At 43.6% G+C, this 71,096-nt stretch overlaps 2 protein-coding genes across 6 annotated transcripts; one reads left to right on the plus strand and one right to left on the minus strand.

Annotated features, from left to right (window-relative positions):
- Positions 1-776: 776 nt before the first annotated feature.
- On the plus strand, positions 777-38,923 carry LYPD6 (LY6/PLAUR domain containing 6). 4 transcript variants are annotated; one of them, XM_056348649.1, is made up of 5 exons: positions 777-860; positions 26,775-26,936; positions 28,457-28,555; positions 33,868-33,998; positions 35,140-38,923. In XM_056348649.1, exons 2-5 carry the CDS (start codon positions 26,819-26,821, stop codon positions 35,341-35,343), a joined length of 552 nt encoding a protein of 183 aa, XP_056204624.1. In that variant the 5' UTR covers positions 777-860; positions 26,775-26,818; the 3' UTR covers positions 35,344-38,923. The 4 variants fall into 4 exon arrangements, with proteins under 4 accessions (XP_056204624.1, XP_056204623.1, XP_056204621.1 ...); XM_056348648.1 differs by lacking the exon at positions 777-860 and adding an exon at positions 901-1,102; XM_056348646.1 differs by lacking the exon at positions 777-860 and adding an exon at positions 4,237-4,408.
- Positions 38,924-50,285: 11,362 nt separating this feature from the next.
- Positions 50,286-62,414, minus strand: MMADHC (metabolism of cobalamin associated D). Of its 2 annotated transcripts, none has more exons than XM_056348644.1 (8): positions 62,174-62,414; positions 61,881-61,930; positions 59,333-59,477; positions 58,866-59,083; positions 56,341-56,446; positions 54,967-55,097; positions 52,091-52,177; positions 50,286-50,967 (listed from the first exon to the last, which is right to left on the minus strand). In XM_056348644.1, the coding sequence occupies exons 1-8, from the start codon at positions 62,397-62,399 to the stop codon at positions 50,773-50,775; spliced, it is 1,158 nt and encodes a 385-aa protein (XP_056204619.1). In that variant the 5' UTR covers positions 62,400-62,414; the 3' UTR covers positions 50,286-50,772. The 2 variants fall into 2 exon arrangements, with proteins under 2 accessions (XP_056204619.1, XP_056204620.1); XM_056348645.1 differs by lacking the exon at positions 62,174-62,414 and adding an exon at positions 62,019-62,167.
- Between the last annotated feature and the right edge of the window lie 8,682 nt (positions 62,415-71,096).

A 71,096-nucleotide genomic window follows, 5' to 3' on the forward strand; every position in this document is an offset into this window, starting at 1 on the left:
TATGTGTAGGTATTTATGTTCAGTCTGTTGAGAAACAGACTTGAATACAGTGAGATATACGTAATTTCGTTCCTTTAACGATAACAAAACCCACTTGAAATTGGCAAGAGATGAAAACCTGCAGCTTCATATGTGGAGTTTTGCTTGAGTAAAGCGTTCTGTAACATTATGCTGGGATAAACCAGCATGATTCATCGCTGGAAAGACACTCCCAGCTGGAGCAGATAGAAATCACTCACTATTGACCCTTGTGAAGAGCGGATCAGCCCCTCGGAGCGGAAAAGCTGCTGGGAACAAGGTAACCCGGCAGGCAGGAGTGTTTGTATTTCATAGCTGAGTCGCGCTGGCAAGGCGCTCTGTCCGCTCGCCGCTGCGGAGGGCAGCAGCCGTGCCACGCTGCGACGGGATGTGATTCCTCTCCCCGGCTGCCTGCTAATTCCCCAGGCTTTTGAATTTATGTTTGATTGTCTGTAGATTTTTTTTTTTTTCCCCTGAAACAAAGCCGACTTGCGTAAGAGACTAGAATAACAGCATAGTTGTTTGATATGTATAGCTACACTTGGAAGAATCCAGCATCTAATTTTTTAATGAAGCACTGCAAGAAGCTGGAGCTCAGCACAAGCTGTGCCCAGCAAAGATCCTAATCTTCCTTTTCCAGCCGAGGAGAGCTGCAGCGGGCACACGCATCCCATGAGCCAGCGGCGTGGCTGCTGCTGGCTGTGGGAGGGGGGAGCCGGCAGCCCGCCACCCGGCCATGGGGACCGGGGGGCTGTAGCGGGCAGTGCCCGGGGGGGGCCGGGGCTGCCGCCTGCCAAATGGAAACCCCCTGAGCCACGGGCTGGCACGCACGTGCTCCACAGGTACGCATCTCTGTTCCGCAGAATCTCTGCTGTCTCGTCTTTTTCTCTGTTACAGGGGGAAAAAGTGATCTTGGTCTTAAGAGTCGCTTGGGTTGGCGAGTGCTTGGGCAAGCGTACCACCCGTGGTGCGCGGGGAGTGGCGTCACTCAACAAACTTCAGTTCATTCAACGATCAGTCGGATTATTTAAAAATCAATATAAGGATTATTGAAACTCAAGGGTGTGGATTATTGAAACTCAAGGTATGGATTATTTAAATTCAAGGTATAGATTAGGCAATCCGTTAAAAGAGCAGAACTGCACCCCGTATTTGTGAGAGGACTGGGGTGGGGGGCCAGTCCTGGCGATCCCCCCACCTACCCAACCCCTTACCCCCCAGGTCACCCTCTTACCGCAGTCAGCTACCTGGGGGGGACCGTGGCTGCGTGGGTGTTCGGTGGCCAGGACGGGGGACTGGGGTTCAGCCCATGGGGCTCAGCTCTGAGATGCTGGAACTCCAAAGCGGGTGTTTCCAGGGGGAAAAGGCACGTCTGGGTGCTCATTGGGGGAAGGTGGGGTGATGGAGCGGGCAAGGCGCAGTTCGGTGGCTGTTGGTCCTGCCCTGCTCCCCAGTGGGTTATTTGGATGTGACAGGAGACCGTGGGTGTGATTTTTCTTCTTACAATTTTTTTTTTTTGGAGAGCCTGCTTATGAAAACATAGGTTTTTTACAAATTGTTTTCTTTCATAAATCAGCATAATTTCTTTTATATTTTGGAAACTTTGACTTGGTAGTAGATATCGACAGCTATAAAAACCTGCCCAAACCATGGGGCTACCTGCAGGAGTATCCGCTGTGTTCAACACGGTATGTTCTTAGGTGTGTGTTTATTGATTTTTATAGCAGCACAAGTCCAGGCTGTGCAGAGGGGCTGTGGTTTGTCTTTTTTGTCTACATGAGGTTCATTTTAAGGCCACGCCAGAGTACAGGGCTGATGGCTGTTGTGGATTGTGAGCTTCCAATGGGCAGAGCTGGCACACCATATCGATTCTCTCTCCCCCACCAAAAAAAATCGAAAAATTATGTTGCCTTAGAGAGCTTGTTCTGTGGAAATTAATAAATACCAAAGATCTCAGTGTGAGCTGGGTGGAGATCCCCAGTGTGGTCATTAACATACCTTTAGAGCTATCTTTGTTGCTTTTTTTTTTTGCTTTTATTGCTGTGGGAGCCCTGCTTTGCACAGAGATATGGCTATCTCGCTGCATCAGAGCTCAGGGCTGCTGCTGGACGGGGCTGTCAGGGGGTCGGGCAGGCTCCTGCATCCCCTCCAGCCCCGGCTGCGGAGCCCCAGGGGTTTCAGACCTGCCTGTTTGGTTTTCTGGCATGGAAATGTAACAGTGCCCTCCGCTGTGTAACCAGCGCTTGAAGAAGGATAGCTGAAATGAAAATGTAGGTGGTTTTGCTTTATTAAGCGGTGGGCTTGCAGGCTTCACGAGCTGCTAGAGAGGAGGTGCCAGGATGAGATTTCTTCACTAGATCCACACTCGCTTTGCAGTGGAACAAGGTAAAAATAAATCATGGGTCAGGCGCTCATGGGTGGGTGATCGCTGCAATAATAATAATAATAGTGATTTAGCTCATTAGTACTGCTCAGATAAAATGATTCCCAACACACAACCAGCTAGTTATGCAGACACCAAGGGCTGGCTTTCAATCAGGCTGGTCCCGGGGTCTGACCCTGCTGCCTCCTGTACGGCCCTGGGAGATGCCAGCGGGGAGGGAATTCGACCCTTTGAGTTTCCACTGGATTTCTTTTTTACGCTGGTGCTGACATAAAAATGTTTGAAAAGTCACCCTGGTTGTATTACAGTAGAAGACTTGTTCACTGTAAATCTAAAACTTGATTTATGCGTCAGCGATCCGCTTGTTTAATTATCTGGCGTTCGTGTGTCTGATCTTGAGTCTGATTTCCCCTAATTCTCTGGTGTAAAAGGTAAAGTATAAGTTACAATGTAGTTTGGAAATAGAATAAATTATTGTTTCAGTTTTTGCTCATGAGGAGGATCGGGGTTTCCCAGTGGAAGCCAAACTCTGACCCCCTTGGCTTGTCCAAGCTTCCCGCTACTGTTAGAAACTGGATCGATCGGCAAGTGTAGGGGTTTAAGGAGGACTGAAATGATTGCTGTATATCCTTCAAGACGGTTTTTAGCCATGTATGAGCCTGGCCACAGTAAGCTATAGCCCTCCTCGTATTTCCTGGCCCCCACATTGCATGTAGTGTCTCTCAAATCGATGCGATGGAATAGGAAGAAGAACTCACAGGGGTCAAATGATGCCACAGCTGAGCTTGGGCAATGGTGAATGCTGCAGAAGAGGTCGAAGCACGTATTGGTGCGGCTGATGGTTTGGTTTGATAAAGCTCAGTAAGACATATTTAGTTAAAATTAATTTGCCTTGAAAACGAACTGTTATTTTAATCCCACGGTGGGTGACGTGGTTCCTGGGTAAAATATGGCATATCCCGACTGCTGATAGGTATCTTCCTTTTGTAACAAGATATTTACTGAGTGAGAATAGCACGAAGTGGGCGGTGAGGTAGGAATGCTGGTACTTCTTTGGCACTCTGCATAGATTTTTATGTTAGACAATACCTCCTTGTGATATAACTGGTGAGGAAGGGCATGAGTACAAACATATCCCACGTTTATTTCATCTTTTTCTTGACTTATTTTGGATTCTGTGACTTCTTGGGGGAGGATGGTTAGTTTGACTGGCAAGACTACCTGCTTGTTGGAAAGCCGCCTTTCTCTTACAAAAAAGCGACTAATTCCTCATAGTTTTCCTTGTTGCCAAGTATTACAATAGCTGTAGGAGACCTTAGATGCCCATTTTACCCCGGTGAATTTACTGTGTTCTTTGTTGTGCGGTGTGACCTACTCAGAGAGGAGCATAGTTCTTATCCCTCAGTTGCCATATGTTCGCAGCAATAATCGTTGTTTTCTGTAAGCGCCAGTATTTGGTCTGGTGTGCGTACGCTGTGCTTCATTGTCTCTGATATAGTTTGTATAAAGCTGCTGTGGAAATTGAGAGGGTTTTACAGTGGAAATTTATGTATGTAGGTGGTACTGCTTGGTCACGGACCTTATATAGTTGTTAAATATTTTTGACATTTGTATACCGAATAAAATAACAGTTTATCACTTGGCAGGTGATAAAAAGGGAAAAGTTTTCTCTAAATGTTGCTGCCATTTGTACGCTGCAGGGCTTTGCGTCTACGTGCTCCTCAGCTCAGACCCTTCGCCAGCGCCGCAGGGCGCGATCCCGTCCCAGTCCACAATATTGCCATTTATTTGGCTCGCAGCAGTGCCAAGGCAGGGTGGTAGGACTGGGTCTCTCTCAGAAGGGATGCTACAGATGCACACGGGAGGAGCGGCCCTTCGTGCCAGGACTTCGCTTTGCTGTAATACTCAGAAAATCCTTTGTGGAAACCTTGAAGTTAAATATTGGGATGTATTCGGGATGAGGACATAAAATATCCTGCGTGTGGCTCCGTTGGCATGTATTTCCAAGTAAGCTGTTGCGGGGGCTCGCCTTGCTGCCTTGCCTGGCTTTACATAAACAGCTAAATATGATGTATAAACTGCTAAATATGATAGGAAGGGGTGGGAGGAATGGAGTCAATTATAGCTAAAAGTTTTACTGTGTCCTTTTTCCTTTTACATGTCCATATAGTATATAAAATCCCTTGTGCATTCTTTTTAAATTTGGAGGGGGGGTGGAGGGGTGTATATGACCTTTCATTCGCTTCCTATACAACCACCTTTCCTTTAATAGAAATACATAAATTACTGTCATCGAATTCTACCTGCAATTACTTTGTATCAGTCAACCTACTGCTTTTGTATGTATCTGCTTTTATCTCATTAGCTGTTGTACAGACGAATTATGACTTGTAGGTAGCTGGCTGACTAGCTGTCGGGTGATTCCTTTGTATACTGGTGGTATTTGGCCGGCAAAACGTTAATGTTGTGAGTATTTCAGCACTAGGCAGCTTACAAAATTGCTGGGGTTTGTATCCATAAGGGTGTTTCTGTACTAAGGGATGTGTTGTGTAAAAGAAGAAAAGCATGTAAACAGATTTACAGACCAAATCATTGGGATTCAGAAACTGGTTTATAGTGCAGTGAATAAAATGGTTCTGGAAAACTGGAAGTCATGCAAGCTGAAGGCTTGAGCACTCATAACCTTGCCTAATTTTGAGCTTATTAGATATGGCTGTGAAGTGCCCAAGGGCAATTTAAAAAATCCTAAAACCAAACCAAACCAAAAAACACCCCCCCCCCCCCCAAAAAAAAACCCCAAAACCAACAAAAAAACTTTTCACGGGAACTTATATGAACTGGCACTGTGTTACTGTTTGATTATTATTAATAATTTTAAATTCCCCCCTCTCCCTTAATAATTGGAAATAGCTAACTCCAGTCCCCGTTCCCTTTTGCTGTTCTCATTCCTTTATTCATGACAAGATTTTCAAATGGAATCATTTCGCAATGCTGGTCCGTGCTGTTTTCCAGCACTCGTGCTGGAGCGCAGGCGGGGCGGTCGCAGCCTGTTGTCCTTTCGTGCCCTGATATTCACATTGCTGTTACAGAAATCAGGGGGTTTGGCTGGGTGGTGCAGGGGGGGTCTGACAGGCTGGTTTCTGGAGCTTAGTCAGCTGCAGGATGTTTGTTTTTTTTTTTAAGTAAATAACGTGTGTCTACAGTTGTGCTTTGGAGGAGGAGGTAAAGGTATGCCATAAGGGTTTTGGCCACCTGAAAATAAGGTTGGTAGGAAGGAGAAGGAAAATCAAGCTGAAATATTCTTTCACTTAAACCACTGGATTTCTGTTTGCCAGCTCCAAGCTTTCTTGTGCAGTTTCATTTGTTTCCTGTTTCATATTAACATGTGTAATTCTTTTTTTTTTTTTTTGAAGTAAATGAAGTACATTAAGTTAGGTTACTTTTTCAGATGTTATTTTTAAACAATCGAATGAAAACTAATTTGGGTGACTGTGTGTATAACCAGTTTCCCAAAATAGCGCTGACGTGAGTTGGAAACAATAGCTCTTGTCTCCAGAATAATGGAAGTCCTTGATAAAATTTTAGCATCTTAAGATAACGCTCTGTGCATCTGTTGCTAAAGTCATATGTTCTCGTGGGCTTCCACCAACCAAAATCCCAAGGGGCAGCAGTGTAATTTCAGTATCCCAAACAAACCTGAACCTTTTCAAGCCGGCGCGCTCATTTCTGGTGAGTGCATGCGCTTTATGTGAATGCAGTAAGCAGAAAATATCCGATCGGGTGGCCACTGAGATGTTGTGATAAGTTTAACTCTGTTTCTCATGCGTGTTGTCAGGGACGATGCATGTGATGCTCATGTTTGTTTTGGAAAGGCTTCCTGAAATTACAGCGATGCTCACTTCGAGTCGATCGGTGAAGTGCGTTTAGGCGAGATAATGCGTTTGATAGTTTTGATGTGCACGTGCGGTTATTTAGACTTGATTCGTATATGTTGGATAAATACTCGTCTCATGATATTTGCTTGAGTGTTGCCGCATAAGGTTTATGGCATTTCTGTAGGTCTAAATGATGTGAAATAAAACAGACCATTTGAATTTTCTGAAACAAGGCAAACTTTCAGATAAAGGTAGTTTTGACATGAGCATTAGTGGGTTTTCATGACCAATTCTGTTAATGTGGTATTCTGTATGTTTAAATAGTTACTGGATTTTATATTATTTTCCCATATTTTGTTTTCATATTTTTGTCTTAGTGAGAGTCTAAAGCTTAACCAGTATAGGGCTGGATTTCCTAGAAATCCCTACTGGTTTCAGAGTGCTCTTTCCAGACAAACATTTGGGGCTAAACTGCCGAGGAAGCAGATGCCAGTCTGCAGATACCACCGGTTAATATCTCTTGAGATGTGTTTATTCTCTTAAGGAGCTTCCAGTCCCCAGCGAGGCTTCTTGCCGGTGAGATCAGAGGGGCTGGCGAGGGTGCTGGCCGGCGTCTTGGGTCACCGTGTCGAGCGGCGCTGGAGGAGCGGGTCAGCATAGGGTAGGGATACGTCTTTCAAAGCCAACTGTAAATATTGAACTTGAACCCGGTGTCGCTGTGGTAACGGCTGTGACTTTGGGTAGGTTTATACAGCTTCCAAACGAGCTCATTTTGTGGGTAGGAACTGTGGTGCTTCAGAGCATCCAAGGGAATCAGCGATAACAAGTAGTTTGGGGGGAGTGAAAACTTCATGGATACCCCCCAGGACAAGAAAAGACTAAGTGTCCTTGCCCTCCTTGTTTTACCTCCCATCTCTGCTGCTGCTGTGTGTGTGTGCATGCATATATATGTGTGTGTGTACATCTGTCTATCTTAAAAAATATATATATATATATTTCTTAGATGGTCTTCAAGGATTGAAAAGATTTTGCAGTTGTTTTATCAGCATCAGGCAAGCTGCTAAGTATGAATTTCATTGCTATGAAGTTGTTTTCAGCAGGAGTTTAGCTTGCATCTACCAAACTGTATGCTGCTTCAACATACAATAGACTACAGAGCTTTTTGTGTGCTTTTAAAAGGTTTTAAAAATTCATATCATAGTTAGTCTTTCCCCAGATAAAAGAGGTTTTAAGCAGCTTCTCCCTCAGTATACCTTGGTTCTAGATCTGATACTCAAATGGCAAATGGGAAAAAGACTTTCTCATTGGGTTTTGTTCTCCTGGGTCTTTTTCTGTGGCACTGATTTATTAAGCAAACTTCAGCTGAGGCAGCCAAGAGCACTGTTAAACAAGTGAGTGTTTACCTGCTTAAGAAAGGTAGAATTTTTTTATATACTGAAATATTTTATCTGGGAATAACATGTGGTTTCGTTTGGTTTGGTGTCCAGACAACAAGCTTCTGGCTTTCTGGAACTGATGAAATAAAAATCTTTGAACATGACCCAGTCTGACAGCAAACCGGGCAGCAACGTGCCTTGCACCAGGGACCCCGTGAGCCCCACGGCTCAGGAAGCCTGCTTCCTTACATCTCTGTGCCTTATGCTGGTTTGTGGCTTGTAATTAAATTCTTTTTCCATTATCAGGGCACCTGAAAGTTTTCTCTCTTTCTTTCTCTGTTTGGTTCGGTTGTTTTCTTTCTTGTTTTGGGGGTGGTGGTGGTGTTTTGGGTTGGGGTTTTTGTGCCTAATCAGCTACTAATGCAAGCTGCAGTGTTTCCTTAACTGAGGCACTCGGAGGATGTCCTCAGTGTGCGTTTGATAATGTCGCAGCCCTTACCTTCATGCCCAGCCCGTCCAGATACCACTGATGGCTCTGAGCATTGCTACATATGGGAGTAGGAGCAGAAAGGTGCATAATGACACACACTCTGATACGACAGCAAAATCCTCCTTTCCCTAGTAAATCATGCGGAAGATGGGATCAGAAGAAGGATGAAAAAGGGAGAAAGAAGTAATAACAGGTTGCTTTTTTGCCTTCTCTAGTGAAAGGGTTTAGAAACGCTGGGATGACCATTGCATGACCTGGTGCACTGACTGGTGGTGCAATTTGAGGTGGGAAATTCTTGCATATGGACCTGAGCATTGTTTCCCTCACCTTGAGAGTCTGGTGCCATTAAAACTTTTTAGTGCCTCTAATAATAGAAAAATACTTATTTCCTAGCTGGCTCTTAAATGCCTTTTAGTGGATTAGTTTGAATCACATCAACTAAGAGCTTGATAATCTGCCAGCCGCTAGAGTTGGGCCAAAGCTTCATAAATTAATGAGCTCAAGGTGATTAGTACAGGTCTTGGTGCTTTGGACCATGCACCAAACTGTTGCCGCGCAAGGTGTGTACCACAGTACGTCTGTCACTTTTTTTCCCTTTTAATTCTTACGCTGTGAGGGTGTTTGCCTGGCTTGGCAGTCAAAGTAAACACGGAGGGCTCTGTCTGATGCTAGTGAATGAAAATTATATTGAGGTTCCAAAAAGTAGGAACAACATTATAACCACTGCTTTATTAGAGATGCTTATTGCTGCGGTAGTTCTGACTCCAGTCTTGACTCAAGGCCGTCAAGTGTTCAGAAGGCTTCTACCTGGTATCCATTCACAGGACCTGTTATGGGAAGAACTTTTAAAGTCTTGCAGCAACACTTCTGTGTTGCTTTTGTGAATGGAAAAATGTCTCCGTACAGATGTGTGGGTGCACCTATCGCATAGAGCTGTGGAAGCTACACAGAGCTTCTGTGGACACCAGAGCATCTTGCTGATGAGCTGTTCACTGCTAGTGAGTCACGGAGAGGAGCTGACCTGTTGCCGTTTCCCAACAGGGTGTGTTCTGGTGATGTCTTTAGCACACACATTATCTGTAGAATTTTTTAAAAATATAGCAACTTTCAGTAAAATGTAGCTTCCTTAGTAGGCAGGAAAGGCCCTTGTATTTCATAAGCTGTCAGACGGCTTCAGATGTTGGAAAAACAATGTGCACTGGCTCTCCAAATTCACTCTGGTATTTGTGGTCCAATAACAGTTTGATGGGTTATCAATGGAGAATCACTTTTCCAAGGCTGATCCCGTACCTGCTAGCTCACATCCAGCATCTTCAGGAACAGAGTGCACCTTCAAGCCATTTGGTTGAGTTTTGTCCCGTTTAGTTTAGAATACTTGATAGCTGTGTTCATTGATGCCAGCCTTTGTCTTCACTCTGTTTTTCTCTCTGATCAGCATTCATACTGTATAACTGTGTTTTTCCAATCCTCTTTTTTCATGGATGTCTGAAAACGGTTTAAATTTGTTGGATATCATAAGCTTTCTTGAAGGAGGATTATTTTCAAGGTGATTTGTCTTGAAATGATTGCGTATGCTTTCAGTAGCTGTCAACAGCATCTGGCAGGGCTGGACCACCAGTTAGCAGCCTTAGATCTGTCTGAGCACCATTCATTTGTTGGATTTTTTGCATTATTCTCCAGAATTTCAAGTAGGACTTCAGTATCTGCTTGTTCTTTTCAAATCCAAAATACCTGCAGATCTGTGTCCGTTAACTTGGTATTCCTCAGGGCACCATGTCTCACAGCAGTTCCACTATAACTGGTTCATTATTCAGGAGTGAGGTGGTAACTGTGGTCTCTGGTGGGGCACTAAGTCTCCTTGTAGCTCCAGGAGGTGCAAGGATCTTTATTTTGTTGGTCCTTGGTTGCCCAGCTCCTGGGGTTCAGGTCCATCTTGTTGGACTTGTTGAACATGGGACATATTTGCGGTCTGTGCACGCAGCATCTGCCTCGCACTGTCGGGTGGCTGGAATAGCAGCTCGGTGCCACTGGAGCGAGGCATGGCTTAGTGGTGGGCTGGGCAGTGCTGGGTTAATGGTTGGACTTCATGGTCTTAAAGGTCTTTTCCAACCTAAATGATTCTATGAAGTATTGGAAAAGTCATGGCTCATGGACAGAACTTGCAAGACACAAGACTTGAGTGTACAATACCACACTTTCTGTGTCATCTGAAATGTTTTGGTCCTCTGATGCTTAAAATTAAGCACCGAGATTGCTTAAAGAAAGCATCACCATCACCAGATCTTCGGCTGTCATTTGCTGCTGGTGGTGAGACTAGTGCATGCTGTGTGAGATAAACCTGCGCAGCCCAGTCCTTCATGGGTGGCATCCTCCGTGGCTGATGCTGGGGGACAGCTGGGGGATGGCAGAGTGTGTTTGTGCAGGTAACGTGCTGTTCAAGCTAAGCAGCCATTTGCCTTGGTGTGAGTGGTAGCATCTGCTTTGCAGATTCTCTCCAAATCTGACCCATAATCATACTCCTGACTTCATTGTGGTCAAAACTCCCCACTGTCTACAGCTGTCAGGACCAGTTGGCAGTGGTGTTAAATTAAGATCCAAGTGTTTTCTCAGAATTCCAAAGAGTAACTCTTCTGTCTCCAGCCGGGGTTTGAGGTTGTGTGTTCCACCCTGCGCTGTGCTCCGCATTTGGGAAAGGAGCGGCTGGGGAGGAAGGTCCCGCGGCGGGCAGGGCTGAGCCGCTGCTTTGCCGCCTGCTGCTGTGGGAACTCCCTCTGCATCTGTCCGCACCGACTTCAATGCAGCCACCTCACACAAGAGCCCACGCTGAATTTCTGTTCTGTGCACGCAGGAGCTGATAGTGCGATAAGATGGTAACTGTGCCTTGAGTTGGATGTATATATTTCTATTAACCCTGAGGGCAGTGTTGTAAAAGTGTTCTTTTGTTTCCAGTTGAGCACAGGAAGCTCATTTTGGCTGCGTTTAATATCGCTGCTCAAACTGGTGGGGAATCAGAAATTCAGTTACATGACATCGTGTCTCTGGCACAGCAGCATGGCTTGGAGCTTCTCAGAAACCAGCCCCCCCTGATCATAAATCAAAACCTGAAATAGCTGTGCAAGCCTGTCATAACAACAGGAGGCTGTATGGCACATTTTTTATTTCTTCTCTTCCGCTTCAAGAAGAAAGAAAAAATGTCCCAGCTCCTACAGCGATCCGGATACAGGTGTATAGGCAGGGGCAGGGTTACGGGTGAAGTTGTGGGTTCTGTGTTCTGGGAGTGGGTGCCTGCCCTGCCCCTCTCTGTGCTGTTGGGGATGAAAATTCACCTGATGTCCCAGCGCAGGCCATGCTCAGCTGGGGCTGCCGATTTACAGCAGAACCGGCATTGTGAGGATTGCACGTGTTCCCAGTGACTCTAAAAAACATCACAAACGTGTGCTGGCAGTTAAGACCATATGGTGGTTTAGCTTGCAAGAGTTGTAGCTACTTGGTTTCTGCTGTAAAGTTGATTTTTTCAGCCGAAAGGATATAAAACAAAGACTTAAACCACTGATTATTTTGTTTTCTCAGCTGAATAATTTTCGTGGCTAGAGTGTGCAAAGTCTTAGGGTTTCTAGTAGGCAAGTCTGGGAGAAACGAATCACTTGTGGAGGGGTGAGACCTTTCCTGCTTTCCTGTTAGTTTTATTGCACAGGGGAGAAGGCATGGATGTGCACAGAGAGTAAACGTAAAAGCAAACTCTGCAAACTGCTATCCAGTATTTTTTTCTTTATTTCTCTAACATTTGTATTTGAGCAACGCTTCCCCCCCAGCAGGAGTGTACATGGAGCAATAGGTGTCAGCTTGTTCTGCAGGAGCCAGGGCTGGTGCCTGTGCCTTCCTTGGAAACAAAGCTGTAGCAGAAAGAGCAGACACCTGATCAGACATGGAAACCTGTTTTCTAATTAATTCCTGGTGCTTCTCACGCTGCTGTATAACTTTATAAGGAGTTCAGAGAGATACTGTTCCCCTGGTTTGGGAGGCTGGGTTACTGCACGCCTTATCCTGCCACATCTCAGCAGGCCTAGATTTCTTCGGTTACCGTCCCTTCTCTGCAGAAAGGTATGTTTTTTAAAAGCACTTGTTGTATTGTGAGGGGTTTCTTTATGCTGCAGATGAGGGACGTGGCTAATGGTGGGTGAGAGCGGGATGGTTTCCCAGTGGCAAGCGCAATAGCAGGAGGTGCCACGGCAACCCTTCTTCAGCCCCAGCGCTTGGGTGAGTTGGGGTGCAAGCAACATATTTTCATTGTGCGCTTGTAACTGTGGTGCTCGGAGCTGTGGCTGCAACTGGGAGCTTATGTGTAACGCTGCCGTGGGTGTAGGAGGTGCCGGGTCCGGGTGGGTGCTGCAGCTTTCCTCCAGAGCATGGCCATGCTGCCGCTGGTCTTTGCTCAGCCTCTGCAGGACGATGCTTGCCCTTGCCAGGCAGTGTCCCAGCAGCCCTATGGAGCCAGTATTTGAAGTCAATGGAAGGTTTTCTGCTGACCCAAATGCCAATGTGCTGAGCCCCAGAATGCCAGAGGAAATAGAGCAGGTAAAGTGTCTTCTCCTGGGAATTTCTGGTTTCCAACACGTTTTTGGAGTTAGCAAGGCTTTACACCTAAATATGGAAGCAAACCCTGAAGATTTCCACTGAGATGAGTGTTGAGGGTGTAACCACTGAGATAACTGCATGGTTTTGAGCTTGTGTACTGCTGCAAGTGATGGCTGTGTGCAAGTGCAGGGCTGGAGCAGGAGCTGTGCAGGCACATGGCTGCCCATGCCGTGAGCATCCTTGCATGGCGCAGTCTTGTCTGCCATCCGCTCGCATGGCTCTGCCAGATGATGGCCGAGCATGATGCTGGGGTGAAGGAGGGCCATGCACCACCAACTGTGGGTGCTTTGTGTGGGGCCACCCCTTCTCAGCCTTCTCTTGGCCCACTTCATCTGCAGGGGCAGGTGTAGCTCCCGTGTATTAGGGAGTGCAGAATCCACGGGCAGAGCTGTCTGTTGACATAACAGCACATGGATATGTATATACCTTGACCAATATGTGTCATATAAGCTTAAAGGGAGTTTACTTACTGCATAGGTACTGACCATTTATTGAAAGTTTAGAAACATGTGAGAGAGGCTGCTGTATTTACATCTCTAGATAAGCAGCATGTTTCATTTAGCCCAGAGCTCTTAACCCCGCTGGTGGGACTTTAGGGAGAATAATTACTGGAAATAGGATCTACCAGTCAAGGAGTCATGGATAATGAACTGCTTCTCATAGCAAAAACAAAAAAAGAATCAGAAAAGGGTTTGGGTTGGAAGGGACCTTAAAGCCCCCCCAGTTCCCACCCCTGCCCCGGGTAGGGACCCCCCCCCCCCAGCCCAGGCTGCTCCCAGCCCCATCCAGCCTGGCCTGGAGCACTGCCAGGGATGGAAACAAATATGAAAGGGAAGCAGGGGCTGAATGATTCTTCAAAAATTATATGAAAGGGTTGAAATTACTAAAGGGGAAGGTTCTCTGGTTGGGAGGTGGCAGATGTTGGGCCGAATGTGCAGCTGATGGTGAGCCTCACTGGCTTGGCACTGCTTTTTCTAGCTCCTGTGCCCCCTGCCCAAGATTCTAACAAATAATCATTGCAACCAGAAACGACACGTGAGCACGTACTAGCACCATGCCTATATTTCTGAGTATGACCAGAGTTGACTTCAGTCATGAGCTGGGTGAACATGGTCAGTGCCTGGAGCTTGCAGAAAGGTTCCCAGTTCTGTAATTTCCCTGCAGTGCTGCAGAAGCTGGGGGCTCTTCCCTGGACATAATTGATTTCCATTCCACACTTCCCAGTGTGGAATTCTATCAGATAATCTTGCTGCCTATTTATAGTACTGGTTTGCTCCGTAATAATGTCCCATTGTTTAAGGTTCTGTTTTTAATGTCTTTCTTGCATTGATACTTCAGGATATTTACAGCTAGTGCACGTTTGACTTAAAAAGGGAACAGAAATGCTATTTATCTTTAGATAGAACCCAACATGGCTTTAAGCACGTAGATGGTTTTGTAGCCAGTGACTTGTGACATAATTAGACATTATGGAAGTTAAATCAGTCCTTCAGTGTCAAAATGTGTATCTTTTGGTGAGTGTGGTGGGGACGATCATAGATGTTGTTGAGTAAACTATGTTTTATCTATAATATTCTTAGAAGGGCCATCATTCCCTATAAAAAAAAACGTGGCCTGATTTAATTTTTTGTGAGGTTTTAATTACACATAAAAGATAAAATAACTAAAATAGTGCCATAGAAAGCAATTTGGAACGCTTCTTATCAGACATGTTCTCATGTATTCTTCAGACCACTAAGATTTTTGATTTTTCAGCCCATTTGTTGATTAGCCTCCCTGTTGGCTTTACGGAGTAAACTTCTATCATACATGAGTCTAGGCTGATTTAATTTTTTTTTTTTCAGGTTTTCTGTGATCTGTAAAAACTTTCAGATAAGCAGTTCTTTCTAGTGCTTGCCATAGTGTTCAGTTTATGGAGTTGGTTGTTTTCCTCTGTCTTTTCAAATCACGGTGTGGGCTGGGTTTGCTGGCCTGGCTGTGCTATCAGCTGTATGTCTTGCACAGCAGTACTGGCGGTGCTGAGCCATGGGCGATGCTTTGCTAATGCAAAGGAGCCTTCAGCTTGTTGGACGTGGTTTCTCAGTGCTTAGGGAGGTCTTTGCTAGCAAAGATGTAAAATGGTGTTGGCCTAATGCTTCAGTTGGAAAGCAAAACTGTACAAAGTTTCAGTTCAAATGTTTGAAAGAAAATGGTTTTATTTTGGCTTAAATATTCCTTTGTATTTGTTGTGATAAAAATCTAGCAATGTTGTGGCTTTGGCTGGGGAGTGTCTTTGCTAGCAGCCCATTTTCTCCCAAGGCCAGAGGAAGAGATGTCCTCTCAGGCTCATTATTTATGGGGGTAGATGCTCACTGTCAGCACTGGAAGTAATTGTCAGAAAAGTTCAATTTTAGAGAAATTAGCAGATGAAGAGCAATATATTTTCAAGTCAGATCAACATTTCACTGATCAGATATGGATTCCTCAACAAGTTGGGGGTAGGACCGAGAGTGGAGATCAGGTCTAATGAAAACCAGTAAATCATGGTCTTCCAGCATTGAAAATGTCAGCAGTGACATAATGAAAGCTATATATCGTGGCCTGTGGAATGCCAGATGATTCATGTGTGAAAATTAAGCAACTGGTTAAATCGGGGGGGGGGGGGGGGCACATTTTGAAAACTACATCTGCTTTTAGCATGTTCTGTAGGTGAGCGTTTCAGGCAGATGAGTTGGAGCATGATTTTGAGGTATTCTTCAGCTATTCTGGAGATAACATCTCTTAGCTGGCAGACACTTGAATTACTGATGATACTCCATAAACACTCTGTACCTTGGGAAAGTGGACTTTCTAATGCCAAGATGATGAGGCATTTGGATCTAGCAACAGGCACAGCAGATTAAGAGATAAACAAAGGAGCAGAGGAGTCTGCAGTGAAGCTTGATCTCCAGGAGGTGAGAGGTTTGATGGAGCAGACGGAAGATGGAGCAGGAGGAGGTCCACCTTAGCTCCCAATTACTGATATGGAATGCATTATTTAATATTGTATATAATATTTGCCATCTGGTGAGCTAATGATATGAAAGCATCTCAACGGGACGAAATGGACAGCGGTGGAGATGACAGTGCATAGAAGGGTGGTGGGTAGAAGGTGTTAACAAAGGTGTTAGGGCAGATGCACGAGACATCAGAGTGGGGGGCTGGTTACAGCTGAAGGCAAAGAGGGATGAGGATGCCAAAAAACCCTGCAGAGGTTGCCTGGCTGCCCCACATAGGAGCCTGCCCCAGCTAGGTTTATCAGAGGCACAAGACCGAAGGGTGACAACTGTGATGCAGAGATGTTCCAAGATGGAGGGGGAAATTATTTTTTGAAGTTCAAAGCTTAACCAATGCCAAGTAGGGGTTATGTTTCAATTAGCATGCCAGAGATTGGTAAAGTTGCCAAGCAGTACATACTGACCTGGTGTGACCAGCTGTAAGGTGGTTGGTGGAGATGCGCGCTCAGGTGCACGCCAGTGAAGCAAGTCAAGGAGACCTGTACTGGTTCGTACAGGTGTGACTCCATGCAGATGGGCAGGAGAGCAGACCCGTTAGCTTCAATGTTTTCCTCGTTTTCTTACGGGGTGAAGTGTAAAGAGATGTGGTAAAATTGTTCAAGGAATTTGGTTTTCTTTCCATCTTGGGCAATGCAATCTCTTCATGACTCAGCTCCTGTTCCCTTTTCTCTGCTGATCTCAGGCAAAGTCTAGCCCTTTGTCCTGGCTTACAGGCTCTTGCCTTCGTGTGCTTCACTCTCCTGTTCTTGTTTGTTTTGTTTTTATTACCAGAACCAGAGTTTGCCCGGTGCTCCCATGGCTCCCAGGATCTAGCCCACAGAGCCTTCCTGTAAGGTCCCCAGTGGTCTCCCTGCCCCCCTTCCTCCTTAGCCCTTTTTTAGGTGGCAGTATTCATGTAGGCATTATTTCTGCCATGAGACGAAACAAATGTATGAATATAAGTTTTTTATTTCGGGAAAATATCAGGTAGCTGGGCTTCATCATTTCTGGGAGGTTCACTTTTTCTGTCCTTGTGCGCTGTTGTTGTTTGAAGTTAACCGTGAATCGACATGGTAAATAACCAATGAGCTCCAGGTAATTCTTTCTGGTGGGTTAAAGTAACGATTGCAAGAAAAAAAAAAAAAGACGACAACTGCAAAACACAACAAAAAACCCCAAACCAGCAGCAAAACCAAAAAAAATATTTTCTGCTTACAAATGAATAGGGCTGGTTTAGCAAAAAATCCCAGAGGATGCGCACCTGGTTTTGTGCTTCCAGTGATTCTAGTGCGACAGCGTTTACCTCTCTGTGCAGTATCTTGATTTACTGTTATTAAAAAAAGAACAAATATTTGCATTAGTTTGATGACGTGTTAGCAGACAATTAATGGTCATGGGAATGGTTTCCTGTTTAGATCTGTTATAGAACATCAGTATTTTTAATGAGAATATTGTGTTATGCCCATACCCTTGCTTTTATGTGATTTGTACGCAGTAAAATGGAGGAATGATTGACAGTAATTAACTATAAGTGAAATGTGGGGAGGGTGCAGATCTTGTACGAAAATCAAATGAAAAATTAAATGCACTGGTACAAGGGGGAGTGAATATGTCTTTGCTTTACTCTTGGAGTTTTCATTTTACACATAATTCACTTTCTAATCAGTTGCCCCCAAACAGCGAAGTGGTTTGGAACACTTCAGCTTCAGAAAGATGAATTAAAACTCATGTTAATCAGCTATTCAGTGAACAGCGTGTACAGACTGCATTGCTCTGGCAGGCTTGGCTTGAGTCGGGTTGCAGGGCGAGCATTTTGTCCATCTGTAAGTTGTAATTATCATTACATTGCGTTAACAAGATGGGGTGGCTATTGCAGGGAAGCTTTCTGTACAAGCAACAGGTAAAGAACTTCCCGTAGGAAGGCGCGTATATGCTGCTGCTCGGCTTCGCAGGCCATGTATGCGTGTATAAGTACCAGGGAGCACCCCAAGGTCTCCATCCCATAAACCTACTGATACCCATTGGTGCGGTGCTGGAAGCTTGAAAAGCTCACGGGAGTGGTGACTAAAATGAGGATGGCATTTTATAGCTTCCCATCGTGGTGGAGATGATAATTTTTATTTTAATAGGTGCTTTTTTTTTTTTTTCCCCACAGACAAGTTACAAAAAATAAAGGAATTAAATGGCTTTTTCTGGGAGGACAAGTGCTGAATTATTAATTGGCCATTGAATTGAAATAACACTTGAAAGTCTTATGAAGCAGAGGGAGTATTGTTTGTTTTGGGTTATGCTGGGTTTTGTTTTTCTGGAAAAGCTATTGAAAATGTGAATGAATTAATGATGCTAGTGTTTGTTTACTCATGGATTAACTAGACAGCTGAAAGAACACTGGTCAGTTCCAATTTGGGTTTCTTTTGCATTACTTTAATGATATGTAGCTTTTCTAATGTTCCTGCTGAATAAAATATGCATTAAAATTGGAGGGATGGCAGTGGAATAACTTTGAGTAAAGCTTTATGAGAAAAGTATTTTAATTTCAGTATCGCATGATAGAAAATATGAAATCAGATTAAATTTGCTCTCAGTGTAACAAATTATGGAGATCTCTGCAAAGAGAGGTTTGCTACAATGTCTGTTATAGATCTTATGGAGCAAAGGGTGGCAGTACAAATAATAAAATAGCGGAAGAGAAAGTTCTTATTTATTTTGGTGTGCAAAATTGGTTTTGCATGCCACCTTTGACTTGGCTAGATGTGGGCGCAAGCAAACATAAGCTACTGTTTGTTTTTTTCTATCAGGAGAGAAATGAGAATGAGATACTTATCTGAAGGATCGTTGCACGAGCCTCTGGTCGTTGTTCATTAAACTTTATGTAGGTGCTGCGAGCATATAGCTGGGAATGGTCAGCCCGTTGCCGATTATTTCCCTGAGGGTTGGCTGCCGACATTTGTGCGGTGTCTTCTGCAGCCGGGTGTTAGATGTGCTCTTTGGAAATAAGCAAAAGCGGACATGTTGTTCTCATACGTGTCCCTTCCCTCTGTGGCTTGCCTGTATTTTTGATGCCTTGCACCAGCGGGAATTCACGTGTGGGTTGGGAAATAAAAAAATAGCATGAACTTGGGGTGAACTGCCAAGGGAACAGAGCCCTTCTGCAGCCTCGTCTATGCGTGGCCGGGTCTCGAACAATACCACCTGGTGTTCATTAACTACTACATAAATATGTTAAATTGTTTGGGGGAAAAACGTGGCACTACAGCGTGAATAGGCAAAGCCAGGGAGTTCATTAGTATCTCGCCCATCACGAGGAATAGTAATGGCCTGATGCAGTTTACATTGATTTTGGTGACAGAGCTCTCCTTGGTGGGGCAAAAGCTCAAGTTTTGAATTCGTTCATAATAATAAAAATCTCATTCCCACAATATCGTGTTTTCAGGGCTGATCTCTGAACTTCTGCAAAGCTCGCTCTGGGTCAACGCCGAGCAGTCTGTGACTCGGTGCTTAATCTAGCATGTCAAATGTGTGGGGTGATGTCCGAGAAGAACTGTCACAAATCACTCTGGAGAGCGGAGGGGGAAGGCATCAGGAGACCAAGGACACAATGGTGCAGATTGATGTATGGTTTTATTAAAGCACAGTTTGTTGCATGATGGACAAGTGTTTCAGCTCACCCTTTAACATCTTCATCAGGGTTTAATACAAGAAGTTTCTTGTTGTCAATACTTCTGGGGCAAAAATGGTGAATGTAGCCTTGCAGGAAAGTGGGGAAAAGATAAGTATTTTTATTTTGAAGATGTCTTTTTCACCAGTTAGATTTTTGAGATGTCACTAAGCTGTTGGTTTTTTTTAATTTGGCCCGAGCATGCCTGGTTAATTGGGTAGAACTCATTTTTGTAATCAGAAGGGTTTGGTGCTTTGGCTCTCTGCTTTGGTCTCTCCCCAATTATTCTGTGTAACAGTCTCCTTTCACAGCCAGAGCCGTAATCCTGCCCATTTGAAAATGACGGGTTTGTTTGGAGACCCATTTTCCACAAAACGCGACCAACCCTCTCTTGCCATCTTTTACAACTTGAAATGTTAGTTGCAGTAGCACAAATAAACTGCTCCATGAGTTTACCCGGGACTGACCTTAGGCTAAGCAGTCATTCCTTTGATCCTTCAAAAATACTGGGTTTGTGCTGACGATCCTCTTGGTCTCCAGATTGTCCCAATTTTCGAGACTTAATAAAAATGCAACCTTAAAAGCTCAGTGGGACCATCTCATTCTTTTAAAACAGCTGTGGATATGTGTCCGCTAGCCTGGTATGTAGACTACTAGAAAACTATTTTCTGGAAGATTTTCATGTCTTGGCTGCAGATTAGATCATTTGCCAGCTACATCTTTGTAAGCATGGGGTGTGTCCTCCTGTTTTGTTTGATTCCATGTGTCTCTGGCATCTCTTACTCTTTGGCTACGTTTTATTTAGTAACATGCTGCAATGTTATTCCTGTTTTCCTAGCAGATGCATCGCACAGTTGTGTTGTCAGTGCTCCCCCGTATTTTAACTGCAATGTTCTTGCTTATTGGGTTTAAATGTAAGTAGGAAAGATGGCCCAGGGTGATCCCAACTACTGTTGTCACACCCAGCCTCACCAAAATTTAACTCAGTGCATAGGCTCAGGACCTTGTTTTACTTTTCCCTAGGAGAGCACCGGCACCCTGCCTGCTCCCAGCGCCGTTTCGTGGCGTGGCCACTGACCCTGGGCTGGCAGTCGTAGCCCCCCTGCCCCAGAACACCCTTCCCTGGGGCTGGCTGCACGGAGCCTTGCACCTCCTTTTTCTGCAAGATATGCACGAGGAGCAGAAAGGAGCCGTATGCAACGCGTGGTCCACAGGAATAGTATCCCTGCCTTGGACAGAGGAGCCCTTTCTGTTGCCCTCGTGAACTTTATGTGTTTTTTTAGGAAATAATTTAACCACCCTTCTCCCCTTTGCAGAGGGGTCTGGCCGCTGGAACTCAATGGCTGGGTTTTTTGCTTATTAGCAGGAAAATCCCAGGATTTCTGTGCTCACGCATGGTTTCCTTATCCTCTGCATGGAGCCGGGCTGTCTGGGGGCTCCCCATGCATTGAGGTCAGCCCATGTGCCTTGGGACACAGGAGGGGCGACCACTGGCTTCCAGAATTCCCAGTCCGAGCCAAATGCTGATCTCATGCATCCCATTGAGTTCAGGGCTCACTGCCCCTGCTGCCTCTATTGTATGCCATGCAGAAACCTGGGGGATAGGTCTTGCAATGATTTATTAGATCATCCATGCCCCTCTTTCTGCTAATTCAGAAGTGTTCATAATCACAGGCTCGAATATAATGTGTGATTTAAAAGAAACTAGTGGTGACCCTGCACCACTGTGCATTATGTGGAGTGAAATGGGAATGAATCCTGTCGAACTTTCAATATCTCACCTTCCCAGTTTGAGAATTAATTTGCGTTAATTGTATTTTCTCATACGAACATCATGGCCTTGCCTGATTTTCAAGCTAACTTTTTGCTGTCATTTATGCCCAACACTAAATATCTGAAATACTCCGGGGAAATATATCCGTTTCATCTCTCCTCTGCGTTTAACTGACGCCAAACTATCCTCTGGGGATGCATGAATATAAGTGACGTTTTCCTACAACTCATTAAACGATGAGGGGTTTGCACAGGACCTAAGAAAAGTTAAGCATTTGCTAGTCAGACTAAAAATGTAATTAATACAAGTTGAAAATAGAAGCAATATGCTACTTATAAAATAATCTTGAAATCACATCTTGGTAAAGATTAAATTGCATCTGAGGGAAGGTGGCATGAGAGGGAACATATTGTACCCCCCTTCACTTCCCCAGGACGTGGGCTTTTAGCTCAATGAACTACAGGCTTTGTAATTAGCAGCAAGGCGATTAGATCGTCCGCGTTTCTGGGACCAATTTGTGCACTAATTGTGTTTGATTGTTTAATTTCTCTTGCTTACTGTAATTGAGGAGCGGTAGTGAACCCCTTTGCAAGAGCTCCTTAGGCAGAGTTGAGGTTTAGTTTTTGAAGCTGTCGAGGTATGGAAACGAACACATCTATTGCAGATCCAGTAGTGGAAACTCCAACCTGTTAGCTTTGTGTGAACTGGAAGAAAAGCAGAAGGGAAATCTAAAGAGCAATTAATTCCTGCTTTATTTGGGAAAGTCATGTTGGTGATGTGCATAAGGAGAAATTGCAGTTTGGGTAGACCTTGTACCTTCCAACATGGCCACACTGGTTGTAGATCCTTTGACTTCATTTATCACTGATGAATTATTGTCATAACATAGTTGAAGGATGGTCCAGCTGACCTTGTGCAGCAAAGTTCGCAGGAGCGAATTACTCATGCTGTGGTTTCTGCAGTTTCTCACAGGTGTTGCTGCTTTGGCATGCTGCACTTGATACCGTAGGGCTGATACGTCTGCTGCCTGCTGAGAGGGAGCTTTTGTTTGTTTCTGCTATTTTATTTATCTGAAGGAAGTGTTGCTTGAGGGCGCCCTGAGATGGAAGCTCTTCCAAGTGAAAAGATAAGAGAAAATGTCTTCAAGATGAAATGAGGTAGTAACCTGTGAACCTGGAGGTGTGGCCCAGAGACCGAGGAGGAGATGGAGGAGGCAGGTGGAGCTGAGATGTCAGCAGAAACATCAACCTCTGTGAGACTGGGCAACCTCCATCTGTATCAGATGTCCAGGGAGAGCAGGGCAATACTTCATCTCCTGCAGGAGGGAGGTGGAAGGGCACCGAACACCGCATATGTCCTACTCTCACAAGGAGGAGAACCACAGAAATGCCCACAAACTGGGAGTTCCTTCATGCCTGGCTTTGGCCAAGTGTTTCTATGGGAAAATTTGGTGTCTGAGACTTTTTTTCTCCACCCCCCCTTGCCCCCTGAACATCTGCAACTTCTGCTGCAACCCTGCAGTTGGCAGCAGCCCAGCTCGCGGCCTTCAGTCAAGGCCAGCTAGCAGATATCTACTGAGCTTGTGAGAGGGACAGGAGGGACAAATCCATCCTCACAAATAACTGTCCACTCCAACAACGTGTCTGCCCCAGAACCAGAGGCCTGACGTTTGGGAGCAGCTCTGCTCGAGGACTCCCCAGTCCTTCCCTGGAGGATGGGGATCTTCCATTGTCCCCAATGCTGGTGACAGCAAGGATGAGATGTCACCACCCTAATGAGACCTGACAAATGGGCAATTGGGCTGCTGCTTAGAGAATTTAATGGTTAATTTCCATAGCGCTGTGTCAGGGCAAAGGGCAGGAAGAAGTAATCCTGCTGCAGAGCGGGGATGGGGCTGCCTTTCCGCCTGAAAGGTGCTGGTGAAGCTGGAAAGATTGAGTTAACTAGGATTTCTGTGTCAGCGCCCAAGACCTTTTATAAACAGACTGTATGATCTAAATACCATGTGACTATTTCCCCTAACTGCAATCCAGTATCAAATTCAGAGTGGGCCATGCCATTTTCTATTAGATTGGTGCCTGCACTGTGCTGTGCACGGGAGGCTACTGCGTCTGGAAAGGGGCCGAGTTGTTTCAGAAGGAAAAGCGTGCCCGTAAGCTGGAGAACAAGTCTGTTCTGCCAGCAGAGGTTTAGCACCGTAGTAGCCAAGATGTCGGCAATAACTGCGTGAGGAGATATTTTTGTATGATGCTTGGCGGTTTTGGCTGAAAGCCATGAACTAAATGGGGCTTGTGAGCAAAGGGGAAAAGCCTCGTGCCTTCGATGAAGCTTCTTCGGGCTTCATGGAGAGAAGCATCTGTAGAAAATTACCATTTCAATTTATTTTTTTTTGGAAGAAAAGTGAATTGAAAACAGTTTTGTTGGGTCAAACAACTGCAGGTTTTAGGGCAGTGCATCCATATATAGATCCCCTTCCTTTAAGAATAAAAAGTAACTACATTTGATTTTTGTGTGTGGGTGTAAAAACAGAGAGTGTGAGTGTGCCAAACAGTCATTTTTGAATATGATTGATTTAATCCAAAATAGTTTTGGATATTCCACTGTCTGTGAAAGATCAGTATTACCTTAAATATTAAGTACTTTCTCAATCAGATGTAGTATGTTTGTATGTGTATTTTGCCCCCTGTGAAAGACAGAACTGTGTACCCATGTGTATCTACTCAAAATATTTGTGAAATATGGAATATTGAGGTTTCTGACGGTAGGCACTTCCATGTACATGGAAGTATCTATTTGTGTGCTACCTCTGTGTGTATGAAACAACAGGTAGAGCATGTTGCTGTGAGGAGCAGTGACTGCAGCAGTGGCAGGTGTTTAGCTTGATGAGTACTTTCTAGTTTAAAACAGTGGCCAGGCTGGCCTTGCTCCGAGACAGGGTTGTTTTGTAACACAGAAGGTTTTACAATTTTAATTCCTTGCCTATAATTAAATTTGTTTCAAGCATATAAAATGGAGGTGGGGAAGTGAAATCGATATGTTCATTTGTGGTTCTTGCAACTCATTAGAAGTGGTGTTGGCAGTTAAGCTAGTTGTAATTACAAGAGGCACGGAGTGAGGGTTTTTAGCGTGCAGCCGGAGGATTTCTGCCACCCTTTCAGGCAGGACTAACAGCCACGTGTCTTCTGAATCTGACAACTGGGCAAGTCCCAACAGCTACGCACAGACATCTGGAGATGGGCTGAGTCAGCAACTGGTCCCATAAAAAGGAGCATGTACAAGAGAGGGAAAACCGGTGTCCTCAAGTGGACGGCTTTGATCGGCGCTGCAAATGCAAAACCTTTTTGTGACTGTGATGAGAAAAACCAACAAATTCTTGGGCAGAGTTCCTCCCACTATTTTAATCTTGCTGTGTTTTAACTGAAAACACTGTTACTTGTCCTTCATGTTGTTAACCTATGTTAATCCTAGGTTGCCACCGAGAGTTGGCATTGAGCTATGAAGAGCGGCTCTCCTTGGGATGAGGGTCCTAATTTTTTTGCGCTGTAACGCAGGATTGCTTCTGAGACCATGTGAGCTGACAGTTTTACCGCAAACTGCTGATTTCCTGAAATGAGTAACAGGGCTTGTAAAGTCTGCCTTGTGTTGTTGGGGATTAAAAAAAAATAAAAATCCAAGAATTCCTCTCTCCTCCAAATCTTCATTATCTTAGCAGTACGAATGTTCAGCAGTTTCCCCATGTGAAAACTCAGTTGCTGTGGGGTGGCTCTGGGCAAGCAGCGAGGGTGATGCGTGTGCCACCATGGACGGCTCTCCTCTTGCGTAGGAAAGGAGAGGGAGAGGCTCAGGAGTCCAAACACATCTTCTTTCCTCATCCTGAGCATCATTTGTGACCCATGTTACATGTAGATATGTGCCCTGACAGCAAACTGTTCCAAAGTGCAGTGTGTCTACTTGGTGCTGATGCCTGTGCAGCTGATGATGGCTCCTGTTGTCCTCAGCTCAGGACCATCAGGACAGTGTCAGTATTTGGCCACTTCAGCTCCAGGTCTGTGTCTATTTAGGCATGAGAAACTAAAAAAATGTGAATAGTCCTGAATCCACACGCCTACCTGGCTCCCTCGCCGAGGTGGGCTCCAGCTGGCTTTGCTGGGACTTTTTCCTTGAGACCCCACAGGGAGCTGCTGGTCCCGTTTCTTTCATGTGGCTGGGAGAGGTTGGGTTTGTTTCCTTTCTGCTTCTAAGCAGGACTTCATTTTCCCCTGGCTGATACGCATCTGTGGAGTAAACCCAATGGAAATTGGCATTTCCCCCCTTCGGAAGGTTAAAACAATGAAGTTTAATGCACCATGTTGTGTGTTATCTGTTTCCCTGGCTATTTTTATGGATTTCATGGTGTTTTATTAAGAGTTGCTTTCAGATAAGAGCCAAGGGTGATGACAGCCCCCCCAACGGCCATTGCTCTGCTCACCTTGTGCGGGTCTCCACTGCCAGACAAACATTTGGAGGCAGAGGTGGAAGCCTCTCCACCCTGGAACATCTTTCCATTTAAAAAAAAAAAAAAAAAAAAAAAAAAATTAAATACTAGCTACTCTGCTTTCAAAGTTGCTTAGGAAATATCTTGGGTATTGCAGAGCTCTTGGTCAGTCTAGGTGGAAAAATAACCCCCAGCCGGTGTGTTCTGGATGGATGCCAGCAGCCAGGGGAAACCGACGGCTCCTGCCTGGCTCGGCAGCTGCGTCCTCTTGGGGCTTTCCTGTCCCGCTCATTTTCAGGCACGTTTTCATCATTTTTAAGGAATTGTAATAATATGAGCTGTGTATTTAAGGTGCAGTAGCATTGCCTGTTCCTGGATGGCTCCCCACACCTGGGTGGATGGATGGGGATGCTCCTGAAAGCTGCTGGTTTTGGGATGGCTTCACGAGTGGTACCGTAGCACGTGTTTGTTTCTGCTGAAATTAGTTCCCTTCATACAGGGACGTGGGGAAAATACGCTGCATCGTTTGTCAGCAGCGTCACAGAGGGAATAAGACCCTTTGGAGCATGGACAAGGAAAATGCAATAGTCACTTGATGTTATTAACAGCAGCCAGCTGAAGGTAGAGACAGCCCGCATCAGCTGGAGCCTTTCCTGAGATATGTGAAAGTAACGTGGAGCCTCTGGTTTGCCAAAAAGGTGCAGTTTTGAAGGGTGCGAGCTTGTGTTGGAGTGTGAGTGTGGGAGACCCATCGCTGCTTCCCCAGACATCCCAGTGGGTCTCCAGCTACCCTGTTTCATTTCTTCCTGGTCTAATTTTGCACTTTTCCACTACCCTCTAAAAGAAGCTGTTAAATCTTGTTGCAGTGCAGTCTCTGATGACTTTATTGCTGTCTTACAAAGGACAGTCACTGACTGGTTAAATTCTAAATGGTGACAGACCTGACCGCAGGGGAGGACAGCTGAAGGTTCATGTGAGAATCATGGTTTCGGTGAGGTTGGGTGGCTGGGGACCGAGGTGGTGGCCAGGCTCCTCGCGGGTTTGCTCTGCTCACCCTTGTTCTCTACTGTTGCCCAGGTGAGCTTTTTTCGGCCGCCGCATGAGTACATCCTCACCCGGTGATGGCCTCGCAGCCCACGGCGGCATGGGTGCTGCTGCTCAGCCTGTTGGCCGCCTGCCTGCCCGCCGTGCAGCCCAGGGACTTCACCGTGAAGGACATCGTCTACCTCCACCCTTCCAGTAAGCCCACTTTGCGCAGGCTGCAAAGCCACGGGCGGCCACGGCGTGGGGATAAGGACAAGGGCAAATGTGTGTTAGGGCAGCAGAAACATCAGGGCTGAGCTGAGCTGAGCAAAGGTTAAACAAACATCCCCAGCTCTCATAAAACCGAGTGGATGTAAAACCAGAGCATTGCTTCCCAAAGCGTATGATGGACAGCTAGGGTTACAGGCAGCTGCTGAGCATGTCGGCTTCTTGTTCACTATTTTCTGTTCCTCAAGAACCTCTCTGGCAATGAGACCAAGCTCTGTGGCCACGCCGTTTGCCCGAGTACATCAACAGCTGTGAGCAAGGGCCAAATGTGACCGGCAGCAGCCGCTCCTGCCTTTATTTCAGTGAGTCCCTGAAGCAATGCTATAGCAAAGTTTTATGCATCTTATTATTATATTCATAATAGATCATCCACAGATTCTCCTTTCATTAGCCTGTTGGCTTTATCAGATACAAACTTATTTTAATTCTACAAGAGGACAACTGTACCAGCCATCTGTTCCCAAAGAAAACTCAGTGCCTTTCTGAATTTGGCTAAAAAAATTGTATTTTGTACAAGCAAGATGAAATTCCTGTTTTATGCCGTAGCCGTGACCTGCTAGAGGCCGAGGGTGAGGGGGTGGGTTTAGTTAGTGCTGTTGTGTTGTCCCGCCCAAAGCTGTTCCTTTAGGGCAGTGCCAGCCCCACCAGAGATGCTCCCAAGTGACTTGCTGGCCCTTACCCAGAGCAACCTGGGGGAAACGGGCAGCAAATGCCTCTTGCTTCACTTCTCATACCTGAGCAGGGTCTGGCCCGGAGCTGGTGGGCAAGGGGAGGAGAAGAGGAGGGAGAGGTGAGATGTGGCCTGTAGAGGTTCAGCTTACTTGGCCCTGTGGAGATAAATGTAACCTGTTCAATGTTTGGCTTCTGAGAAGGTGGCAGCATCTTGAGGATGTATTGAATGTGCTACAGAAGCCCTGCCAGGAGACCACTTAAGGAGTCACGCTCTTCATTTGGCGAGATACATTAGGATAGAGTCTGCTGATAAAAGCAGAGGTTCAGCACCAGCACACTGATTTTTCTTTCCTTTGGGGACATCAACTTGCCTTCCAAAGGGGTAGCTCATTTCCTCAGTGGAACAGTTTCCAGAAGTATTTAAATCCATCTGATATTTTGTTATCAGCACTGATAAAGTAGCAGTATTGGATGTGAGCTCTGATATCAAGAGAATAAGTACTCCTTGCTCACATCAGCTCCCTTTGAAGTGAGCAGTGGGCGCTTTTGCCAGGTAAACACGGCTGAACCGAGTTCTTGTTGTACCTGTATGTGCCTTTCCTGCACTGCTTTTGGTAACAGGATTTTCACAAATTGGGACTAACTTGATGAAGTTGACGGGTATATTTGTAGAAAGATATGTCTAAAGAGAACAAATGTTGCTGTGTGCCTCTGGAAAGCATGGTAGAACCAGAAGAACTGGCTCATTTTTACCGCATATTTTCTATTCTTTTCAGCCACACCGTATCCTCATGGATTTAAGTGTTTCACCTGTGAAAAGGCAGCAGATAATTACGAATGCAACCGATGGGCCCCGGATATCTATTGTCCAAGAGGTAACCAGCCGCATGGTAGCATTTAATTTAAACCCACCTTAAAACAACTGCTCGCTGTCCCTGACGCAGGACAGCACTGAGCCCCCATTATTCATTGAGCAGACTCGGATGCTGGTGATTGCTGCTCCCGCTTGTAAGCCCTCTCAACAAGAAAGATGTGTAAGTGATATGAGTAATCCTTTAAGCTTTTCTGTCTCTTTGAGGTGGATGAAGTTTAGGACTTTCATCTACTCCCCATCCTCCTCTAGCTCAGCTGGAAATTAAATCAGGCTCAGGTTTATTTAAGGGTTATATTTCTCTTACTGGTGAGTATGGGACTGATTCTTGCTTTCTTTGCTTCCTTCCCCTGTGGCACAAGCCCACACTTCAGCTTTTTTCTTCTTCACACCTCTTTTCAGCTGGCATTAAGGTATTTCTGGTATTTTTGGTTCATAACTCCTATTGGAGTCTGATGTCAGGAACAGCTCAGAAAGAGCTTTGGAATACAGGCACCCAAATATCGGATCCAGGTATCAGTGAGATCCCCAGATCTCCTCCTCCCTTACCAACTCTCTTTTTCAGACACTCACAAGTCATTAAGATTGTCCACAGTCCCTGACGAAGCCTGTTTAGTTGGGTTGGGCATGGGCTGGGTCCTCACCAGCATGGGAACCACATGCAGGCAGGAGGATGCCGGGACTGTGACAGTCAGACGGATGCTGCTGGGGCTGTGACAATTGGAGGGTGCTGCCGGGGCTGCCTGCTACCCTAGTGCTTTCTCTGGGCTCGGCAGCCCTGTTCAGCATCCATCCAGGATGTCTGTGGTCTGTTGTGGGGCAGGGCTCCCAGAAAAAAAATATTTATTTTGGAAGGAGAAAGACAGTGACCTGCTCTGCGAGGACAAACCAGCTGTGTTTGCAGCCTGTGTCAGAGCACTGCTATCTGTCCAACAATTTATTTGCTTTGAGCTGAAATCAGCACATCAACAACAATAAAAGAGATCAGGCTGGTTGGCACCAGATGAGACCAATATTCACGGACACTCCCTGTTTTGACAGGAGCGGGTGGTATTTTAGTTGCTGCCTGGGGATCCTGTGCCAGCAGAGAGGTGTGACTCCAAGGTCTGCCTCGAGTAACAACCAGCAGAAATGCCTTCACCAAAAAAAAAATGCTCATCTAGGAAGCAAAGTTAGTACATAACGGCTGTTTAGGGGAGGGGAAAACCGTGCTTTGGTGCATCTGTAACTAGTCAGCTGTGTTCATCCAGACCAGATCTGCTCGTTTCGGTCACCAGCCCTCCCACCTGCTGGTGCAAATACCCACCAAACATGAAGTAAGGATGGGGTTTTAGCCGTGAGAAGGGGCTAGCTGGAAATCTGGGTCTGTCTTTAATCTTCAGCACAGAGGACTTATTTTCTCCTTAAACCGGAGGGATCCGATAACGTTTTACTCCAGGCACAGTGCGTTGTGCCCAGCCTGCCGCTGCATGCCCTGTGGGGTTGGAGCACGGCTCTCCTGCAGCATGGACCCCAGCCCCTTGCTGCTGGCTGGCGGGTGAGGCCAGGGACCCCCCGGTGTGGTGATGGCTTCGAAGGAGAAACCTCTGAGTCAGCAGTCACTGTGTTTCAGAGGATCAGGGAAACCTGGAAAGGGGACGGGCGCTGGGTCCTCATGGCTCTGTCTCTGTTCTGTTGCAGTGGAAGCAAAGCTGATCATGTCCTTGCTCTCCACCTTGCTCCCCTTGGCGAGAACAGCCTTGCTTCAGGATGCCCCAGCACCAACAGCTTTTGTCGGCGTCTCTTAGCTTACGTGCGATGCGCTTCCTGCTTCCACATCACAAAGCTTTCCTTTAAGGCAGCCTTTTTTTTTTTTTTTTTTTCCTTCTTGGTTGCGTTAATTTTCAAATGGAATTCTGAGTTTGTGTAAGGAAGCAGCAGAAATGCAAGCTCAGGTTTGAGGCATGACTGCAGGCGTGCTCGGGGAGGGGGGAGGCTGGGGTTATCTGCTTGGGTAATTACCTTATCTCTGGGAGTCAGAGGGTTATGCTTATGGCGTGGCCTCCCTCGCCACAGTGATCCCAACCCTTGCTTGTTTGGCTTGGGTTAAGTGGTGGGAGAAAATAAGGAAACTCCATCCTCCTATTACTAACTGTTTTATTTTAAGACAGAATGCTACCAAGTAAACCAAAATCTTATTATTAACTATAATGTAGGACTTAAAGGGAACCACATTTTGAATAATAAAATTCATTATAATGGAGAGTAAATAGATTAATACCTGTATTGAACAGAGATTAGAAAAAGCATTTCCTAGAAGGCAGGCCTCCTGCTATGCGTTAACCTTGTTTTCTGTTATTTATTAGCTTCAGCTCAAGCAGAAATTGTGTTAGTGATCTAATTTGTATGGAAATACTGCAGTCAGAATACTCCCAGTACTCTATTTTCAGGTGGTCTGTGGGTGGGCTGGTAACTCGGGAAGGGGATGATGGCCACGACCATCGAGGTGATGTTCCAGCATTCTCAGAGGCTGCGGTTTGGGAGCAGGCTCTCACAAGTCAGTGTGTGATTCTGAGCCCTTTGAAACACCAGATTCAGTGTTTTCCTGCCCAGTTTAAAGCAGGGAGGTCCAGTTTCTCCTACTGGAGACCCGTACAAGCCTTGCAGGGTCTCAACATGTGGGGCTGGTTTGCTTATGTTTAGCCTGGATGTTGGTCTGCACCGTGGCTTTTGGTTTCAGTAGCTGGTTCCTTCACTCATGCTTTCTTTGAGGGTACTGAAGGGTGCCCATGAGGGGGACCCCATACGGAGCGTGTGTTTTAGCCCTTGGGTGATGCTGCCGTAGGTCAGCATTGCTCCTGGTAGGTCGAGACTGGGGCACTTTGTTGTATATAGACCTTTGGAGATACCTTGTAGCTGAATCTTAGCAAGACAGTTCTGCCAGAGGAAGGGGAAAATGCAAAAGCAGAGGGGACGGTGTCACCTGTCATGCCATCAGCGTAAATCAACTGCCGTGAAAATCCCCCAAATAATCACAGAGCAACGATCTCATTTTCAAATTATTTTATAATGCAATGTGTTGCTGGAGAGCCTGAATATCACACCACAATCAGTCTGACTCTCAAGTGCCTTTAAAGACACTCTGGAACCACAACATTTAGGAAATAGAAATCCATGCATCCCACTGAGAACCATCCTTCCTTGTGGCCGTGCTGCCGCCTGGGGAGCACGTTACTTAGAAACATCAGCTTTCATACTACAATATTTTATTTTAATTGCTCTAAATGTCTCTGTTCTTTTCAGTAAAATGTTGATAGTGTTGGGCCCGCTCAGCTTGGAGTTCCTCCCCGTCGCCCCTGTCCCTCCTCTAGGCAGCCTCCCTACCTGCCGGGCAGGTGTTGCGGGTGAGATGGGATGCTCCCCACCTCTGCTTTGCTCTGGGCTCCCCCGGCGCTCTCTGGACCACTCCTTTTCATAGCGCCCGTCCTCCTCATGCTTAGCCTGCTCTGAGGAGAGAGGCGAGCCAGAATGCAGTGCAAGCGTTAATATTGATTGGAGTGAGTGGATTTTGTTGCTTGTTGTGGAGTTAGTTTGTGGCTGCGGCCCTGCCTTGCAGGAGATGTTAGCTGTCAGTGACGGCTGTGCAAGGAGAGGCAGGCTTGGTCCCGCGTGTGGGCAAAGTACCTATCTGCAAGATGTAAAAAACCACACTTGGAAGACAGAAACAGCCTAAAAAGAGTTATGGGGTGCTGGGAGCTTTATTTTTTCCATCTGGGACCCATCAAGGGCGAGCTCCACTGCACAGAGCCACTGCAGGAGACATCAAGCTCCGGTGACGCGCGCAGGTTGTCCGGGGAATGTTGCTTCCAGGCAAGGGACTGGGAGAAGCTCAAAGCCGTCGTGCAGAGGGTGCTCCCATTCGAGGAAAAGCAGGAGCTTCAGCCCTTGTGGCAGGAGAGTCTGGGCACACGTGAGAAGGTGGCCAGTTGAGGGAAGCCAGCACACCATGCGCCGCCAGCCCCCGGGGATAAGCGCAGTCTGTTTGCTGCGGATATCGCACTTGAGTTAAGAGCAGGTCAAAGATACGACAGATGTCTGGGGGGTTTATTGCCTAATGAATAACGCGTTCAGTCGGCAACCTCGCTCGGCTCTTGCCGCATGCCTCAAACATGACAAGTATGCAGGGCTTTGCCCATCAGAGACGAAGGCTGAACGGGAATGTTCGCTTTAAATTAATTGCACTTTCTTTTTTCCCTGTGAAAGCAACAATTTTATTAATAATAAGGTTGATTACTAAGAAGCAAGGCATAATTTAGAGAGGAAATATATAATGGCATGTTTCCTGTTTGGAAAACCCAGTGTTTTCTTTCATCTCGGAGTGCTAGGAAGGGGAACAGCACCTTCATCTTCCCCCGAACGATTAATGCCTGAAATAAGCCCAAATTCCTTCATGCCTGAGGATAACCACAGCATTTGTCAGTCATTTGGCTTTGAATTTTCCTCTGTGCTTTACAAGTGTTACTAGAGAAGTAGCTTAAAAGAGGAAGAGGAGGAGGAGGATGGTCTCCCCTGGGGATGAGGGAGCCCACAGGAGAAGCATGCAGAAGATGCGATGGGGATAGGAGGGACAGACTCCATTTCATGGTGCTTTTTCCAAAGACTGGGAAACTGAGAAAGGCATAAATCCTCCCAGCTGTTCTGCTGGTATTTTGGCCTTATTCTATAGGTGATAAAACTGAGGGACAGAGAAAAGGTGAAGGATCTTCTCTGGGCTGTGCAGGAGCCGTGGGAGAGCCAGGATTCGGGGCATGAGCATCCAGGACGCGGGTTGTTAAGACATAGGGAAAGGCGCCTCCAATGTGCAATGCTTTGGGTAGTCCTACAGAATTAATCGTTGTGCATGAAGCTAAGAAAAAATATCAAACCTAGACAAATGAAAGCTTCAGACATAAACAGGTATTGTGAATGTTTTCTTTTTTTGCCTATAAAACTAACAGGGCATGAGATTTGGGCTTTTTGTCTGAACCTCCCTCCACAATTTGGTTCTCTAGTGTGGGTGCATTTCTTTGTCACGTTGAGGCCTGCACTGTATTGGGAATAAATCTCTGTATTCCACAGTGCTTTGAAACCTCAGGTTTGCACCAGAGCTTGGGGTGTGGGTGTGTATTTAGTAACATTTATGTATTGCAATAAATACATCAACATTATCTTTTGGGTTTTTTTAAATCCCAAGATTTGGAAAGCAAAAAAAATCTGACTTTTTTCCCATTTCTTCCTATTGGTAGACTATCATAAAACTCACATTTGACAGATAAACACGTTTTTCTGTCTTTTTAGATACAAGATACTGCTTTAGCCAACACATGATGAAAGTTACTGGAGAGAGTGTATCTGTCACCAAACGCTGTGTACCATTAGAGGACTGTCTGTCTACAGGATGCACATATGTAAAGCATGAAGAATACAAGGTATAGGATAAAAATCACTTTTTTAAAAAATATGAAAACTGGGCAGAATCCTTCTGGCTTTCACCAGAAGTCTGACTGGTTCAGTGGGTAAATCGACATCGGCAAAAATGAAGTTTCTCAACGGGCTCCAGCTCATTTCCATTTGTTACTAGAGAAACAAAGGAATAACCTCCCCCCAAACAAAAGAACAATCCCTTTCAGTCCCTCTCCCAGCTCAGGGGAGCATGGGGCTCCCCTTGGGCTGAGGAGCGCCTCGCCTGCAGAACTGCGTCTGCTTCATCCCCTTTGCCCTCTGCAGCTGCTGCCCACCCACCTTCTCGTGGTCTTCTTGCTGAAACAGGTGGGGAAAGCCCCGAAACCTTCGGAGCAGACGCTTTATACCAGAATCAAACGGTTATTTATTAAAGATTTTTCTGAAGGTCAATAGTCGACCTTCTTGAGCTTTTCCAGCAGGTTAAGATCAAAGGGCATTCTGAGCTGCCAGGCACGCTGCAGCCTTAGCTCTTGTTTTGCACGTAATTTTATGCTCTCCTGGCCTTGGGTCCTTTACTCTTGTTGCTCCAAACCCATGTGCTCTGGCAGGGTTACTGGAACCGGCCCTTCCTTGCCCCGACAAGGCAGAGCTGCGTGTCCTTGTGGGCTGACACATGTCAATCACTCCAGGGCCTGCACATGAGGTGATAGGCAACAAAAAAAACCCTATATTAATACATACTGTTTTTTTATTTTGGGGGGAGTTCTGGCTTTCAAGGTCTATTTCAACCCAACAACACTGGTTTTCAACAGTTGACTTATTTGCGGTACGAAAAAACCCACAAACCTCTTCAGAATATGGATGCATCCTCTTTGCACCAGCCAACATACTGTTCCTGTGCAGGTGGAATTGTGCTGCAAGTAGATGGAATTAGGGATAAAAAATAATAAGGGGAGGGGAGGAGAAAAAGGAAGAAGGGGAAAAAGAAAAAAGGGGGGAAGGGAGGAAAGAACAAAAAGAGAGGGGAAAAAGGGAGGAAAAAAGGAGAGAGGGCAGGAAGCCGGACTGGCCACTGTGCTCCTTTGCAAATGTATTATTTTCCGTATGTCTTTATTCGGGGGTATCGGTATTTTTCGAATAACCAAGTTATCACCTCGCTTGTTTCAGATCTGCACCTCCTGCTGCGAAGGAAGCATCTGCAACTTGCCCCTCCCAAGGAACGCCACAGACGCCGTATTTACCACCCTCTCCCCCCCCAACAGAACACAGAGACTCTCCCACCCCCTCCTGCTGACAACGGCGTGTCTCTGGCTGGGGCTGATGTCCCAGCACTGGGTCACCCTGCCACGCGCGGCAGGTCTGCACAGCTGAGCTGGGCGAGGACTCTGTGTCCGCATGCTACCCCTCCCCGTGGAGCTGGCGCTTCGGAGCCGGCTTTGAAAAAGACTGGGTTTCCTCCTGATGGTTTGTTAATGATGAAATAGTGAGCCTGGGATCTGGGTGTATTTGAAGGGTGTTAAGAAAAAAAGAAAAGAAAACAACCAAACAAACCAACTACCCCCCAACCCCCCACCCCAGTTTCTCTACTGTTTTCTGGAGAAACTCATGCAAAATATTCCCAGAATCCATGGCTGAGATCGATGCATACACTTTTCTTAATGTCTTTTCTCCATGGAGAAATGTTATTTAAAAGTACTCTATCACTGCTAGCTGCTAGTATCATCACTTACTTGTTCAAAACTTTCTTGTGATAACTTGTCAGAGCACTAACTCCGGTGTCCTGTTAACCTCTTTTGAGAACATACAGTAAATAATACATAGTCGGTGTGTTTTTGCAGTCTCCCCACATCTCCTGCTCATTTCGGAGAGGGCAGGCGCATGCAGTGGAGCAGCAGCAGCTGGAAGGGATGAGGTCAAGGGAGCAGCAGCAGCTTGGATCAGGCTGACATTGCGCACAGATGCTTCCTCCAAGGTTGTCCACCAGCAGCACGAAGAGCCACCCCCGTGACAACACGCGCTGGGATGTGCAGAACATCACTGCGGTTCTTAAAGTGAACCAGAGACACTCCGAGCCCTCTGCTCCTGCCGTGTGCTTAGAGGGGAGGCGGGTGGGCTGTCCCTGACCCGCCGGTGCAGGAGGACGTGCTGCCGAGGGCTGGCGGGTACCTGGGTGCAGTGCTGCTGCCGGCCGAGCCAGCGGGTTCCCTGCGCTTTGAGGGCTTTATGTATTTCCACGTTTTGGCATCCAGTTCTATAGCACAAGAGAGTTGATCCTGAATAGCTTCTGTTATTTACTGCACTCCCGCTATGGAGTAGGGACTGTTACTAGCTAGAGCTGTATTTTGGTGACCTGTGTTGCTTGTTTTGCTCAGAAATTGAGTATGCAATATTTATTTTTGTATGTTGAGTAGGATCTAAAGCGTTTAAAAAGTTCTTAATACTGATATTGCCAGGCAATATGGTTGTTTTGCAAGTGGGTAAGCCTGTAATATATAAATTATCGTAAATATATATATATATATATTGTTTTGCATCTCTTTTAAAAAAAGAATCAACTTTGTTTTGCAAGGTCAGTAATAAAAGCAGGGTGTTACAGACTTGCTTTATAGTTAAACCAAACCTTTTTATGATTTTTTTTTAACAGCTATAATCATAACTTGTTCCGTTATGAGCTGATTTTTGGCTTCTTGTGCTCCAAGGTAACCTGTGTGTTATGAAGTTACAGTTTGCTTATGCTCTGAAGTGCTGTTCTGGGGGAGCCACTGCTGGAATCCAAATGCTTTCTACAGGGCTCATCCAGCAGCATCCGTGTCGGGTACCGTTACCAGTGAGAAACCCGCGCTGAGCGTGCGAGGTGCTGTCCTGAGTTTTGTGGCCTTGGAGTGAGCTCCACTTGTACTCTGGTGAGTTTTACTGGGGGCAAAAGAAGAGGACTGAGAGCAGCACTTGCTCCCAGTTTAGTTTCAGGAGATTTCTCTGGGGAAGCAAAGCAGGCTGGAAGCCTTGGTGTGTTTTGCTGGGTGATGTTTTTTTAAAATGTATATATATGTGTATGTATATATATATATATATATATATATATATCTCAGCAAAAACTGAACTTCAAAGACTGTTTCTTTCCTATTTTTAACCTTTTACATTAAATAACATTTTTGAGGAAAGGCTAGCTGACCTCACACACAAACCTTGCATTTTGCTGTCCTTTTAGTTCTTCTGTGACTCGCTCACAGATTGCTAGTATTAAGAGGGTGGTTGCAATCTCTTATTCTATGCAAGTTAGACCCATCTCTGGAGCCCCCCAAAAAATCAACCCTGCAGTCTTTATAAAGCCTGTGCCCTCCTCTGCAAGCTGTGCAAGGTACTTACGGGTTGGGGTTGGAGGGGTTTACAACTTCTCCAGCAGCAATTTAAATATTTATTACTGTTATTATTTTTATTATTGTGCTGCAAAATGGAAGATTTGAAGTGTGGAAGAACCTTGTTCAGTTGAGATACCTCTGCTGGGGCAGGGGTGAAACAGGCTTTCTGTGTTGGCTGAGCATTTTGGCAGCATTCTTGTGTCAGAGCAGGGCTGGATCCCAGGGCATGTGCTTTGAGAAGACGTGTTGGAAAGCCAGCGTGATGTCAAAGCATGGGAAATCCAGGATTACTGACAAATGACTTGCTGAGGTAGGCTCGAGGCTCAGGCCACGTTGCTGGTGGCCAGCAGTAGCAGCTTGTGGGGAGGTCCCTGCCGGTCACAGGGCTCGTACACTGGTTGTGGCAGCTCAACGGGATGTTATAAGGATTTAGATTTTTTTACTTAGGGCCTTGCAGTTGAACACATGCATTTAGGAGTCACTCCGTAAGACACCTAACCAGCAGCAAGAAGCAGATGTCACCTCCTGACCTGAGCTGGCTGCCTTGGTCCATGGCTCACAGTCAGGTTTCTGGCTGTGTTTTCTGGCTTCTCTGTATTTCCTCTATTTCCCATATATTTTGCAGTTCCACTGTTATTTAACAAGCCTAATCTGTGGTATGGTAACTGAGCTACTTTAACCACATGGGATGAGCTGAAGGAATGGCTGGATTTCTTTATAAGATGTTGGATTTCTAGGAGCACTGCCATGATGTGAAAGGTGAGGTGCCTGCAGCAAGATGACATGGGCTCCAGTGCTAGCTGGCTTGTCGTGTGTGCTAACGGGTAGGACTTTCATACTGTGTTTAGCGGGACCTCAGACCCAGAGACCTTTTTAGGGACCTAGTAGCATGCTCCACCCAAAGGCTGGGATGCCACTGATCAGATTTGTTATTGGCATCACAGAGGTATTAAACCAAGCCAGTTAATTCTACTCCCTTTGTAGTTAGCAGAGGAAAAAGTGGTATTTCAGGGCCTGATTCATTGTATGCGAAGGTGGATGGTTAAACTGTCTCAAGCCATGCCTCAGAAAAGTAGCTTGGATGTATACTGCATGCCACCTAGGGTACCCCGCTGCCAGCCACATGGTTATGCCAAGACCAGTGTTTGCACATCCCTGAGCAGGCATCACTCCTATGCCCATCCCCAGCTTTGCCCTGACCGTGATGGTCCTGCTGCTGGAGAAAGTCTCAGTTATTGTGCTGGTCCCTCTCCCCCACCGGTGTGCCACAGCTGTGCCCTTCAAAAGGGATCCGAGTCCTGTCCAGCTGAGCTGCTACCTCTGGCTGTGGTATGAGGATTACGGACAGAGCTTAAAAAAGTAAATTAAGGTGACCGAGACCAAGTGGGGACCCTGCCCAGGATCCTCTCTGGACCAACAGGTCGGCGTGCCCGGTCTGTCCGCAGAGCTGTCGGGGTTTTTAAAGCACATAAATGCTGAGCTGCACCGTATTTATTTTTAGGCTCTATAGATGTGATACTGCTTTTAAATGTCTAATTTTTTAACTCTTGTAAATGCTGTATATTTGTATAAATAAATGTTTAAAATATTCAGATGATGTGTGAGGTGTCTGATAACAATGTACAATTGCCATCACCAGCCCTGCTTTTCAGTGTGGTGCCACCCCTGTGCTGGGACACTGCTGTCCCCTTTTCCTTTCTCCGAGGTTCTACAAGCAAAAAAAAAGCCCAGAGCTGAGCTGTATTCAGAGCATTTTGTTTTAACTCCTCCTGTAGCTAATGAATCTTCCCATGGTTTCCTCCTGTTCAGCTCCCATGGTTACTTGTTACAAATTGTTTTATACTGGGCATTTAATAAAGTAAGTCTGAGGAGGTTCCTGTTTAGTTTGTGACTCTTGGATCTTCCTTTTCCTCACCTACTCTGGAAAAACTAAGTTTTCTGTAATTGTGCTGTCACACTAATTTTGTCCCAGCATGTTCCGGGGGTTGGGGGTGGTGGGGGTGGTGGGGGGTGTGCGCAGTTATTTCTAATTCCTGCTCCTGAAACCAACAATTATTTGGATGTAAACCACTTCACGTAGCTAATGAAAGGTTTCAGACAAAGTTATTTGTGAGTAACGAGAAGCTGGAGGCAGAGCACAGTGTTTCTGCACAGTCCTTTAAAGTGAATAAATGCAATTTACAGCAGTAGCACAGGAAACTACAGTATATTGACTTACAGCTCCTGAACTTCCCCATAGTCCTAAAATAAATTTCTCTCTGGCAGTTCAGCATTTGGTGCACCTTTGGCTTACAAATGTGCCTTGAAGTAAGAGACTTTGTTATCCCATTTTGACAGGTGCCTCTGGGAACACCAGTCGGTGCTCGGGGCCAGGAACAGGATAACCCCCGGGGCATGCCGCCTTACACCACCTCCCCAGCTCGTTGTTGAATTACCGATTTTTGGTATTACAGCACGGTGAGCTGAGGGCAGGTGTTAAGTTAACAAATGCTTCAATTTCTGCAAAGCAGTTGAATTCATTGTCAGTAAAAACAATTCATCTTGACTGCACCACCCTTTCCCTCCCCATGAACGCCGCTAGAAGCAGCCTTTACCCGCTTGCTTGGGAAACTGTCAAGCAGCCCAGCCCAGCTTTCAACACCCCAGTTAATGCAAAACCCACCCTGCACCAAGGCAGCCCAAGCAATGCTCAACCTCCTGACTGCTCAATCCTACAAGTCTTAGGCTAAACAAACAGCAGGATATTTTCAACATGATGGGCACTATCCACAATAAAGGCAAACAAATGCAACATAGGGCTAACGATACTGGAAACATAAAGCGATATCAAACTGTTAAAAAAAATATCCAACACCTCCCAGAGGTTTTTATGCCAAGCAGCAATCTGAGCAAGCCAGCTTTCCTGACTTTTATAAACATTTCATTACCAGTGTAAAATTTAAATACGTTTTACTTGTGCTACAGACATTCCCATCAAGCTCTACTGAAGACAGGCTAAACCTGAACTTGTCACTCCACATGTGTTAGAAATGGCTAACCCCAACCTCCTACCCAAAAAGTGTTGATTTGGGACTGTGGTAAGGGGCTACCAGCCAAGTCCTTTCTGCTGCCGAGTGCTGGAAGGAGAATATTTTAAGCAGGTAACTATTTTAAAGGGACAAGTTGCTCAGGTTTTTCCTGTAAAAAATGTAAATTATCCTCCTGCTGTGAGGTTGTGTGCCATGCAGTGCTGTTTCTGGACAGCCAAAAAGAGCTGCACCTGAGGTCCATGACAGGTGGCACAGGGAACAGAAGAATTCAGGGTTGATTTTACTGACCCCATAGCTGACCACCAGGAACGGGTATCGCTTACTGTTCACACTCAACTAATGTCTTACCAACCTAAGCACAGGTAAGGTGCAACACGTGCACCCATGGATTTTTCACAACCAAAATAATGGGTTGTCACCTAAAAACATCCCCCTAACCAAAGATTTGAGTTTCCTCCAGGGGAAATATATTACAAGGAGTCAATTTCCCAACATCTTCTACCAGTCATCACAGTCTCTACAAGATATTGCTGCGTCTCTTTTAGCCACAAAACCTTCCCCGAAGTCCAGCTCTCAGACTACATTTGCTTGTCTTAAAGCCTTCCCAATCTGCCAGACACTGCAGTTTCAGCGGCAGAGATTACTTTCTCAGTGAAGCATAACACCCAGCTGCATGAAATTTCAGTCTGATAATCCTGTTATGTTCCCCTGTCAGACTCCATGCCGATGGGACTTTTGTGTTTGTGCAGCTCCTGAAATAGCAGCCTGAGCCTTACTGAAAAAAAAAAAAGTTAAAAGCAAGAATTGCCATTGCCAAGGTGAAGGGCTACTATTTTAAAGACACCGCAGCAGCCCATGGAAAATAAAAGCCACAATCAGTTTGCGACTATTATTTAATCTTAGGTTTTATGTGGATTGCAGGTTTGGGTGTCAGGCCCAAAGCTCCACCACCAGCCCTTGGCTTTCCTCCAGGTGAGACCATGGTTTCTTTCCTTAATAGATGATGGCGATATGCTCGGCAAGAGGAAAAGAAACCCAGCTATTTCTTATCCTGACGGTAGGCATTGGTGTGTAGCAGAAACTCTCATTCATTATACTAGAATTTTTGGAATAATAGATGCTTTTTCAGTTAAATTTTCATTGAGATTCTTTCAACAGGTTTTCAGAACTGATTTTTTTCAGTGGGTAGGCAGGAGCAGAGATGGAAGAAGTTAATTTTATTGACATTTTGCTCCTTGACATTTCAGTGTCTTTTCAAACCCCCAGTTTTTTTAGCTCGCCTCACAAGGAGCAGAGGTTGGACCTGACAGCCTCCCGAGGCCTCTTCCAACACCAAATATTCAGCAAGTCTGCAGCAATTTTCTATCGTCAGACCCAGAAGAAAACCTGAACAGTAAGACACAGCTAGCATACAGAGGAATTATTATAGAATCGCCAACGTGGCATACCAGTGACCCTAATCTATTAGCTTTGTTTGTGAAAATCCTACTTTATAAAGGATTTCTAGAGAGATATTTCTCTTCAAAGAGAGATTTTTCAGCCTCTGACTCTGTGCACACATAAAACCTTGACTTGTGTAAGAGCCAGGCAGATATACACACTAGTACCCATCTGTCTACAAGTACAGTATAAATTTATATAAAGTATACGCCATACATCTATATATATATACACATCTTTTCAGAAAAATGAGGACAGCACATGCGTATGGAAAAGGAGTTGGTCACAGACCCTTGCTGAACGTGCAGAGTCTTTAGTGAAAGGCTATGGTCCACACAGCCCAGGATCCCTGCACTGAAGTGCCTAATAGCTTTCCAAATAGAACAACTCACTATATAGGTACTAGTTATTGAGGGTTATTGTTAAGCAAACAAGTAATAATAACAAATTAAAAAAAAAAAAACCAAGAAAAAAAGGAAACTGGCAAAACCAATAGAAAGCGTGTGGCTCTCGTGTCTTTAATGAGATCAGCTGAAAGAGCAGTGGCCTTAAGAGGACTGCAAACATCAAACCCCATGCACCAGGGGGCCAGCCCCACATTTGTTTCCGTTTCTGTGGAATATTTAGGTCATTAAACAGGGCATATCCCCTTGGGAAGGGACAAGATGCTGGAAGTGTCGCGCCTGCATAAGCAGTACTCCAGCAAGTGGTTTTAGGAAGGACATGGTCATGTTTTGTGTTGATGGTGGGGATTAGAGGAGCAGCAGCAGGAGAAGGGGCAGGAACAGGGGGGTCCAGTCATCTAAACTCTGCAGGCACATCCAGGAGGATGTTGGCTTGTAGGGAAATACCCTGAGCTGAAAGACACATGTTGCTCTGGACAACTTTCATAAATAACAGGATGGAGTTAAATACCTGGGTTTCCTTTGAATCCTACTCTGATTCCTGCCTCTGATAATTGCTAATGGTATTGTCTATGCATTTGTTCCTAAATTCTGAACTTTTCTGTCTCTCTCTCAGACTCCAAAGTACTAAGTCAGCAGTGATCCTCTTCCCTCAGCACCCTAATTTCCTTTTCCACACATATACATACACATATACACAGATATACCTTGCTGCAGCACCTCTGGGTCTTCTCATCTTGCTACTCATCACCCTCAATATTGTTGAAATTTTATGGACTTCTGGATTTAAAATACACTTGCCACACAACACTACTCCTTAGAGGGAGCAAAGATCAACAGACAAAATAAAAAGATAAATATATCTAAGTCCTCCAAGTAAATAAAGCAGTCCTGCAAAACTAACTGAATATTACCTCGAGCTCATCAGCTCCACTCCAGCATTTAAGTTTTACTCAAATTAGTAAATTACTCAGTACAAGATTTTTCAGCTTCAGGTCTTCTTGAGCCAAGACACCACGGTGGTGTATCAGCTGGAGGCTCTGGGGCTGAGCAGCAGCCGTGTGGCCTCTGCAGCAAAGTCAGCCCTCAGGGAAACCCCACCTGGTAATAAATCACCCAAGGATTTTAGCAACCCTTGAGTTCACTGAATATCTTGAGTTTTCTTCTCCTGTCACCACATCAGCTTCTCAGCAAAGACTGCAGCAACAGATGTCACATTTGGGTCTCCCTCCTCAAACTGCTGCTCAGAGGGACAGCAGGAGGCTTGCAGCCACCTGCAAACCCACCCGACAGCCCCTCTCCTGAGCCCTGTCCCCCCAGCACAAGCCCAGAGAAAGCCCCTCCAAAACCTGTGGAACATTTACAGGGTCTTCACTGCCTTGAGACCCAAGTACTCATAACAGCAATTTAAATTATTTTCACAGTATTCAGAGTTGAAAGGCCAAGGGCATCTCACAGACACAACTCACCCACATCGAAGTGATACATCATCGATCAGATCCTCTCAGAAGAGGCAGAAGTAGTGCAGCAGCTCAGCAAGAGGCTCCACTGCAGGGTTTGCTGCAGGACAAACTGGGCAGGGCTGGGGGGAACCAGCTGCGGTGTGCTGAGCCCCAATCACCCACCTGCTGAAAACCTGCCTCCACTGGTAACTGGGTGAGGGGAGGGGGTTTGTCTGGTGTCTTGCAGCAAATCCAGCTTTGCTGAGCTGCTGCTAGAATTTGCTAGTTTAAGAGTTTATGTGTCTGAATGTCATGTTTAGGATGTGATCATGAGCAAATGATTCCGTCTCGGTCATCTGGTTAAGACACATTAGCCTTAACCAGGTTAGAGGGTTAAACCCTGCCTATTCACAGGGCACAGAAAGCCCTCACACAGCAAAAATAAACTCTGCATCTCTAAAACAGGCCTAAGCAGTATGTATCACCACCACTGCATGCGTCCCCTGGCAAAGATCTGCTCCTGACAAAGGCGGCTGTCAGATGCCGTTATTTCCCTGGAAACAAAGAGAATTATAATAGAGCAGGATCCTATGAAAAAGGCAACACGTAACTTATTCTTGCAGCTGACACAAGCTGTTACTGTTGTCATTGAGCAGCTGCTGCGAGCCTCGGGTGTGTGTGTGCATATGGGCATGTAGGTCCTGGGCAACTTCCAGATTTAGGGAAAAGTTCCCCTACGCAAGTGCCAGCCTGCACGAAAACTTCAGGGCACAAAAGGCTCCAACTGACCTGCTTGGAACAGCATGCAGGAAGCACGCACGTATGGCAATGTTTAACCTTCCTTGAAGCATTAAAGTACCATAGGCTGTACCTTTATTTGGTGGAAATTAGAGTGGTCTGCTGGCTTCAATGAAATAATTTAAAACAGCTAAAGCCAACTGGCCCAAAAAGTTAAGGGGAAAAAAAAAAAAAAAGCCCAGGTCATATCAGTGACAGCAATTAGCACTCAGGTGTAGCTGAGCTCTTGATGGCTGATGGAAGCTCTTCAGCCAACAGTTTTTACAGTAGGCTCAGACCTTCAGTACTTCACCACTCTAAAATTAGTTAGACCTGCTGAAGTTATGCTTGAAGAGGAAAGGTAAATCACTTAAAACAACTAGATGGCACTAGATGATCTTTAAGGTCCCCTCCAACCCAAACCATTCAATGATTCTAAAATAAACTACAGGAATTTTACTCTAGATTTGTATCTTATCTGTTATTAGTTTCCTCTGCTGGAAATTCTGACTAACCTTAGCACTCGCTCCTGACACAGCAATTGCACAGAGGATACTTTTTTTGGACCAAGCATCATGTCCCCTTTCACAGCACACCTAGCTATAGGCAGCACCTTCCCACCCAATGCTTTTTCAAGCTTAAAAAAAATACATTGAATTGGATCCAATTAGAACAATGACATACAATGAAGTATCGATACTAAAAGGCAAAACAATATAGCCAGCATGTGAATACATGCTAGTGAGGGTTTTTTCTCCCCTAGATAGCACACACAGGCCAGTCCCAAAGCAGCAGCACTCATGCATTCTGCCTTGTCTTCCTTAGGAAATAATTCACTGCTATGTTATTTCACGTTACAGCCCTAGTGTTAGCCTGGGGTACTAACTAACCCAAGCTCTGTGATAACAGGAGAACAGCCTTGGTTTCAACAGAAGTTAGCAAACTCAACAATACTGGTAAAATTTGCACTCTGGATCTACTCAGCAAGACTTCATCAGAAGCCACGAGTGCTATGGAGATACATGCTATGAAAATGTGACTTTTCAAGTTTTGGGTTATCTCTATAGATTTCCTAGTGGGTTCTAACATATCAGCATTAAATTCTGCTGTTTACAAGGAAAGCTTAAACCAGAGTGTTTTGCTGACCATGACTTTTATGTGCGTAGGGATAGCTCGAGTGAAAAAACAAATATTAACATGTTATGTGGTAAAAAAAGCTATGCAGATAGAACACTAGTAATTGTGTATAGGTTTTGGCTTTGTGTAAGAAAAACTGAAAAAAATCCCAGAAATATTTGAAAATTTTGTGTGAAAACACTCCATTTTAGTAAAAGAATAAGCATGTACAAATATCCACACATGGGATGTTTCACTTTGGATTAAGTGAGGCATTGCAGCCCTCACCAGTTAATTCACATAGAAACGGTTTATTCTCCTTCATCAGCCTACCTGCCACACCTCCACTGTGACACTAACAAGGCATCGCTGTCATTAATCTGCTAGCAAATGCAAAGGTTGTTATTGGTGTCCACTAAGTATTAGCTCAAGAAAAAGGGAATTAATTTAATATACATGGTTACATGGGCAGCTTTTAAGTAGTAACACTGTAGATTAGTAAGTCACCTTGTTTCTAAAGTCCATGATTTCAGAAATATATATGCTGTGCACCTTGCAACACAATGCAATGATAACCTCCTCGTCAGTATCTACCAGACATTTTAGGCCATGCATCCATGAAAATCAATTCCATGCGTGTTTTGAATCAGCAGCTTTCACAATTCTTTCAGTCCAGCAGACAAACCGCATGGAGAACTGCTCTACTGCTGTCCTACGGGTGCAGCAGAGGGGGGAAAAAAAAAAAAAAAAAAAGCACTGCAAGTGTGCTCTGATGCCTTGGATCATACAAATCATCAGAGTATAAAAACTGTATTACTACTCCATATTTACTTCAAACTATTTCAGCAGCAGCACTAACACATGCTCTCTACACTTCTTCCAAATTCATGTGGTTTTCCGCTACATATCAGGATTTCTGCAATTAGTTTAGCCTGACTGGGCAGAAGCTTTTCGAGTAAGACAAGCTCACAGACCAAGTTTTATATATGTTACTGTGACGAAGCAGATTACGTCCTGTGCCTTCACCTTTCTGGATCAGCTACCTGGAGCTGTCTAAAGTTACAGCCACGCTTTCCTGTGGGTTTATGAACCAGAGTATCTCCTGTTGAATGACACCTCAATTAGCAAGAGCGGGCAACAAGCCTCCAGCCAAGATGCAGTCAAAGAAAAGGGGCCCACTCCCCCAGGAGATACCTTTGACCCTCTGGATTATTTTGAGAGCTTTTTTCCAGCCAGGTGGCTGCTAGTGGAAGGAGAGTAAGAGTTCTTCACTGTTTATGCTCTTATAAATGACAACTGTTCAATTACCTAGCTTATTTTTCTTGTTCTGTATAAACATATGCCCAGGGAACATTAGTTTGAATAACGATTTTGAGGATGCCAAGGAGGAAAAGAAGCAACCCTTGATAATAAGGAGATTTTAAAAGGACTGGGCACATGAGGAGAGTCATGCAATTATTTTGCTATTATATTTCAGCTCTACATCACTATTTTTAGTCCCTCCACAAGACAGACTGCATAGTGTTAATTTTTAACTCAGTGAATCAAAGAGTAGTTTATTTGCTCTCTCACAAACTAAGCACAGTTGAATATAAAGCCAAGTTCTAAAGCCTGCACTATTACACAAGGATGTCACAAATAAATCAATGAATTCACTGAACTGAACCAAACTGGCTGAGTACCAGATTTGGAGTAGACTCCTCCATACACAATCCTCAATCTGTTGAAATACTGTACTTCTGTCCTACCCACCACAGTCATCTAGTGTTATGTAGGGAACAACACAACTCTTACAATGCACTCTTGCTGTAGCACAGCTTAAACACGAACACTTGTGGCACTGAAAACCATGGAAGCTTTCCACATACTGTAGACAGAAACTTTTTTGATATTTGCTACTTATGACATTTCTGCTGGGGTCCAAGTAAAAGCTACCACCAAGTCTAAACTTTAGCAGTCTTCAGGTGGAGATTCCAATCACGACCTTGAAGACCTCAAGGTAATTATTTCCCTGTACTGAATTCAACCAGCAAAGCAATGCCCCCCTATTTCACCGAGTTCCAACATGCAATGATGGCTTCCATCTTCCACAGGACGGGAAAACACCTCTTTCCAGCTGTGAACTGGCCGCTTCTCTCAGTATCTTGTTCTGGATATTTACCCCTATTAAACTTTTAAGCCTGGATTCAAATTTGGTTTTGTAACTTCAAATTAAAATCCTGTCACTACTGTCCTTAGCAGCGATACCACCAGCTATCTAGGAGACTATGGTGGTATAGAGCTTTACGACGATAATAGCTCATGCAGGATTATAGTTAAGACAACTCCCATCATTTTTCTCCTCACCTTTACTAGGAATTCTGTGGCAAGTCATTTAGCTCAGTTTTGGCTACTCTTCCTCATATCTTAGGACACCTCAGTGACAAAAATTTCACCTCTAACATTTGTTTAGCCTTCTGACTACTACAAATAACCTCTAGACTTGCATCATTTTAAGCTTATTCTCCATGTATACTAACGTGCTTGCAATTGTAGATAGCACTGCTCTTGTGACACTCAGCATCATCACCTTAAATAAGTGTTTATGGAATTTACTGCAAAAAATAAATCCTGGTATATTTGGTAATGAATTAATAACATCTAGAAATTAAGTTTGTCTGGATTAAGAAAAACAGCATTTCCCACAGCAATAACCTTTGCTAAGGAGGCAGATGTGACCTCAAGTATAATAGTTCTTCTCATGTGTTTCTTTACTTTTCCTTTAGAAAGGACTTCATTTTATAACACTGAAAGTTGTTTTGTTTTTTATTATCAGAAGTACAGTTACACTGTATTCAAGAACTTTTCTTTCATAGTAGCAAGTTAATTAACACACAATATAGCTCTTCTGATGTGAGGGACGTAGAACTAGACCAGCTCTAGCCTCTTTTGAGAGTCAATATACACAAGAAAATTTTATTTAGAGAAATAATTAGGAAATCATACCTCCCCTCAAATTCTGACATGAAACATTAGTATTAGTGCACCCAAGACAAATCTCCCGGTATTTTAAGTGAGATTTCTACTCCGGCTTGAAGCCATTTGAAAAGCCACTGTACAAGCGCTTTACAGGACAAAACTTTAAAGCATGAACTCAAAAACCAAAGTCCCAAGCTTAATTTGACTAGCTGCCTGGCAGCCCATCCTTTCTAAAACATAGAAAGGCACGTACAGCAAAGACATCTGAAGGAAAGATGGCATCAAGAGTCTTTAAGACAGCTAAAATTCTGTGAACCATTCCACAGAATTTTTCTAATATTCATCCAACAAAGTTCTCCATAAGCGTAGTCTACTGTCCAGTGAGACTCTAACCCTCTTTTATCAAATGAGCTAATCTGTGTTCTGCAAAATAACTGCGTTTTACAAACAGACAGGACACGTTGCAGCTTCTCAAGCTTCCTTAATTCTCTTGATGAGAATGAGAAAAAAAATAAGAATTAAAGACTTTGAAGTAATACAGCTTTCTTGGACAGTAGAGTGGGGGTCAAGAACTTGGGCTCTGGAAATAGAGCACAAGTTCCACAACAAAGTGATAAAAAAATCCTGTCTCAACAACCATACGCTTCAACCTGGGAATGTGCACAGGCTAGAGCCAACAGCGATGACAACGATGGTAGGTGAGCAAGATAACCTCCGAATTGCTGGCTTAACGAGTGAATTTAGAGTAGACGGCACTCACTTCTCCAGTGGAAAGACTTCATCACTTCCACCTCTGTGATCCAGCAAAGTTACAGGTTTGCAGCAATCATTGACAAGGACAGATACAGGTACTTGGTAAAGGATCTGGTTCTAAACCATTAAAGCCTTTGGTGATAACTGGCTTAGACCCCGAGTAGGGAATAGAAGTAGTATACAAACCTAGAACAAGCTTTACATCCATAATTGTTAGTTAATGTTTGAAAAGACATAACAATTAAAATCCCTAGCTATCTCACAGGACACCAAACCTCTCAGATCATCAACTTTTGCAGCCATTATCCGGACAAAAGTTGCACCACCTTTTGATGGAGTCAAGACTGAAGGATTCCCATTGCTGCATGAACCGGCACAGCTACTGCAGTGGTATATTAAGAAATGGCCTCAATAACTGACTGCGATGAGATTAAAATCTAGTTTGTTACTCAGACTCTGCAGTGAGGCAGCTGTTTTGGTATTTCACATGCTTTGCATTTTCTTCACTATTCTTCCTCCAGTAACTTCAATTGACCTGATTGTTTTTATGATACCTGAACAGACTGACTAGTTTACTGAAGCCTTCCTGTTGAAATATCTTTATAATTGCTAATAATTGCAATAATTGATCATAATTGCTCTTTGCGCAGGCATTTCAAAATTCCAGAGACAAGTCTAAATTGCATCCAAGTACAGGAAAACAATGATGGTATCCAAGCACTGCCCTGTTAGCTTTTTCCCCCCACAATGTACTTAATGACCTAGAAAAGTTACAAAAGCATCTTTGAATTACATTTACATATATAAACCAACCAAATATATTCAGCTAACACTGAGAAGAGAATGTCCCAAGCAGTGTGAAGACAAACTTTTGAGATGACTGATACTAGAGCAATTTAAGACTTTTTACTGAGTGCCTGGACATAGCAGTCAAGTGCACACTTCCCTACTGAAGTATTACTTGTAGTTAGAGACCACTGAAAGCTTATCTCATTATTCCCTTTTTAGAACAGCAAATGAGTAATTAGTCCAACATTAACTTCTGAAGGTTTTATTAAGTTCTATATTCTGGGAGAACAATTTTATTACTTATTCCACTTTTTTTGCCACTTATTCATTTCAGCAAATGGCAAAATTACTAGAAACTGCAGTGGCATCAGGATTTTTAATACTAAGAGCACAGATTTGTCAGACATTGAAAGATAAAATGGTTAGGAAGCACGGCTTGTGAGATAATATTAAAAAAGAATAGAGAGATAGCTATGTACGTGTATGTTTGAACTCATTCAAGATGAAGGAAACTCACAGCTTAAAATTAATGTGGCACATAAAGGTATCTGAATGCTGTCAATTAATATTCCAAGTCACGTGTGGTGAACACATACTCAAAGACTAAAATAAATAAGAGGTACTTTATTATCTAAGAAGAGTTTAAAGTGTGGCATTTCCTGACAATGCTTAGAGAGAATCATCAAGTAAAAGAATGCAAAGGTCATAAGAACTTGTGAAACCCTGATGACTGCTATTTTCCACTTAGTTTTCTCATGATAGGGCTGTCAGGTTCAGCATTAGTGAAAATACTTCCTACAACCACATGAGTACCCCAGATGTTATGACGAATAACTTTGCAGCAGCCAAGATCATCAACGGAAAATCCCAAGTGGCGGTAGCGTTCATCTGTTTCAAACAGAGTGTTGTTTGTGTAAGGTCCAAAAAACTAGGTGGAAAAAAAAAAAAGATAATTTTTTCACGTGAGCACTTCCAAGAGCATTTGAAATGTCAGAACTGCCCCTTTTTAAAACAAAACCCAAGTCCAGAAGTACCAGTTACATCTGTTGAAGGAAATTTTATGTGCCGTTTTATTAATGAGATCTACAAAGGAAACTAAGCAAAATACCCCTGGTTATACTGGTACCCCATATTTAAAGATTTTCTTTCACTGACAGAGCACTGAAAGCATACCAGTGTGTTTGAATATCTAATCAATCACACATACAAAAATGAACAGGTTATCACTAAGGATGTTACTACTGAATTGGAGCCCAAAGGCAGAACCCTACTTTCATCAGTCTTTAACTATTCCTTAAATGCATGGAATTTCAGGGAAGCTTTTAAGCACTATACACACCTTCAACTGCCTGTTCACCTAATAAACATCCCCTGTTAAAACTATCTGCTTCTGTTGACACAATAAATCACTGCCTTTCATAATGTTTTTAAGTAAAAACCCACTAAAGTAAGCTTTGCTGTGATTATGTTTACCTATGATATGGTTTTAACAGTTAGCTTCTATGAAAGCATGAGTGCCTAAATATTTTTGTCTGACCACTTTCTGAATCCTCTCTTGTTTCATAGATGTCTTGGGCAAAAACTGTCAGCTCCTCCAGAGATCTAGTGTAATCCGACAGTGAATGCCACTGCTGTTTAATAGGAACAAGCTATTAATTGTTTCTGTGTAATGAAGATGACAATAGCGTAACAAGACTTTTTAAAACCCTCCATCTACACCAACAGGAGTCAGGACTACCACCGTACCTTGGGAGGGCATAACCAGCCTATTCTGCAGTGACTAAGAGCTTTTGGGCATAATCTTCTGCAGTTATCTAAAGTTCAACTTCATTGCTGAACAACATTCTCCAAAGTGCCGACTGCAATGACAGCTGACAGTATGGGAACTGGCTCAGGGTTACTAACCTATCTTAACTTGTGAAACAAATTATCCTATGAGAACAGCTCTTTGACCATGTGAAAAAGCTGGATTTAACCCATACAGAATATAAATACCACTGCTAGTTAGCACACAGCAGTGTCCCTTGCATATTCCACACAGTGCAACTTACTGCCAGTCCTGAGGATGGATCAATGAAGTCAGCCCAATAGCCTTCAGAACAAATTGCATAGCAAATTTCCTTGGCACCATTAATGAACTTAAAGAAAATAAAGGGAAAGAAGGATATCAAATGAGATTTTTGTTACATATATATACACACATCAGAACACATACAAGATATTCTGAAAATGAACAAGCACAGATTTCTTTTGCCCTCTACTAATGAGAAATTCAGCATGCTTTAAATAGAAAATATTAACAATATTAAATGGATTAGAATTAATGGCATACATTAGACTACTCTGATCATATGAGATTTAAAAGTGTTCCTTGTGTCACTCAGTAATGGATTAACAGCTTGTACAAGGAATAACTTAACTACTTTGATTATTCATGCAGGTTGCAATCATACCTGTTATCCTCTTTAAGAAGTCAACCATTACTTCAGGTATTCTGTGTTATTTCCAGCAGTTTACAGATCTCACCTAAACTCCACAATTTTGACACTAAATGTAGCATTAAATGTATTTATAATGTATATGCAAAAGACAGTTTTGCTGCAAGGTCCTACCTCAGCCAATACTACAGTATTACATAGTTCTTCCTGCACTACAAATGTTTAACTGCAAATTATTTTAAAGAACAATTTAGTTTTGCGTCATGATAGCAAATAGTTCCATAAACATTTGTACTTTTAAACTAATTCTCTTGTTGTAATTTGCTGGTGGTCAGAATGAATAATGATTTCAAACTCTCCCACTATTTGAGAGTTTGGGTCATGTTTCAGATACACTGAGGGCAACAAGCTGATGTTCCTGAGAACAGTATTTTCAATTAAGCAACAGGCAAAGAAGTTCCCTGTTCTGTAACATGTCATCAAAAACCTCTGCTCTTTTAAGAGATGGCTGAAATAATATTTTTTTTTTAGCAAACTTTTCACATCTGCTAATTTGATGAATTAAGCTTTTTCTTTTTTTTTTTTTTTTTTTGATCTTTGGTGTTGTGTTGCAGTTATGCTTTTGTCAGATACAGAACAGAATTCAACCAGGCAGATTTAAAACTGTACTTCTGTATTCTGACATCAAAACACAGGGCACAAAATAACTACACAACCTACAGGCTACACAGCACATTTTTTCCAGACAAATCAGCAACAGCAGACCTCAAGTTATGTGCTTTTAATCACCTAGACCAGCAGTTTTCAACGCCTGTTATGAGGGCCAGCAGGGGCCCATAGAAAACTTCTGAAGAAACCTGCAAAGGTGGGCAAGAAAAAGCAACCACAAAAGTCGAGATTTGTTATGGTTCTAAAAACCTTCTGTGCACTCAGAAAAACACATCTACGTGCAAAATCTAAACAGATGAATACAGTGAGCTAGAGTAAAGCACAGGTAGAATTCACATAGCTTCCTCAAAATGTGAAAGGAATTTCCTAATGTCATAAAAAAAAACATTTCTAACCTCAGAATAATTATACTTTATTCGCTGACAGTTATACAAATGGGATTGTTCTCTATAATTAGTGCCGTCAGCAGCTCAAGGTTCTAAATTTATAGAAATATTATAGTTACTAAGCTTCAGTCCCTTGATGGTCCAAAATAAGGGAAATTTATCATTTACAGTAATCTGTTCTGTATTTTGAGGTTTGACAACTCTTACGATTAACTGTTTCAACTATCAAATTAAGTCACCAATAGAAGTCATCTGAAGACAGTACTTTGGGCATTAGATTTCTGATACAGTACACATTTTGATCCAGTGTTGTAACAACCCCGTATCACTCAGAGTGAGGTTAACAAACACTTGAGATTTACTACTGTAAACACATTTGGTTGTACAAAACCCTCACTACTTTAGCACAAGCTTCTCACATTAAATTAGTATTTTTAAGGTTACTTCTAACCATCTATGAAGCAAACAAACAGACCATTTTCTTGTGAATTTGCTGTTAGTAACCTTTAGGCTGGGAGGTTACATCCAACATCCTAACACCCCTGCAATGACTATATTAGACTTGACAGGGAGGTGCACAAGGAAGAAAGATGCCAATTAACATATAATTAGACCAGATTACAATGCCAAAGACCAACAGACCATAAATAATTCAAAGAGAAGAACACACTAAAATGAAGGGAATTCTAATTTGTGTGTAATCTTTATGCTGATCCTTCAGACTGCTTCTTCCTTTTCTGTGGTAACCCTTACACTGCTTTATAGAAGCCACATTTGCAATTTACAGGATTGAAAAGGACATTACCAGACTATTTTCAAACATGAATATGACCTTCACCATTCAGATGAAAATCCTACAGGACAATTTTTACCAGTTTGAGAAAAATTGTAACAAATACTATAGAGAAACTTTGTATTTTGAGGTGCTAAGAAAAGACTGCCAGCAGTGGTGAATGACGACACCTGCTGGAGTACACACAAAAAACACCCTTACGAAGAATGTGGAACAAAACGACTCGGAGACCTCTAGTGGCAACAGAACAAGACCACAAATTTCATGAGAATAGTTAAGATTAAATAAACATAACCGATACACAGGCTGAAAGCATTAACAGTATCCACTATCAGAATGGAAAAAGAAAAAAGGACAACAATCAGCTATCTTTACTAATTTACTGTAGCGTTTTACAACATTAAAGCATACTTTTGACTCACCTAACTATAAACAAAGTAATAGTTCTAAGAGACATTTTATGTAGAGTACTCAAAAAGCTACAAAACTGGGAAAAAGTTACCTCCATTTTATCAGTAAAAGAACATAGGATTGGTTCACAAATGTTCTACCAAAGACAGAAATGGACTGAAATACACACATAGTGCACAAAAGATACATCTACAAACAAAAATACGCTGATGGTAGTGTCAGCTACTTACGTTTTCTAACAGCATTTCTCTCTCATCCTCCACTTCTTGACTCCATACGGTCATATCATTTTTAGTCTTCTGGGTGACAGTTAATACCGTTAAACGGTTGGCATTCACTTCTGGAAACAGTGACTCAAAGTCTAAAAAAGTGAAGCCAGCACGTTATGGCTTCCTCTTACATTTTAGTTACATTTTTTTCAGTTTTATTGACCCTACATGAAAGGCTTCCTTCCATTTAAATCCAAGATATGCATGTGTTTTTTCATGTCAGATCCAGCAATCAGCACACTGGTTTGCAATGCTGACGTTGCTTTTGTGGGAACTAACATACCTTGGTAAGGTCCTGTTAAGAGCAATTTAGGGAGTCTGCTATTTCAAGACCTTCTATTTAATGGTAAGATAGAAGCCCCACTAATCTGCACATATCAAAATGTGCAAACAAGTGTCTTTAAAAAGATGTAAAACCAAGTATAATAATATTTAAGTATTTTGAACTGAACACCACCACGATTCTCCACACACACTGGCTAAGTCACATCACAGTGTACACCAATTTTTACATTATTTTTTTCAGTAGAAATGTCTCCGACCTACTTCCTAGGACATGATAGCAGACTCAATACCAGTAGTATATTGCTGGCATGAGTTGTGACAGTTCTTCCTCTAGAGGAGAAAAGGTCCAAGCACATCATGTTTCCCTCTCTACATCAGCTGTTGTACTACAAACAGGAATACATGTGAAGCACCAAAGTCATGACTGGGCTTCAAAGAGCCTTGTTTTCAGTGTGCAAGGAAGAAAGCACTCGCCACCAGAATTAGAAGTCCAAAGGTTCATTCTTTCTTAGTTTCTGAAAAGTCTGCCCTCTTCAGCATCTAGATCAAGATTTCAGCTTCTTTTCTCTTTCAGTACATCACTTTTTACATTAGAAGGTTTAACTCCAATTTAATTTCAATCATTTCCTTCTTGAACAAAGTAAAGAAAGATACAAACCCAATGCTTTCAGAAGTTTCATAATTTCAGAATTCACTATTCTACTAAGAAACCGTGCCAAAAGATCTGATTTTGTCAAAACCTGGGTTTTGGATAGTGAAGTAGCTCCAGAATCTACGTGACACTAAGCAAGCAGCTGAAAATTACTCCCTACCCCAGCTGATCTTGAATTTAAATGGCACAGAATTTTAAATGAAATACCAAGTATTGTCAACAGCTAAGCTTCAGTTTTCGTTTCAGAGTATGTATTTTAAAAAAGAAAAATACTAACTCTGGATTACCCTTTTCTACTACACATTCTGTGGCATCAATTACCTCATTGTATTTACTTGCATATTGTTGTATTTTAAAAAGTTACATTTTCTTAGCTGTCAATAAAAGTGAAAATATACCTTTTCGTAACAGTTCAGGACAAGCTTGTACTGCACATTCTACCTTTGCATTTTCAAAGTAAGTTTCAGCATTATTTATTTGCTGTTTCTGTGGAACATCAGCACCCTGAGGAAAAAAAAATAATGAAAACTAACTTTCTCATTCATTGATACATACAAGGAGTAACTGTGTATACCAGACTGTTTTTGTGACTAAATATCCACTGATACACCCAAGCACTTTCACAGAATTTGCAACAAGAGTTAAAAGGTTTTCAAGTATTTAAGTGGAAGAGATGTAAGTATTACCTATTACTTAAACCTACATAAATTTTAAAATTTTTATTTTGCTGTACTCTTAATTATCTCAAAGCCTTAACCAATGCAGAAATTTTTGAAAAACTTTCTTCTGAAACAATGGCCTTAAGTATTCAATACAACAGCAATGGACAGATTTCAGACATATGCACATTACCTGAGACAGAACAAAATTTTTTTCGAAGTTACACAACAGTTCTAGAGCTCTGAACTATGGGTATTTTCAGCTTTGGCTGTTGTAGCTTGAAAAGCAGAACAGTTTTCCAGTAATATCTTCTTTATTCTTTACAGTTTTTTAGTTCTACAGTTTCAAAAAACACCAAAACAAAACGGGAACAGGTTCTTGCAGATATGTTACAAATGGAGTACCTGTAAGTTAGCTATAGAACATTTAAGCTTGTAATGCCCTTAAGAAGGTAGTGACAACAGCTGCCTCCTTTGGGATAGCAACTATTAGTAATAGGCACAAAATGCCTTAATACAGTTTTTCTAGCTCTAATTATGTTGCAATTTACAAGGAATTTCGTAAGTCTAAGACCGGTATTACAATGTTGAATAATACATTAAGTTCTACCTAACACCTGTTTGTATCTGGAAGTTCTCCCTAGAGAAAACTGTGTGGCCAGCATTTTCGTTCTAAAGTTAACAATCAAGAACAGGAAAAAAAGCCATCAGAAAACACAACAACATACCAAAAACCAGACATTAACTGCAGTTATTCAATACATGTTTCCAAATGTACCTTGCATTACAATCACAAAAGTCACTGGGACAGATCCAAGCCCGACACACCATGCTGTTATGCTGGTAAACCCCTTCTTCCTAACCGTAGGATGCTTCTCTTACCAAGAATGGTAGTTCACTGTGATTGCTTGTCTACTACTCCCATTCCATCTGGCTAAACACCACTTACATAGTCCATACACCTAGCAGGCATGCTATCATCAAGAGACTACCACCATTATCCAAAGATCAGCACCACTTTCTGATACTGACAGGCTGGCAGGCCCATTTACTCTGCTCAGTTAAATGTAGTAAGGAAATCTCAGGTACACAGAGGTCAGAGCAGTTTGCCATTTCTCTGGTTCAAGGACTGGTGCATGAGCTTAGCAGAACTAAGCTTTTCTCCTTGCTGCAGCAACCTACAGGAGGTTCCTGTATTCAGCTGATCCTATCATTCAAATTTGGGTCCTCTCCTTAACTGAGTAATTCAGCCTTTTCATTAGCTGAGTGCTGTTCAAGGATTCCTAAAAACCACTGGTATGAAGAGTCAGCTCCACTTGACCGCTTTCTGAATACCAGTTGCAATACCAGACAGCAACAGCTGCACCGGGCATTTCATTATACAAGTAATCTTGCTAGAAAGCAGACCTGCATTCAGTGCACCTGGTTTGCACCGAATAAACTAACTAGAATTTCCTGTTGGGCTTTTTACAGAAAGGATGACCCACACAAGCTGAAAACAGAATCTGGGGGGTTCACCAGCAGCTTATGTTTTCTGAACACTCTGGAATACAACGCTGCATTCATAAAAAACACTATACATTGTTTTTTCAATGGAGATTTGCTAGTTGACTTCCAGTGTTTCTGAGCATGTCACAGACTAGGAGAGCCTGGAAAGCTGAGTCAGCAGCTAGCAGCACTAAACATTTGTTGGAACGGTGTGATCACACTAGCAATTAGCAAGCTGCTTGTTGTTAGTAACGCATTTGACTTAATGCAAGCTCTGCCATTGCCAAAATGCAGTCTCATTGGGAGACCTGAGGTAAAGTTAAGTTGATCTGCTTCTCTGTGTGAATTTAATGGTTATCAGAACTAAACAGGCAGATCTAAACACTGTCCAAACTGTCTAAGTCCAGATCCACTAAATGAAATACTAAGAAACGACAGGAGGTTTTGAAACTGAAGTTTTCTTTTCCCATCTACATATAATCAAAGTCACTACCAAAATGCTATTTCACTAAGCACTGTGTAGACATACAGTTAAAAAAAAAAAAATCAAACAAAAAGCCCCCAAACAAAAAACCAAACACATCCTGAAATATTTCTCTCTCCTAAAAGAAAAAACTTCAGCTAGGTTCTGCACTGTCTCTCACTTACCCTGGCTGAAGTTCACCTTTCAAAACCATCTAGAAAATCAACAGTATCTTCTTGCAGGAGGAAGAAAGATTAGTTATGTCTCTCTTAGACAGGAAATACCAGCTTCACATAGAAGAACCTGTTCTTACCTGAAATTCGTTTATGTATTGTGCCATTACAAATTCATGCCTTTCACTTGCTGAAGGCTCTGCTAATATATCAGGCAGACTTTTTGAAACTTGGCTTTTCTTCTGAGAAGCGGTTCCATTTAGGTGACAGTCAAAACCAATATTACCAGGCAGCTGAAATCTCTGGTCCTGAGGACCAAATGGACCCATTACCTCATCTGGCCATACAGTTCTTGGACCTGTAAAAGTCAAGGCCTTGCTTTAGTCATCACATCTAAAATGAAATGAAAAAAAAAAAAAAAGGAAGGAAAAAGCCCTCTCCCATTTAAACACCTGTATTTGAACACTATCGTATATAACCAAAGAAACCACAATGCCCAAGTCAGGGCCCTGACATAAAAAGCACACTTCAGAATTCCCAAATTTATATGGGGTGCAAAGTTCTGATAGCACACGAATTCAAAGAAAATTAATTTGCTTTTTCTTACATAAATCAGGAGGTGTAGCAGCAACATGAGGCTCATCTGAGCCAGAGGAACCTGCTGTAGAAAAAGCCTTGGGATTTACAACTCTTTTGACTAAGGAATAAAACCCTGGTAGGTAGGTGACCAATCTTGCTCTGTTACAGAGCACCTGAGAAGACAAAAACAAAATTAGTATTACATACTGCTAACAAAAACACTAATTTAAGTAAAACTTTGTGAGTTACAAAATAAATCCTCACTTGATAATTAATTTACAATTTTAATTATGATCAATTGTGTTTCTATAAAATCAAATTTTTAAGTATTTTATTATTACTTTGTATTTTACTAGTACTAGTATTCTAAGTAAAGGAAAAGCCTCCTCATGTGAGGAAAAAACCCCAAACAGTTTAAATAGCACCACTGAAATCCCACAGCCTAAACAAAGTTATGGACAGTGATTGTTTCCATGATTATTTCCATGTATGTCATTGTTTCCACAATTGTCACAATTCAATCACGGGACTCATTATCAGGAATACCTAGAAATATCGTTATTAACTAAACACTGATATCCAACACATTTGGATATCACTCCAGATACATCTTGTGACTCTCCTCTAGAAGCACACATACAGGTGTGCTTACACATATTTTGTCACTAGCAAAGGCCACTATCAACAGCTCTGAACTACAGGGAAATAAGCATATCAAGACAGGCAGGTATGGTAATTTCAGCTTCTTTCTTTTGCTCTCTAAATCCATAAACATTTAACATGTGCAAAACTTTAGTGCAGTGTTATTTATATTTGCAAACTCCCTGCATTCACATATTTATAAACAAATGTTACTGCAAACAGATAGTTTCATGGGCGAAACGCCAATAAGCCTCTATGAATTCTGTGGTCTTGGAACACATCAGAAAAATCTGCTTCCCACCACAGAACTGTACTGTCAATGTAACTTTGAATTGCTGAAGATGATTCTATCAGAAGCTGATTCAGCCACATAGCAAATGATGCAATGCTATCTCCCTGAGCATGCAAATGGTCTCAGCAACAGGGCTCCAAAGAGTAATCCTTACTATGAGGATTAACTCTGAGAGCCCATGACAGTATCTTAAGTAGTAATATGAGCAACTGTTGCTAGAGCTTTTCTGTTGGTTTTGTGTTTTGGTTTTTTTTAAAGAAGAAATACCCAGGTGATGTGATTACACTGAAAAGTCTGATAATTTTTTTTTGTACTTTAAAAATAGATGATGATTTTCATGATGCATTTACATACATTTAACAAAAATAACCAATCATACACTTAAAAACAAGAATTACAGGTGCAATTTAAAAAAATGTACGAATTTAACACAAAACTACTAATACTTTTGACTACAGTTGCATAAAAGCATGCATTACTGGAAATATAAACCCCACCTACTACACCATGTGTGCTTTTGTAAAATTTTATTTTCCAGGTAAGGAAAAGAAATTATCTCAAGAAACTGACATAAAGGAATTTTCCTTAACTGCTGTATTCTCGATTCTATAACTGTTTACACATTTACTACTAAACACATATCTAACAAAGTTACTTAAAAAAAAGTGAATAAATGGTATTATTTAACACAAGAACTTTATCTAAAGTATCAAGACCTAAACCAATAAGCATCAGTTTCCTGTATAACATCTCTGTGTAAACATACGATGTCTAGTAAGTTCTACCATCACCATGAAGACTCAAATGCATAAAAGCATATTTGATTTTCTGTTTTAAATCAAGTATACACAGTTAAGGCCTTAAGCTGTTTAGTTCTAAAGCAGCACTGGGTTTAAAAGGTTACTTTAACAACAAAAGTCTGCTAATTTCACTTAAATGTTTTTTCCTCCATTATGTAAAAGCACTACTGAAACTAATTTTTGCATAATGATTACACTACAGATAAAACAGATGTAAACAATTACAGCTGACACATAATTACAAAAGAGCACCTTCCCTTATAATCAGACTCACTTAACAGGGAGATGTTAGCATTAATTACAGATATGTTGACTGAGCTCACTTATGCAAATATTTACATACCTTGCATCACACAATTGAAAAAAACACTGCTGAAATCAATAAATTATTCATGTCTCCGCTGCAAGACTACATCAATAAAGGGTGTTTTATTCTTCAGTCTGAAGGCAGCCTAGTGAACCTAAGTACTTCATCTTAACTCATGACATTTGAAACAGAACAAAACACATCGTACCCAAGCATCAATTCAATTACTCCCATGTTAGCCACAGAAACTGGCTTCCAAAACTTAGAGGGAAGGATGACGATCGCACTGCCTTATAATGCAACTGTACCTTGGTATAACTCTTAATTTTGAACAAGAACTCCCCCATAAGCACGATGATTTAAAGGGGAAATAAAAGGCAAGGGGCTGGGGCGGCACGGAGAAGTCCCTTCCTCCCAAGGCGCCGGTTTGCCTCCTCCCCGGGACGAGACCCGGCGGGTGTACGGGTGCGACCGCGGGCCGAGAAGGGCCCACCGCGGTGTGACCGCCCGGGAGACGGGGACCCGCCGTACTCACATTGGCCATGGCAGACTGCAGGCTCCCTCTCGCCGACAGGCCCGGCGCCCCTGCAAGAGAAGCGAATGCGCTGGTCTCCCAGGCAGTGCCCGGGCAGGCCTAGCCCCGGCCGGACCGAGGCTCCTGCCCGCCCCTCACCCCGCACCGGCCGGGCCGCCACCCCTCTCCGCTTCCCGACAACGGTCCCACAGGGCCCAGCGGCGCTGCCCACTCGGTGCAGGCCCGGCCGAAGCTGGCAGCGGCAGGTAACGGCAGGGGGGAGACGCTGAGCACGGCGGGGCCGCCCCTCTCACCTCTTCCTGCAAAATGGCGCCGGCCCCCGCCGCACCCGCGCGACGGGCGTCCGCCCCGCCTATCCCCAGGCCGAGCGAGACGATCAACCGACACATGGATTAGCGCGCCCAGTGAGCAGCCAGGGCTAGGCGGGATAAGTCGATCTGGCGGTCGATTGCTTGGGGCCGAGGCCGGGGCCAGGGGGAAGCCGGGGCCGGCAGCCGGCGTGTGGCGGCCCGGCCGCATCCTTAGGGCGGGCGGCCGCGGCCGAAGCTGGGGTTTGTCCTGGTGCTGGTGCGGCGATAGGGCGCCCCTGGGTGCCCCTGCGGGGCTCGGCACAGCCGTGGTGTCAGCACCGGCTGGCCGGTCACCGGCCGTGCAGTTCCCGTTGGGTGCACCAGGAGGCAGTCACGTAACGTAGCCCAGGCTGGCGTTACAGGCCCCCGCCTCCCCGACTGGGGCGGCCTGGGGCCGGGGAATGGGGTGGAGTCGAAAATTAATGAAAAGGGGGGGTGGTTATTAAAGAAAATGCGGGGAGAGCTTCTCAGCTGCCGCAGGGTCGGATTCCTGGGAATTCAGGGGAGCATAAATGCCACTTCTGCTAACCACAGTGGGCCTTCCAAGGCCTCAGATAACTTTTTCTCAAATAACTGTTTTACAACATAAGAATAAATCCTTTTCCCAACGAACCAAAGGCTGGGTTGTTTTCTTCTTTCTCCACTTCGTTGTGAAAAGCTTTGGGTTTTCCACCTTTTCTCCTTAGTGTCTCAATTTACTGGGATCTGGCGGAGCTTTGCTTGCAAAGCCAGCTTTTATTGAAAATAAACTTTGCCATTGTGAGCTAGCTTGAAGGAATTCGATGGGCAGAGCTCTGAAATCTCTGGTAATTTCTGGTAATTTCTGTACTTGCTGCTACATGAAGTTAATTAACTGCAGAAGTTATTAATGCGAATGCCTATGTACCCATTGAAAGCATTCTCCTTTGTGTGGCGACGAGCAGCCGGGCGGTGGGAGTTGGCTGGAATCCCCACGCAGGAGGAATCTCCAGAGCTCCACAGCAAGGAGAAGGGCTCGTGGTCTTACTCTGCTCTACTCACCATCTGCAGTTAAAGGTGCTCCGAGCTGTGTCTGTGGGCAAGTCTTTGTTGCTGCAACAGAAAGAGGCTATACAAAGATAGCTTATGGTTGGTATTGAGCCCTACTGACCCTGGGATCTACTGAATAGATAGATCGCTCCCCACAGAATGTATGTTGAATATACACACAGAGTCAGTGAGGCTTAGCTAGAGTCCAAAGACATGTCCCTGCGCATGTGTAGAGTTCCTGCACATGCTCCCTCTTTGTCTGCAGGATTATACTGGTTTTCTAGTATATAACTTGCCATCCTCTTTTGTTTTTTAATGTCAGCTGGAACATGACATGTTTGTCCCCCTCTGGCCTGAAGTGTACTTCTAGGATGCATCATCTTAGCTCCTTCCTTTTCATCTTTGTATTTGCCTTTTTCCTCATCCACTTCAAACACTTTAGCTGTCATGCCATATTTACCAAATCCATGACTTCTCATATGCTACATCTTTCTAGCTTTTCTAACAAAGCTATCTTTTACCAGTTTTCTAATTCTGAGTCCGGACTAGCCTTCCACAGGCACTGTACTGAACAACCTTGTCATCTTTGTCTTCAAGTTCAGCCTTTTTTGTTTGCCTAGTACTGGTGATCACCCTCTGTATCTTGCCTTCTCATAGATCTTGGCAGCAGCGGAAAGGGGAAGGGAGAGAGCTTTGTAGCTAGCTTGACTCGGTATTGTTTTCAGGTAGCTTTTTTGTTGTTTTTTTCAGTATTGTGGTTGTGAGTTCTTTGAGACAAAAACATCCCTACTTGCATGTGTGGAAGGTGCTGTGCATACTAATGCAACTATTTAAATGCTGAAATAAAAATATCAGGGAAGAGGTGTCCAAACCCAAATCTTCTTAAAGCTAGTATAAGAGAGCTGTATTGCTGTTTGCTTCTGCAGTAGAGGGAAAATACACACGAGCCATGCTGGAATACTAGGATTAAGACTCATTTTTCACCATTTCTTTCCTGTCTGTGCAAAGCAGCAATGCTGGTTAAGGAAAGGGAACTTTAAACTGTTGCCTTCAAAAGAAAAGATTCGACATTCAGGATCCCTCTGTGTATGTGCACATGGCCTTTAATTCACTTTGGTTATAAACCAGATGTTTCTGGACAATCTTTTTTGTTTTGCTGCTGGGTTATTGGTGTAAGCCAGTTCTAAAGGTTTCAATACATAATAGCTAAAAATCAGAGCAAGAATTTTTTTTTGTTGTTCATACAATGTTCTTGCTGTATTTAATAAAATTTCTGCTTTATTAGGATCAAGACGAAATCCTTATATTCAATTCTAAACAATATGATATACTAGATAACTATAATGTTGCAATTTTTCAGATTTTTTCATGGGAACATTTGCTCACTTTTGCATGCTACTGAACTATTTTATTAATTCAATGTTAGCACACTTAATTCTCATTTGCTTTTAAATTAAATATTCATGTCAAATCTCTGAACTTCAGCAAAAAATGGCTGGAGAAATTCAGCTTTAACTCTTTAAAGAATGTAATTTATTTCCTTTAATAGGAAAGCACTCTGGATTACATTCAGCCTGTATTGACTTGTCCTTAGGCAATCCCAATTTATCTTCTCTCCAGGGTTAGCACTTCAAGATACTCAAATCAATCAATGAGTTATCATCCCCTGAAGTTTGTGGCCTGAATTCATAAAGATTAATTTCAATAAAGTTTCTACCTCTATTCAAAGGAGACTGCAAAATCAAACGATCCAATTACAGATTTATCAAATATTAATAATGAAAATCTTCCAGATCTTTCTGATGCCAACATTCTTCTCCCCTGGTGTCAGGAAAGTAATTAGCAGCTGGCTTTGATTAAATTCTTCCCTCAGAGATTACTTTTCTCAGTTTGGGGGAGAGGAAGGAATGCACACAAGACGATACCTAACTCCTTGTTTTAAAGCCTTTTCTAAAAAATACACATAGGGTCAGTTAACTGGACACATCTTTCCACAAAGATGGAAGAAACTCAGTCTCCGTCCAGGAACCTGGAGCAATTGTAATGGTGACACCTGAAGTGCACGACTGGCATATCCTGGTGTGTTACTGAGATGGGGGTTTTTTTCCTTATCAGTTTGTTTTGGGTTTTGGGTTTGGTGGGGTTTTTTGGTGACAGTGGCTTCCTCTTGGAAGTTTGAATAGGGTGCAGCACAGGCAAGAGTCTGAGTAGCTGCAGCAACATCAGAGCAAGAGGGATGCAAAATGGAACTTTCCCAGTCACTCTCTGCCTGCAAACTAAACTCCAAGCCCTAGCTGGTGTTCTACTTCACCATCCCCAGACATGCTGGATTTCTTGGTCTGAAAGCAAAGGAGCCAGGTGCCTCTGAGAAGCTGTTTTGGTACCTAAGACAAGCAAAGGGTGAATTTTCAGCCCTTCCTGTTCTGGTCTTCCACATGCCCAGAGAAGCTGTGGAAACTCCATCCCCACAGGTCTTCAAAACTCATTGGGATGAGGTCCTGAATTGGACTGCAGAGTTCAGAGATCCAGCATGGAAATGTGGTTTTTCCTGTGATCAAGTGCTTCCACGTTCATGAAAGTCAGAGGGCTCTTCTCACACAGACATCACATGCTCCTGGACAGTTCAGTGTTTGTCAGCCAGCACCTGCACTGGTACAGATATATGTGTTGTCTTCAGTATCTTCTCAGCTCCGTGGCACGTCTGTTGTAACCCATTTCTTTGGTTTATGAGTGATGGACCTGTCCTGTTCAGTACCAGGGAAGTTTGTCTTTCTGTAAAGAACCATGTACTGTTCCTGAAGCACGTACACTGCTGAATAAAGCCCAGCCTCGAGGGGGTTCTCCTGTCCTCTTCAATTGTTGCAGAAACAAGACGTTGACCACAACCTCTTCATCTTCATCTTTATTCATGAGCTGACAGGTAACAGTTTTTTAAGCCTGTCCAAATAGAGGCTTTTGGAATTCTTCCATAAGCATTAGAGTTGCAGCTTTTGTCTGTTTTCCCAAAGCCAGGGTTTCATCATTTATTTGTGGTCTTTGCTGCCTGTAGGGCCCAGTTCACCCTGCTGTCAATCAGGTGTGATTCACCTGAAGGCACTGGACTGCACCAGATTATAAGAGCAGTGGGTTTTTGTCTGTAGGTGCTTATCTGAATACTGCAGAACTGGTCATAAAAATAATGAGATATTCTTTATTCTTATTGTACTTAAAGAAGATACTGTAAAATGTGTTTTAAAGTATCTCCATTTCTGTGCAGTGATGGATAGTGTTGGTGCTTGCAATTTACCTAATGGCAACCATTAAACTTCATTAGGACTTCGTTAAACCGAAGTTAAAATCGTTGACATTGATTTTTGATCTTTAAAACCTGCTCGCAGCAAATCAGTAACTGAGCATGCCAAAAGCCAGTCGACTCTCATAGCATGCCGGTCACATTCCCTGTGGTTCATGAGCAATGGCAGAGGGAGGGAGGAGGGTCTCAGCCTGTGGTCCGTGTGACATTTAGGAGCACCATGGGTCTGACCTGCAGAGCTTAGCCCTGGGCTCATGCTCTGAGCTGACAGCCTTCAGCCATCACATAGCTTGCCTGTGTCACTGCCCCAGTCAGGGAACTTCTAGTCTCTACGCTCTAACTCAGCCTCTTCGTTTATTCATTTCATTTGCTGTATTTATTTTTTCTTGCATATACAACTGCGGCTCCCCCTTCGCTTGACCTGCTAAACCTTGTGTTTGAAATGAGGAATGTCTGTTCCTAAGTGCCAGTGAAATGGTGATGAAGTAGAAGGGAAGAAAGATTTTAACATACTCTTTTTCTAGAAATGTAAACATCCTCTGGCTATAGGAAGAGTAAACTTCCCCTGGAAATATACGTGTTTATATGAACAATCTCTTTCTTCTGGCATTTCCAGATACTAGGCCTGGAGATTTGTTCGCTGCCACTGGGAAAAGAGGCTTTTTAGTAAGTGGTGCAAATGCACAAGATAAGCCTTAGCGTGGTTTGTTTTCTTTTTGGAAAGACATCCCCCCCCCCCCCCCCCAGATCTATTTCTATGAACCTGAAAGCGATTTCCTCCTTTATCTTAGGGCGTTGCTCTGTGTCTCGTTCAACTCCCCTGCCCGTTTGAATGTACATCCGAATGAACAGACAGAGGAAGTGAGCATTTCCCTGATAACTGGCTGGGTCTAACTCTGCCGGAGCTTAGGGAGCTTTACTGGAAATCCTTTACCAGCAGAACTTCCCCTGTATCTGTAAACTACCAGTTTACATTTTTACCAAAGAGAGAAATTTATCAACCGTACTAAATTGGGGTGTGCTATTTCCAGATGCGGTGACCTCTTTCGAATAGGACCCCTGACATGTGATTACCCAAATGGATCTGAAGCTGTAAGGCAGACATTAATCCATCTCAATTCTTGTTGTGGCTTTTAATATTTTAATCAAGAAGGGGAGCTTGAGCTTTAAAAGCTTTATAATTTGCTTGATAGTGATTAAAAACACATATTTTTCCTGGGGTGGCAGCATGAGCTGCTCCTGCCTTCAGCCCTCCCCACTTGCATGGAGAGAGTGGGGGGATTCCTGTCTCCTTTCTCTCCAGGTATCACTTCCACCAGCACCTCTGGGATGCTGCCACATCCAACATGGCCAGGCTGCCTGTGAAGTGGAACAGGGGGTGTTTGCAGGTTGCATGTTTCAGGAGATATTTACATTTATGACTGGGAGACGTTGCTCCCACTCTGAATCTGCCTCATTGGGAGACCAAATAGGGAATTTAGGTGTCAAACGTTCAATACTGAGACTGTCACCAAGGTTAGAGTCCACACGAACTTTAGTGTGACCTGAATTTGTTCCGCATTGAACTTGAACTTGAAAGGGGAGTGTTTTGCATCAGGACTGCACCAGAGTGTTGCTGTTCTGTTTGACTGAGGCCCCAGGTCTTGGATGGAGAGGTCTGTGAGGAGGAGGAGGGGCAGGAGGAGATGAAGATCTCCCCCTCAATCTCCTGGTGGGAAAGACAGCAGGTTTGGCAGGCTGCAAGCGTTCTGAGTCTTGGCTCTTGGCTCTAGTGGTCTTCAGCCATGTGTCTGCTCTGAAACATGGTTTTCCAGGCACTTGGCTCTGGGTCTGCATGCCAGATGTGCTAGGTGGCAGTTAAGGAGACAGGTTCCCATCAGAACTGTATCAAAATCAGTCTTTTTATAAGGTGTTTCTATTTTGGTGAATCTTTATTTTTCCATCTGGAAAGTGTTCTCTTAGAAAATCTGAGAAGTCAAGATTCATGCTTAAACATAGTGCCATGCCTAATGGACTACTTACTCCACTAGATTCCTCATTTATTGCTTCTAAATGTATGGGATCATACTTTTTAACCCTCATGGTTATGAAGTATGCCTCACAAAAAGGTTTATGGCATCGTGTGTTGCCTGTGAGTTATGAGACTGTTCCTGTCTGGCAGTGAATGAAACAGCCCAGCATCTGGCAACGTGTAAAACCAGATATTGCAAAACTTCCCACTTTGAGGAGATGGGATGGATGATGGATGTTCTGATAAAGTATCTTCTTTGACATGTAAGCTGGGGCGGTTGGAGGCCCTTTCTATAAAAATTTACAGAGCTTAACCAAACCTCCTGGCTGGAATCTTGGGGAAGTTAGTGACTGTGAAGCATGCCACTGCCAAGCGACAGCAGGGATGCTTAAAAAGCAGGGATGCTTAAAATCCTGCCCTCTTTTGTCCTGTGCATTAGGAGCAAATCCATGACTTGGCTCTGCAGTGAGGCAGGTGAGTGGTGCCCAGAATTTCAGGGATCAATCCAGAAAACCTTCTTGTAAAGTCTCACAGCATTTTTGTTACCCACATTCAGAGCCTATTAAAATCAATAAAAGACCTTCTGAGGCCTTTAGTGAAAACCAGAATAAAAATTAGACATTAAGATATGCTGCATAGTAGTAATTCCCCAAATATTTCTTCTTGTGAGTCACTGAGTGAGACAGAATCCACCTGTGAAAGCCTCTCTGTCCATGCTCCCCAGCATCAGTCTGATACTTCAGTGTTAAATTGTACTGTAAGAGCAGCCTTGGGTAGAGACAATGAGATGAACTAATAATCATTTGACTTACTGCGCTTTGCCTTGTAATATATCTAGAGCTAAACCTATTAACTTGGAGAGCATCTTTATTGCTGAGAGTGAAATGCTTCTGCTGACAAATCTGGTTAGGTGCTATTACATATTTCTGTCACCAAACTCTTGTTCCTAATTTGCTATTTTGCTAATGCATTTTTGGCCTAACTCCATGGCACACCACCTATTTATACTTTAGAAAGAAAAAGAAACAGTATAATTTCCAGAACACGTTCCTGGTGGGTTTAATATCCTCTTTTACCAGTTTAGGAATAACAAACAGCCTACTAACTTGTCACTGACAGATACATTTTCCCATGTTGAACTGACTAAAACAAATGACTGAAAACTACATTTTGCATGTGTCAACCTTCTCCTTTCTAAAGGTAACCTAAAATGAAAGCTCTTCACTTTCTTACATGAACTTCAGAAGAAAACATCAGACGCCGTCTTCAAAAGTTATTATAGAAACAGATGAGACATACAAGGTGATCAAAGGGAGACTGAAGTTAGCCGAAATGCCCTGCTTGTATGATGAAACCATAAAATGCTATGGATTCACGAGCTGCATTCCAAATTTAAGCCTGCAAAGAACAGCCAAAAGCTTCCTTTTGCATTTTTGTGACATTTAAAACTACTGAAAATAAAGAAAATCCGTGGTGTAAATGATCAGTTGATCCTGTTTTCCTCTTGGATAATTGCTGATCAGAAGAAATGGGTCTAGTGAGGACAAACTGCAGTGCCACTTTGGAAGGGATCATTCCTGGTCCGTATTACTGATTCCCTGCTGAATCTTTAAGGGCATTGCCAATTACTTCCCACACAGGCCAAGGCTACTGTCGATGCACAACTTTGACAGACACAGCTTTGGCTGAAGTGTCGTTTAGCTGGTGTTGAATTTCTATTTGTTCCAAAGCTGTAGACATGAGACCCAGAGACAGAGCAACGTGCGTACGATTTTCTTGAATATATAGTTTTATTTAAGCTCCATACAGCAGACCCAACATTTTCTGCTGTCTTCCAAATGCTATCTTTAGCTTCCATTTGACAGCAAGTATAAATCAGTGACTGGGGTGTCTAACAAAAGGCGTCATCAAGCATATCTCTACGTACTTGAATATTCAAACTCGCTTCTTTATTCAGCTCCCCGCAATGGTTCCAAAGTTGCTCATCACCAACTATGGTGATAAACCATATGAGCTATGAGCTCATTAAAGCCTTCTCCATAGACGGACAAAGGAGTCCCATTAGGTCATGGTAAGATCATCATTTCATCGTGCTGAAACTCATCTGCAGCATCTCCTGGGAGCAAACCCAGCTCAGCTGCTCACAGCCTGTTCTGATCAACCTATACAGCTCGAGAGGAAGGAGAAGGGAAACTTGTGCTCCCACTTTCCAGCCTTTGCCCATCTTTTCTGCCTTAAATAAAACAAGTTTTAAAGTGAATCAGTTTAAGGGAAGAATGCTTTGGGGCCAAGTATTTAGTTGGGTAGAACAGTTTGGTGTGGAAAACCAGCAGAAGGGCGGAATCTCTTTTAAAGCTTTATCCTTTTCTGTCACGTTCGTTTTTTCACCAGGAGGAAGGTTTTTGGCAAGCTGCCTTCAGCTGGTGGATTGTGCTGCTCTGTCCCTGTGCACACCAGTGGCTGCACCTATTTCACACGTCTGTGCTGTTCCTTTGAGAGCTTTTTGGGAGTGAAGTGACTTGCAGAGAAAATGAAATTTCTTGTAAGTGTGGGCA

Source organism: Falco biarmicus, chromosome 8, assembly GCF_023638135.1.
Source record: "Falco biarmicus isolate bFalBia1 chromosome 8, bFalBia1.pri, whole genome shotgun sequence".
Classification (NCBI taxonomy): Eukaryota; Metazoa; Chordata; class Aves; order Falconiformes; family Falconidae; genus Falco; species Falco biarmicus.

Bases quoted from the DNA above. Each gene is read 5' to 3' on its own strand.
- MMADHC (XM_056348644.1), bottom strand. From the start codon at position 62,399: ATGCGGCCGGGCCGCCACACGCCGGCTGCCGGCCCCGGCTTCCCCCTG. The intron at 59,084-59,332 runs GTAAGAAAAAGC...TGACTTTTACAG, and splicing joins TGCTACACCTCCTGATTTAT to GTCCAAGAACTGTATGGCCA. The intron at 56,447-58,865 runs GTAAGAACAGGT...TTTTTTCCTCAG, and splicing joins AATACATAAACGAATTTCAG to GGTGCTGATGTTCCACAGAA.
- LYPD6 (XM_056348649.1), top strand. From the start codon at position 26,819: ATGGCCTCGCAGCCCACGGCGGCATGGGTGCTGCTGCTCAGCCTGTTG. The intron at 26,937-28,456 runs GTAAGCCCACTT...TATTCTTTTCAG, and splicing joins CGTCTACCTCCACCCTTCCA to CCACACCGTATCCTCATGGA. The intron at 33,999-35,139 runs GTATAGGATAAA...CGCTTGTTTCAG, and splicing joins TAAAGCATGAAGAATACAAG to ATCTGCACCTCCTGCTGCGA.